Raw genomic sequence first — 69,249 nt, 5'->3', positions numbered from 1 at the left:
ATAAATTTTGGTACACAGGTGTAACATGATAAAATACAGGTCAAGTTTGACTTTGACGCTAGTCGGTTAAAGGTCAAGGTCACAATAACACAAACAGTTAAACGGTTTCCGGATGAAAACTTGAGAACTCTTTGGTCTAGGTTAATGAAAATAATAGGGAGGTTGGTTATGACCAGCAGATGACCCCTACTGATTTTGAGGCCAGTAGGTCACAGGTCAAGGTCACAGTGACCCGGAACATTTAAACGGTTTTCAGACAATAACTTCAGAAGGCTTGGGACTAGGATCACGAAAGTTAATAAGGAGGTTTGTCATTACCAGCAGATGATTTGTATTAATTTTGAGTTCCAAAGGTCAAAGGTCAGAGTGACCTGGAACATTTAAACCTTTTCCAGACAATAACTTGAGAACGCTTGGGCCGAGGATCATGAAACTTCATAGAGAGGCTGATCATGACCAGCAAATTACCTCTATTGATTTTGAGGTCAGTAGGTCAAAGCATGTTCACTGTCGACATTGGCTTAGTTCTTTGACAAGGACATATTGTGGGGATATAACTCGTCACTCCTGTGACAACTCTAGTTTTCATTAAAATTGATCTATAGCATCATTGTAAGGTCATCTCTCAAATTTGTTCAAATGAGGGCACATGATCTGTTTTATGCTTTTATACTGATCACAAATATTATTATTCATGATTCTGTGTGTCATAAATATATTCACAGTCATATGGTGAAGGTCTTGGACCTTCTTAATTCGTCCGTCACATTAGCTGGTGTACTCAATTGCTCTTACAGTTACCATACATGGTATGATTTGGCTTAAGAAGTAGATGATCCCAAATGTTTTGGGGATTAGTAGGTCAAGGTCATACAGATCAGAGGAACAACCCATCATGGGGGTATACACGTTCTTCGAACAGCTCTTACGAATATGTGTATATAAGGTTTCAGAAATCCCATGTCCGGAGCCCGGGGGCTACCAGAAAATTCTGTCGGGCTACTAAATTTTTTCAGAGCGTGCCCACCGGGCTACCTTGAATCTCCGTATTGCGTAGCCCGGAAATCAATAATTTAGTCTTCAAATATAATTTTGATAGTTGTCTATAATCCCCTTGTTTATCGAGAGATACACGCCCGAGGCTTTAATTATCTTACCACCTACTGTCACAATCGGCAAACAATTAACCGTTTAATCGTACCCGCAGGCACATGTTTAAAAAACATACACGAGATATTTTAGACTGATCCAATAACATCAAAGTCGTTGACCGGTATTGTTCAAAACAATATGCAAACCAGTCTTAAAATTACGTCATTTTAGCGCCACCTGCCAAAGTGTACTTTCGGTTTCGCTGACCTCAATATTTATCGAGCGATCAGATAGAACAGATATTTGATTTTGAGGCAGTTTAGTGCTTACATTGATTGTTTATGCTTTTCAATTTAAATACCTGCCTAACATGCAAAAATATCGACCACGATTTAGCAAAATATCAGAAAGTATACAGAATTTCGGACAAACTTAAATTCGGATAAGTGAATACACAGTGCCAGGAAACTGAGAGAACTTATATACGCGGTTCTAGTCCGTTTATTAAACTAGACATTATAAGATGTTTAGAATTAGACAGAATTATTATGTCAACTTTAAATAATTTTGAGATAAATTACAGTTCATACAGCTCTAAAGAATTTGCAAGTTTATAAAAATTGATTTGCATTCCTTTTATATTGCCATGTTGCAATAATTATCATATTTCTCAGTTTAATACATGTAGTTTTATCTTTTTTTAATGAGAAAAAGGTGTAATGATAATTGCTATTTAAGACAACAAAATTTATAACAATGTGCGTATGGCTAAAATGATGAAACCTCTAATAATTTAATCATTCCATCCACTGTAATATAGAAGCACATAGTAAATAAACCGAAATGGCCATTGCCAAATAAACTTAAATGTTCGGGCTACCAGACAAAAATATTGGTAGCCCAATGGGCTACCAATAAATTTGCAGATTTCTGAAACCCTCTTGACTGATTTATTTTTTTTTATTTCTCAGGTATCCATCAAAGATTGGCCATGGTGTTTACAGAACTGAAAGCCAAGCTGTGATTTTTGAAAATTTATTATAAAGTTCTAAATGGAAATACAATTTGAAAAGCACAGACAACTTCTTGTATTTTTAAGCTACCACTTAACCATAATGTTAATTGATTGATTACAGACATAAATGTATGCCGTGAAGTTCAGTTTAAAATGACTAAATATAAACGCTGTAACAGGAGGATTGGTCAATAGCTGAAAGGTCAAGCTCTAAGCCCATTATTCACAAGCCAAATGCTTTTGTGTCTCTGAATCTCGTATAGGGAGAAGATGTCAAAAGTTCATATTTATGCCCAACTTTGAAGAATATGTGGTGAATTGTTTTGCTCATTGTTGGTCTGTCGGCATCATTTTAATAGGAATGGTCTCTGTGCTGACGTTCGTCCGTAACATTTCTATCGCTAAGTATATATCCTAAACCCCTCCAATGATTTTCATGAAACTTGGGTCAAATGATCACCTCATTAAAACAATGTGCAGAACTTATGAGTCAACCGTGTCTGCTCTGTATCTCCTTAACACCTTGAAGGACTTTCATGAAACTTAGGTCAAATGATCATCTCATCAAGACAATATGCAGACCTCGCGAGTCAGCCGTGTTGGCTCAATGTCAAAGGTTTGAGCTCTGTATCTCCCAAACCCCTTGAATTATTTTCATGAAACTTTGGTCAATTGATCACCTCATCAAGACAATTTTAAGAACTTATGAGTCAGCCATGTTGGCTCAAGGTCAAGGTCACAACTCAAGGTCAAAGGTTTGAGCCTTCATTTTGGGTCTGCTCTGTATCTTCTAAACCCCTTGAAGAATTTTCAAATTCATAGATGTTGTCATATAATTAACAACGTCAGTGCTTCCACCCATTACCATCAGCCCTTTTACTATAACAGCGGCGGCGGACAGCTGTCTTTCAGTTTGCCTTGTCTGATCAATAACTAGATAATACTTGTGCCTACAGTAGTCAAACTTCATAGGACTATTACCTGTAGACAGCAGATGACCCTTACTGTTGTTGGGATCAGTGGAATAACTTTCATAGTAATTTTGAGACTGTAAACAGTTTCCGACCAATATTTCAAGAGTGCGTTGGCCTACTGACGCTAAGCTTTATAGAATTGTCTGTGGTAAGTAGACTTCTATTGTCACAAGGACATTGAGACTGAAAACTTTGTCTGCTGTATACTTGAAGAGTGCTGTAGCTGACAGATTTAGAACTACAATATGATTTCCTGTCGTCATCAAATGATCATTATGGGTCAGTTGTTTGAAGGTCATGATGACCTCTAGACTGAAAATGTTCTCCGGCCAATATCTTAAGAACCCTTTAGCCTACAGCCTTTAAACGTCCGAGGGAGATTGAATGTAAATGACCTATACTTTTTACGTGTCAGTATTTCGGGAGGTCAGGGCCACTGATCTTTAGACTGAAAAGTTTCTGCTTAATAAATATAGAACACTTGGTCCTACTCTAACTTCACAGGGGGCCTCCGTGGCCGAGGGGTTAAGGTCGCTGGCTTCAAATCATTTACCCCTAACCGACGTGGGTTCGAGCCTCACTCGGGGTGTTGAATTCTTCATGTAAGGAATCTCTCCAGCTGGCTTACGGAAGGTCGGTGTCTGCTTATGATGAAATAATGCACGGTGGGGCACCTGGGGTCTTCATTCACCATCAAAGCTGGAAAATCGCCATATGATCTATAATTGTCGGTGTGAATTAAACAACAAAAAAAAACCCTAACTTCACAGACTTATTTTCTATTTTCAACATATGACACTTGAGGTTTTTGCTGTTGATGAGTCAAAGTCAAAGTGAAAAAGATGCTCATTCATATGATTTACATACTAAGCCGGGGTTTGAACCTGTATTGAAGTATGGGAAGTTTTTTGTTATCACTAGGTTAGGAAAGAAACAGTCATAAGTGTCATTTCGTCATGATCTGTACGAAACAAGGCCGGAATGTTTATTTTCGTAAAATCGCGACCAAGTCTGAAATTTGGATCAAAAATTAGGTCAAATCGCAAAAGTACACGTTTACAACTAATGTCACATGTTCTACTTTAAGTTTTTGTTTTGATGAATTCAAGTTACAAACTGTTCATCTGCGAGCAAAATATACGTCACTAGTTGAAATCATAGAAACTATCACACTGTTTCTGTACATCTGTCCTGTCAACTTAAAGTATTTCGACAGAGTAAGATAGATATGTCTGTCAGTTAGAAAAAATCTGAATAGTACATGCAATAATTAATCACAGGTGCCCATCCGGGCATTCTTTTAAGAACGAGTGGACACTTTTATAAATACTGACCTCCCGTAAGCCATACTGACAACATCCTCACGTGATGTTTCGAACCCACAGCGAGGCAAGTGACTCGAAGTCAGCGACCTTTACCACTCGGAGACACCATTCATTAATCTTACCAAGCAACTGGTGCAACGCAATGCATGGAAACATGGTACCGTACATTGTCTTGTGTATATTTCTACACATTCATAGTTATTTTAAGCATATATGAGCCGCGCCATGAGAAAACCAACATAGTGGCTTTGCGACCAGCATAGATCCAGACCAGCCTGCGCGTTCGCTAACAGTTTATCTAATTCCAATAGGCTTTGAAAGCAAACAGCATGGATCCTGACTAGACTGCGCATATGCGCAGGCTGGTCTGGATCCATGCTGGTCGCAAAGGCACTATGACGGTTTTCTCATGGCGCGGCTCATATGTATTACCCAGAGGGACTTGAAAATCTTGCAAATTGGGCCGTGATAGATCGGATCTTTTTCAATGGTGTATCCTCTGTAGTTTATAGGGCATTTAACAGGGCCAAAATCATTTCAGGTTATGTAAAAAAAATCGTACTGTTTTTAAGTTTGTACATCAGCTCCATTGCCTGTCCTATGGTTTTCCCAAATGTCCGAAAATTGCCTCAAGTTATGTTCAGGGTATGTTCCTGACCTCCTATACACATCAATAGTTTCTTTATTTCTTACACAATCCTTCAAATTATAACAATTCGTCTGCGTGACACTTATCAATATCCAGAATACTATACTCAGACCGTAACAAGGAACCATACTTTTATGTATACATTCTTTCATGGCACATATATAAATTTATATAAAGTCTTCAATGATACATGCATAGGTCTCAGTTCAGCAGTCAGTTTTAAATGTCTTGTTTTGTATCATTTTCACATAACAGTTCTGTCTGAAATAAACATTATTTCTTGGAAATGAAAGTTAATTTTCACAAAAGGCGCATTTCCGGATTTAGACCGTTGAAAAACTGAGATTTAGTTAGGGGATACACGTATGTAAAGGAAGTATAAGGCGGGTGATGGTAATGATGGCTCCAAGATTTTGAGTGAGAGTAGTGAGTTTTCTAGAAAGATCTGGAGGTATCATTCCCGTGAAAAACATTCCCGTGAAAAATTAAGAAAGAAATTTGGTGATGATTTTAAATTTTCATGATACATGGCCGTTTTCGTCATCCAAATTCACAATACAAACATTAGCATTTTACTGTGGCTCGGAGTAAACCGAACATATCGTAATTGATGTCTTATATCTTTATTTTAACATTTCAAAACGATACCCAGTAAGCTTTAGGGATTTGAGCGTCGCCTGATCCGCTCGCCTATTTTTCCGTTTTCATTGAAACGGGGATCCTCGGTAATGTACGTTATATCACGAATATTAACGGAGGTTCCCGAGGGTTATGTTTGTGTCGTCTGCTATTTTATTGAATCGGGGATCCACGGTAATGTATGTAATATCACGGATATTAACGTAGGTTCCAGAGGCAATTCATCCGTGTGTTTGTCCATGCAGTCTTTGTGCACACTTGTCATGTTTTTTTTTCTTTTTAATATGTCCAATCGTCGTGTCTGAATGAGAAATTGAATGAGAGAAAGAAATACATTGGTCCGTTTTTTTTTAAAAATCCCTTTGCCCTTTTCACCGCCGAATTCCTTCGGCCCTCAGAACAGTCTTTCTACTCCTACGATCTACTTTCCAGGGTTCTAATTTCCAGATTTTATTTCTACTCCTAATTGTAAGATGGTAAATCTTACATATACTATTAAGCCTACTTCAAATTCAGATAATTTTGAACTATTTAATTCACTTCAGTTGTGGTAAAAAATATTTAGATATATTGTTGATATTGTATTTTGTATTTCTTTACACAATGCGTGAGTTATTGTTTGTGCAATTTTGTATTAGGCCTATTTCATCTTATATTAGGCTTTTTATATTACGGAATAAGAAAGAGAGTAACGAACCGACGCCGGGAATTGCTATGACAATAGTAAAATAAAGGCTATGACATTATTATAGTTTGTTTGATAAAAAGATGACTTAATGCCTTGTGGTTACACAATTATATACAAATGGCTGTGATTAAGATGAAAATGTATTTCAGATTATACACCAACGCACAATACAGACTCGCAAAATTCACGATTTTTCGAATTGTTTGTAAATTTCTTCTACGGTAGGATCAATCATTGTAAAATATATCTACTTAAAATATTATCAGAATATGATGTACGCATAAAAATTGCTTTTTTACCAGTCCGAATTCAAACAGACGAAATATGAACACTTGAATATCATCTCAACTAACTAGTTTTCCGGTCCGAATATTTTTGTTTGTGTTTTGGAACACATTTATTTTAAACATTTATCTCTCCGCCGACGAAAACTTTTATAAAATATGCTTATTAAATAAGATTCATAAATTTTATCACATGTTTATGTTTAGATTATGCCGGTTGTTTTGTTACTAAGCAAGTGCCCGTTTTATTTACACGACGTTAAAAAATGTAGACTGCGTCACTGTGTTTAACCAGTTACGAGAAAGTTACGAGGATTGCGATATGCGGACTTACGAGGACGTTGATAAGACGGTTTGCGAGAATCATAAATATTCTCGTAAATCGGAACTTACGAGAAATGGACCTCGCAAGTTTCTCGTAAACTTGCGATATTGATAAGACGGCCCCACGATTTATTTTCGTCGGATTGAAGAGTAATTGAAATTTATCTACCTTCTGTATCTTCATGAATGTTGTTAACTTTAAGATGTAATTTTGACTTTTGACTCATTCTGCCCGCGCGACGCATTAATGCGTCGGCCGATGTTTATCTGTATACCGCGTGCCGCTTCTAGGCGGTGTTGTTATCTACATCTGGAAACCGCACGCCGCATACATGCGTTTTATAGTAATAGCTCTGAATTCCGCGTGACGCTTTCAGTCGTCACATTTCATTGGTCTTAAATAAACTCTTTAAGTTCTTTCTAACAAATTGGACCAATCAAATTTTTTGTTGCATCACATTTTTAATACATAAATAAAAGCGGATGTTGTGAAAACATTAATGCTTTCGCTGAAGAAAGCTGTAAAAGCGAGCGTCGTTCAAGTTATAATTTGTGATTTCTTGAAGCCTGAAAATTACTGATGATTCTTTATATGATCGAAACATAAAAGAATAAGTAAAAAGATGAATAAATAAATAAATAAATACCAACGAAGATTCACTAAGCAATGTCAATTGAAATAATGCAACCCAAAAATATAAACTTTATCGTTCGTCGCTACACGGCAAATAATTCCATCTGCGGGATCTTCAGATCTGTCAAAATTTAGCAGAGATAAAAATAGGAACCCAGTTATGGAGCTAGAAAAGGCGATGAGTATATTCTTTATAAGTACGGATCTAAACATTCGAGTTTGGAAAAAAATGAGTTGTAAATAATTGGGTATTGTTATATATATACACTTCAATAAAGACAGACGTACAAAATTACCGCACAAAAATAATGTGTACGCATCATACCGAAATGCAAAAAAAAAATCTCATAAAATTATTTTACATTTTCATACCGCGTGAACATTGTCACATAGTTTCGTCGTGACGATGCACACAACACATCCTGGACAAAACTGGTAGAATTGTGGATTATATCATAATGAAAAGAACAGAACTAAAATATTTTCTTTAACATGTAAGATTAAGCTATCTTCAACTCATGTACACGAGATCTTTCATCTTTACCTATGCGATATGACAATGCTTATGTGTGTATGAAAAAGTAAAATCATCTTCGTGGGTATCTATTTATTTATTTATTTATTTATTTATTGTAACTGTTAATAATGACTCAAACATTTTGACACTTTAGAAAGTCTACAAAATTGTTCCAAAATTCAAATTTTCATATCGGAAAATTAATCCAAAATAATCCCATTTTCAAACTTATAGTTTCTGTCTACGATAGTTGAAATATTCACTTATTTTCATTTTATTACATCTTCATATTAAATACAAACACTATTTGTATGAGAAATAACTTTATTTTGATGTGTTTTGATTGCCTGTATGCATATAACTGAGTAAAATCAGTGTTAGAAAATGACAATAATATTTATTTAGAATTATTTTTAAGAATTGTTCTTTTTTGTTGTTTAGATCTGTGCATGATAAAATTTAGAATTTTATAAATGTTGTTTAGCCAAAACAAAATCTGATGGGAGATTATGGTTATTTGTTTTGTGTTTTATTTCAACTATCTGTTAAAAATGACTGTACTACACAGCTGCATGAAATTAGCTTTGTTGTGTAGCTACTTCAATTTACTTACAAAGAGTGCAAATTCCATACCAATTAACACATATTTGATGTCATATGTCACTAATTTATAACAGTATCCTAAGCAAAAAAATCCTGCAAAATCAATGTAATCTCTCAAAACATCTCTAGGTATTCAGGGGTAGATTGGCTTATCAACCTCCTAGGTGGCTGAAAGATAAATATCAGCTGAGTGGAAGTAGAGATAACGCTTTAGGGTAGAATGAGTTAAATTGCAACACCTAGTGTTGAATTATTATAATTGCTCTAGAAGGAATCCCCTCCCCATTGTTTACCCCACTGAATTGATTCGTGATTATTATTACAATGTGTTTCTTGTCAAAATATAATGTCGAATTGTTTCTTAAGCAACCATTGAAAAATCAGGGATTGTTTTTTAACGTCCCTCAAACCATTGACATTTATTGATGCAATATGATATGACATATAAACACAGTTAAACTACACGACAATTACACAAAAATAGTATATATTATTCAGCATTTTTCTTCTATTCTGCATAGCATTGTTTTGAAAAATAAATTCATGTATTCGTGTCATTTTAAATGTTTGATTTTTTTTTTGAAAATTAGTAGTTATTACTAAAGTTTTTAAAATAAAATAGCAAATTTGTAAATGAACAATCTCAGAAAAAATAAATAAAACCGCAAGTCATATAACATAATATTGGGGATATGTATAAGATTTTGGCATATTTTGAAGAATCTTCATTTACTTTTTTCGAATATTCATACACATTTCTATTATTAAACTCATAACACGTTACGGGTACATGTACTATAAGCAAATGAAATAAACGGAGTGCTGAATCGATTACAACAATACGTCTTCTACATTTATACAAGAGATCCGGATGGAAAATACGTTTCATATATACATAGATATTTTTCATTTTTGGATCTTTCCTTATTTCTTTTTATACATTGACACACTTTTTGCCATCGATGGCGCTGTAAAATCAGACTCACTTGACCCGTTTCTCATCGGCGTCGCTGTATCAGGGGGGTGGGGGGTGGGGGGGGGGCGGGATAGAATGCTTAAGTAGAGCTGATCAGCCCCTTCCTCGGAAATGTGGATTCCTGGCGGGTCTCCAGCATCATACAAAGAGTTCACTGTTTTTTTCCCTTGAAGAAACATATCATCATTATCCAAATAATGCATATATTTATTTTTCCTACAGTAGTCAAGAATTTGGCGGTAAATGTACTTCGCGTCCATATTTATACGCTTGACGGGAGCGCTATTGCCGATTCTTGGTAAGATGCTGGAGTAGACATTTTGGCCATTTTTGAGAAATAAGGTTAAGCGTCCTTTTAGCACTGGCAACCACCTCGTTTTTCTTTTTTTCGGGATGTCATTTGTGCCCAGGTGAACTACACTCCTCCTATTCTGCTGTCATGGGGAATGATGATAGAATTTACTATATTTTTCAACAGTTTCTAAAGCTAGCCCAGGTACCGATTTATACTGGATATCTTTTCCGGTATATGGAGTCTGTTTGTATTTGAATCTCCGATTATCACAACACTTTCTTTCCGTTGGTACATAAATGATGGTGGATTTTCAAGAAGTGATGGCGAAGGAGGATCATCTTCCTGATTTACGGTTTCAGAAAGATCTTTCGTTCCAGAATGTAATTTAGATACTGAGTCGTCTTCTTCTGACTCGTCATGTCCAGTACTTGCAACGCTCTATGGATTTTCATTGATTCCGAAATCACTGGCATCGATTCTACTGATGCGCTAATGTTCCCATCTTCAAACTGCAATATGTTGGCTGTACGTCTTTCCATAATTTCAGATACATATTCTCCTTAGCGCTCATTTGGGCAGTTGTTTTGAGTGTGTCCTTCAGTTTTACAAAACTTACATATTACATCATGTGGACAGGCATTTTTCAAATGGTCGTCACTATTGCAATTATAACATACTTTTTTTTGGATTCAGGTTCGTAATTGGTGGATTATTTCTTTTTGTTGGACACTTGAAATACTCGTGGCTTGTCAAACCACAATATTTGCGTGCCGTTCTATTATTGTCCACGTACAATCTTACGGTAAACTGACCAATATCTACTATTGCCGGGAGCAATTGTACGCAATTGAGAACTTTCAAATACCTAGATCCGTTTTCTATCTCCGTGCCTTTTATTTTTCCACGTGATATACTTTCTTCAATAACCTCTCCAAATGTAGACAAACATTGTAACAGCATTGAATCGGGCAGTTCATACGGGGCGTCTTTTACTGTTATATTTGTGAACAAATGTTCAACGTCCGTTATATAGATGTACCTATTTTGAATGCGTAAACCGTGAAGAACGACCTTGTTTTTGACTTCTTTATTGTTTACAGTTACTCTGCATTCAGACTTTTTTTATTTGAATTGCCTTTATATCTGACTTATCTACAAATGATGATAATGCTGAGAGTACATGAGTTGACCTTGATATTGACCTGATGACCTACTTCAACATTTCTGTAGCTGCAGTCTTCAAATTTGAACCACATGAATAGGTTTGTTAACTAAATTAAACTTTGACCTTGACATTGACGTAGTGACCTACTTCCACATTCTTGAAAGTTATCAGGCTTCAAATTTGGACCAGTTGCATAGTATTGTGTTCCAAAATGAAATTTGAACTTGATTTTGACTTAGTGACCTGCTTTCACATTTCTCAAGCTACTACCATTACATTTGGACCACATACATAGTTTAGTGTACCGAAATGAACTTTGCCCTTGATCTTGACCTATTGACCTGCTTTCACATTTCTACAGGCTTCAAATTTGTACCACATACATAGTTGAATGTGACCTGGTTTTTCTTTTTACCTAGTACCTATGTTCATATTTCTCAAGCTACAGCCCTCAAATTTGAAGCACATACATAGTGTTGCGTACCGAGATAAACTTGCACCTTGAAATTGATCTAGTGACCTACTTTCTTATTTCTCAAGCTACAGCTTTCAAATTTGGACCACATTTACAGTTATTTGTACCGAACTAATGAACTTTGACATTGATATTGACCTTCAGCTAGTCTTGAAATTTGGAACATTCAAAATTGACACTTTGGCGCCAGGATCACTCTGTAATCTCTTGTCTTTAGAAAACAATATTAGGAACAAAAGAAATGTTGTTGTGTGATATTGATGGAAAGAAAATAGGTCAGTCATAACTCATCCTTTCTTTGGCAGATACTCAAAACTATAAACTAAAAGTGACTAAAGAACAGAGCTGTAAACAAATCAACAAATTGTCATTAAAAAAAAGAACGGAAATGGTATTCATCGGATGATGTCCGATATTTACATCGGTCAGAATCAGGGATGAATATTTTACCCATTGGTTTATTGAGATGTATTTTCTCAACCTGTTTCTGTTTTGTCAACATATTTTGAGAATCAAACTAACATTTCGAGGACACTTCCCTGTTCGAGAATTTATGTACGAGATAAGGTACTCACAAATGCAATTATACAACTTATTTGTATGCACAATTATTTTCAGAAGGATTTAAGATGTGTACATATTCGTCCAGCACATATAATTGTTCATCTTATTGGGCATTAATCTTTCTTTTATTCAATATAAGACACTTTATGTACACAAATTATTAAAGTGAAAAATGGCTTGAATATATGAAATTGCAGCTTGCGAAAGTAACATGGCCATCCGATGAATTTACCAGAAAAAGCTGAAAGGTACAAGTAAAAGGTAAATTTAAATTTTAATTAACGTCGCTTTGTGAAACAATTAACATAAGCTCTGTAGAGCTTTTGAATGACCCTATTTTAGGAACAGTTAAAAACAATTATACCATACCCCCAGCAATTAGCTGGTACCCGTTTACAGCTGGGCCGATTGAGGCAATCATGATAAAGTACCTCGCCCAAGAACACACTGCAACGGGAGTAGCAAGGTTTCGAACCAGGGGCCTTCACCTCGTTAGGGAAGTGTCTTAGCCCTCTCGACCACTGCGTCCACTAAGGATCGGGCTTCTAGTCAAGAGCACTATTGTCGCTATTTCTAGATGGAAGAACTTGTGTTTCTTCGCTATCGAATACACGCATAAAAAAGAATACTGTTATAACTTGGAATTCCAATTTTACGAATAGACTGAAGTTTAAACATATGACTGTGCATACCGACAGAAACACTTTATCAAATTAATGTACCTCTACCTAAAAAACATCTTGAAAAAGGAATCATCGAAAACTTGTTTTCAAATTTCAGTAATGAATTGGCACTTGCGTGTGCACGTGTCACTGTATAGGGCTTGAAGACTTGAATACTTAAACAAGGAAAAATATGTAGGCGACCGGGTAGCTCACTCGGTAGAGCATCGGAACGGTACTCCGAGGCCCCAGGTTTGAGACCCGGTCTGGCTCCATCTTTTCCTCACCCTGTAACATACACACATAATATATTTTAATTAATATGATGCAGGTTAACATTTGACCTCACTATAAAGCAATACTAGTGTATTTGCGTATATCTGCAAGCTGATTTTCGTCTTCTTCTGCCGTACCTATGAGGACAAACTTGAGAACTTCTAAAATTCTATTTTTCTATTCTTCATCCCATTTAAAGACCGCAAGTATTTCAATAGTAGACATATGGATTAATGCTATAAATGAAGGCAAATTTATAGGAACTGTATTCTTAGACCTTTCAAAGGTATTTGATTTAGTGAATCGCTCAGTTCCTCTAGGGAAAATAAAATCATTTAAAATTAGTCAGCATGGATCTGTTTTAGGACCTCTGCTATTCATTTTTATTTAAATGATCTCCCACTGGCATTAAAAGAAATCTTTACTGAAATATTTGCTGATAATACTACTCTAAATGCCATTGAAAATACATATCATGAAGTACAAACAGCACTGCACAAAGCACTTTACAGTGTTAATCCATGGTGTCAAAATAACTTCATGTTATTAAATGCCAAAAACTCAATGGTTATGCCTGATTGTCCGAAAAACGAACACATTTCAAGTGACAGTAACACTCTGCACCGTTACAGTGCACACATTGTTTATCCGTTCTGAAAGACGTTTGGGTGTGCAAGTTAACAGAAATTTAAATTGGAAAAATTATAATGGTAATGTTCTAGAAATGTAATTCAAAATTTTATCTCCTCAAAAGAATAACATACTTCTTATATATTCCTTTTAGAAAACTCTTTTCATTGCATATATTACCTTATTTAGATTATTGCAGTTCTATTTAGGGAAAGTGTACATAACTAAGAGCAGGCTAATTCCATTCTCAAATTTCAGGAGAAGAGGGATAGGATTATTCTTGACACAAAGTTTGATGCACTTTCTGAGAAACTGTTTATTAAACTAAACTGGATGAAATTCCCAGAGCGAGTCAGGTGCAAACAGTCAATTATGGTTTATAAGTCTGTCAACAATATATGCCCCAAATGCCTACAAGATACATTTACTCAAAGCCATACTTAACTTGTATCACCCTAAACCGAACTTTAAAAGTAAATACGTAAGATATATATACATTGAATTTTTTAATGTAATTATTCCAAATTTTCTCTATGATGACTTTATCATGTTGTTGTTTTGTACAGTCATCGAAATTGTGCGGTGTTATGTTTAAATCTATTTCGTTTTTTTTTTCTTTGTTTCTTTATTTTTTTAATATTATGGAGCATCTCTTCATCTATTACAAACTTGTTTTTGGTCTCTCTTTAATAAAATTGTTTGCATGTAAATACCAAGCGATTGTCATTTTCAACCTTTGTTTTGTTTTAATTTTGTACCATCGTTAATATGTGTTTTGTATGAGACTCACGGTGAGGATTGGGCTAGACTAAATGTGTCGCCACTGTAAATAAAGTCTTTATTATTATCATCATTATTCTTATTATTAACAACAAACAAGTATGGCACAAAAGCAGTGTAAATAAAAATGTAGCGCATGAATCACCGGCGGCATTTATAAAATTGCCCGTGTTCATACAATGTAGCCACCAAGCAAAACTGCCACCGTAGGAAATACCATGAGATTAGTCAGACAGTACACGAAAAAAAAAATCACGAAACTATGTAATTTTTAATGTTAAAAACAAAACACAGCGAGTCGAATTTTTAACAAGCATAAAATATATGCGTTTCGTGCATCGTGTTGTTGTGCTATCTCATCGTGCTGTTATATCGTGTTGTACAAGTAAAGTGTACATATGTGTATTTCTGGCACTTTAAGTATTCATTAACTTGTAGTAGAACTTCAGAGGACTTGGCAGTCAAATTTGTTGGCCTAAATTCAGATACGCGGAATAAGTAACCTGTGCATGTTACCCACTAAAGCAAACCTGTGCAATATGCAGTTGCAGCGCTTTGTCTCTCATTCTATTGCATGTTTAATTAGTATTTATCGAAACTATAACATTTTCAATAAAAGGTGCAAAAGTCGTCTGAAGAAAAAAGAACAGTTCATACATGTTCGTTTCGTAATACACTCTAGTCGCAAGTCTTAAAATACGTTCCCAACATGTAAACAAATAATTGAACATCATGATTCTAAACTATCTCGTTTTACTTGTACATGTACTATCACTATTTTCAGTTGCAGATACACTTGTTACTACTTGTGAAATTTGTTATTTTTAAATTGCGGGAGCGCATAGTTTTATATCATAAACGATTCCGTTTTCAATAGTGACAGCATATTATTAAAATAAATTTTCTAGTTAACACCTCTGTAATAAGATTCTAGTTCTAGAGGTTTTATTTCTGTGGAGCTATCTACATATTATACAGTTATCGAAACTCCAAAGGCCCCTATCGATATTTTGGCAATACCTTTTCACAGATAGTATAAACTTATATAACAACAATTTATCAACATTTCAACCAAATCGAGAAATGCTTTGCTTACACTTCGTACGGCATCAACGAAATTTTAAAAGGCGTCTGTTTTGTTTAGAATTTACAAGCGAGTGGATTTTGTTATTAAGCTGGAAAATCAAGATATATTTTAGAAACAAATTTAGATTTGTCACATATCGGTAAAATGTCAATATCTATAATAGATCGTATTCATATTAAATAAAGCAATCGGCCTTCTAGAAAGTTAGAAATTGAAGGTTTCACACTGAAACCGATAACCTAACTAGGCCATTTCAGTTGAAAAGAATGATTTTCTGTTTATTAAATGAAATTCCATGACTTTTCAGTATTAATGGACAGTGATTGTTATGTGTATTAATGCACCTATTCCATGAAACGACAAAACGCTAGAGAGTTGATTGATGTTTTAAAAGTTTTGTCTGCGACATCGTAGATATCAGGTTACAGTTATCTTTAAAAATGCATAGACCTACTGGTATTTAAATTCTTTTTAGATAAGTTATTGATGTCGAGCCTTACTTTTTCGCATCTTAGACTACTTTCAAAATGCAGTTTATATTAAACCGTATTGTGTTTCGACTTGCTGTTGAATACTATTTAAAGCGTTGCTTTGTAGACACTTGTTAGTCCTTACACTGTTTGCTTTATGGAATTGTGTTTAATAGTCCTCGAAAAACAATGCACGAGTTTTAGGACCTCACAATTGTACTATTACATGCATATGTGTTAAATATGCAAATGAACGTCCTCATTCTGTAGTCCTCAAAAACTGTATGATGATAAGAGAAGTCCTCGGAGCGTTTTCCGTCAAATCTGATAAGTGTATAATCATACTTGATACACCAGCATACATACGGAGAAAAGTTATTCATGTCTTGAAAATGCGGATTACAACGTTTAACAGCGTCCCCAAAAACCTGTTAGATTTCATGGTTCTAACCAGGGTACCTATACAAACAAAATATGTGCGTGTGCGTGTGTGTGTCGGTCTTGTGCCCGTCTACATGTTGTGAGTTGCGATTTGTTGTTATAACAATAGACAAAGGACATATATTAGACATATATTTATATATTATCCTGAAATCCCTAAAATAAGCCGCGGATTATTTTAAATTTTCGTAAGGATTTGGTGGCTTCTTATTATCGAGACCGGCTTTTGAGTACATATATTCAGTAATGGTTTAAAAACCGGAGTACCGAAATACTCATTCAAGATATGGATGTCATATATCTTGCTTTTTAGTAAAACATCGACGTAGGTAAATACTTTGACATATTGGTTTTGTTACAATTTATTACAATTTCTTAATGAAAATAGTGCATTGCTAACAGATAACTACCCAGTAAAAGAGTAAAAGTTTTTCTGTTTAACAAACAAATACACCTATGATTTAATCGGCAATCGGGTTTGAATAACTTACACAATAGGTGATAAACACAGGGTATGAATAACTTACACAATAGGTGATAAACACTGCATTATGTTATAAAGATCGGCCATGTTTATTAGTAGAACTGACGTGACAATTTGTCCAGGGTTTTAAATATCAGCAAAACTTGCATTGCTTTAAGTGTTTATATTCCAAGGTATGCTTTATTGCTATTACGTGCGGAAATAAATCTGCTATGTACACGTTGGTAACCTTTTGCTATCTCATAATAATATTATTGTGTCCTAACAAAGTAATTGATACTATTACTGATAAAAAAAGATGGACGGCTTATTTTTGAGTGCGGCTTATTTATTAGCCCTTTTTGCGTGTAGTGAAATGGTGGCTTATTTTCGAGACCGGCTTATTTTCAAAACCATCTTATTTTCGGGGTTTCATATATATATATATATATATATATATATATATATATATATATCTGCGTTATGTTAATGTGTGGTCGCTCCCGATGTCGAAAAAAACAACATAACATAACGCCGACTAATCTAGCTGATAACTCTGACAAAAATTATATAAAAAATTTCAATTTCTGAAAAGACAGATTTCTGAAAATTAAATCAAAGTCTTAAAGAGAATTCCTGTAGTTTTTTTCCTTTCATAGAATTTTTTTTCAAATTCACATATATGGTAGGAAAATTTGTGCTGAAAACAATGAACAAATAAAAACAATGGGTCACCAGGCTTGTTTTTGTGAAAAATTGTTTTGGACACACCCACTGTTGCTGAAACTGCCAGCGATTTTTCAACATTTTCATAATTTTCTGCTTTTTTATAAATACCAACCAAAATATACATCAAGACAGCACAATAAGGTTTATTCTTTTTACAGATTTTAATATATACCTTTTTGATATCATAGTAATATTTGTAATACTATATCCTTACAATAATGGGTACAAATGAAAAAAAAAATTGTTTCATATTCACTTTTGTTAATTTTTTTCAATGAAAAATACCCATAGTGAAGAATATTTTAACTGTTTCATAGAATTTTTTCCTGTTTTCCTTGTGTAAAGATAATTGTATTGTGAGCATGAAAATGGCTAAAAATGTATGGATCACCAGGCTAATTTTTTTGTTAAGACCGCTAGAATACAACAACTGTTCGGACGGAAAATGGCGAGAACCTGGCTAAATTGATTACATGTATGTCTGCTAGAAGTTAAAAAAAGTTAAAAAAATTCTTAATTCTTTCTATAATTGAATACTAAATAATCTGAAAGGTGATATTGTCTTATCAGTACTAAGTCAATTGTCTTACATTATATGAGCAACACTGCCTTTGTACTAAAATGCGATGTGAAAACACAACCTTAAAAATGGCAAGATACCAGTCAGGCATGATACTTGTCAATACAACATAAACCAATATCAACATTTGATTACCGATAAAACTTATCAAAAATGTTATTTCATTCAAGATTCCCCATATTTAAGATTGTCTGTCACATGTTTCAACAAATGTTGACTTCACTTCAGTTTTCCATAGAAACTGTCGGCTGCGCAGGAAGATGCGCATAAAAAACTATAGGAATTCCCTTTAAAGGGTCTCAAATTTACACCATCGCCAGAAACTGAAAATGCCCAAGAGCTAATCACAGATGTTAATGAATTTCATCGAAGATTAAGATTAAAGGAATGTTTTCATAATAAGGACATAATACAAGATGATTCATTAGAAAGAAACAAGTATTTTTGAACCCCCAAAAGGAATAAATCAAATCCTTGAACAATATATCTCTACAACTAATTCTTTAATTTCAAATGACAAAATTAATTACGTACATCATAATATCTCTTTAAAAAACGTAAAGCATTAAAGTCATTAGCAGAGGATAAAACTATAATTACTAAAAAGGCTAATAAAGGCGGTGGCATAATAATTATCAACATAGATTTTTATAAACATAAGATCTTAGAGATGTTGAATGATGATTCATTATATACATTAACGACTTATAAATACATATAGGATACAATGAAAAAGATAAAAAAGCTTATCACTTCAAATAGTAATGTCATGACCAAAGACGAAATAAACTACTTACTGGACTTTGAACATAAATCTAGTTACTTTACAAAAGTAAGCTAGTAAATGACAAATGTAAATAAACGAAAGGTGAATATTTAGAATTACTTAATCCATCAGATTTAAAATTTAGACCTATTGTAGCAGGTCAAGCTTGTGAAACACAGCGGCTAGGTAACTTAGTCGACATTCCGTTAAAACCAATCATTTTTAAAGTAAAATGTTATGTAAGAGATGTCCTAGATTTCTTAAACTATATTCCAAAGAAAGTTAATAAAAGTACACCCAGAATTAATTCACAAACGGTTCACAAAAGAGTTTATCCTTGAAGGAATTAAAACTATACTTGAAAACAATAACTTTATATTTGATGATATTTTTTACAATAAAATTAAGGGTACGGCTATGGGCACAAGTTTGCACCAACATATGCTACTTTAGTTTTAGCATTTTTAGAAGAAAAATTATATATCAAATTAGAACAGACATATGACTTAGAAGTTGCACATTATATACGAGAAAACTGGAAAAGATACCTTGATGATTGCTTCATAATCTGGAATACAACAAAAGAGGAACTTAAACGATTTCATGAAATTTTAAATGATCTTCATGAAGATATTAGTTTTACTATAGATTCAAGTAACCAAACATTACCATTTTGGTCATCAAAACGACACTGACATTAGTACAAATATATTTCAAAGATACTGATACTAAACAATACCTAAACTTTCATTCATGCCACACAAAGCACACTAACAGAAATTGACATTGCAGGTGACAAAATCAAATCAGTACATTCTATAAGGTACCTAGGGGCGTTCTTAGATGAAAATCTTAGTTTTAAGGATCATGTCAAGAGAAAATGTCAGACCGCAATGGTTAATTATCTTAGAATCAAAAATATTAGAAAATACCTTACTAAAGAGGCTACTGAAATTCTGGTATTATCACTGGTCATTTCACATATAGATTATTGCAATGCAATATTGTATGGCATTCCTCACTGTGAAATTCAGAAAATGCAAAGGATACAGAACATGTGTGCCAAACTCGTTTTAAGACTCAGCAAGTACGACAGTTCAAAACAAGCTTTGTTCCGACTACATTGGCTTCCTATTAAATCTAGAATTGAATTTAAGATTTTAACTGTCATGTTTAATTGTTCAATCGGCCAAGCTCCATCTTAATTGACTGAATTATTATCGGAACAAGCACCAACACGTAGTTTAAGATCTTCAGACTCTGTTAAAGGTTGTTACAAGGTACCATTTAACAAACGTAAAACATTTGGCGACAGAAGTTTTCGTACTGTAGGGCCGAAACTATGGAACCAACTACCAGTAGACGTGAGAAATTCTGATTCGGTAGACACTTTTAAAAAAAAGCTCAAAACACTGTTTTTTAAAAGGTTTGAATCATGGTTCTGATCATTTCTCTGTTGGTGGACTGAATATGGTAGAGACGCTGAGTATACTCTACTATGTAGTGTGATCGTGTATGCTTTATACGCAATGTTGTAATTCTGTTGTACAGAAATTTTGTCAAATATGTCGTGTTTCATTGTTTGATACCATTTTGTATATAATTTATCATGATTTTTTTTTATTTAATGTACAACGCCAGTGAATATACTATGTGTAAAATTAGGCGTTTAATCAAATAAAGCAGTTTCAGTTTCAGTTTCAGTTTCAAAGCACACAAAAAAGAAGCATCCCTTATAACTTGGCAAGACGCATTTGTTCCATCGTATCAGATTCCAAACTTAAGGCTCAAAGACTTAAAGAACTATATGTTTCATTTATGAAACGAAATTACCCGAGGAGAACAATAAAAAAGGAATCGAATTAGCTAACAGCTGACCAAGAGAAACTCTCCTCAGACCAGTTGAAAAAGATCCAAACGAAATCATACCCTATGTATCTACTTTTAACCCAAATAATAATATAAAGAGATGTTTAACGTTCTGAAAAACAACATATCAATTTTAGAGACTGATTCAACTATGAACGAATTATTAAGAGCCAATACTATCATTAGGAGCAAAAGACAGCCGCCAAAATTGAAGAAACTATTAACTAGAGCAAAATTTTCTGAATTCAATATACAAAGAAACAACAGAGTGTATAAGTGCAATAGACCTAACTGTAACCTATGTAAACAAATAGAAGGATCTAATTCATTTAACTTTAATGGAAAACTATTTTACGTGAATGAAAACATGTCATGGGATGTGAAAAAAAAAATGTAATTTATGTTATGACATGTAATGGCTGCCATGACTATTAAATAGGTCAAACCGGAGACAAATTAAGAACTAGAAGAACAATTTATTCTCAACAAATTAGAGACCCATCGGTAAGACAATTACCTGTAAGTAACCATATAGACTTTTGCTGTACAACAGAGCCAAAATTTACTATATTCCCATTTTATAAAATGAAAACTAACAGTTTATAAGCTAGATTAACAAAAGAAAAATACTTTATTGACTGTTTTAAACCGAAATTAAACATGCGGAACATTTCACATGATACGGATTGATAAATAACATTAGCTCATTAACTCCCCTGTTTGACGTCGAAATAACGTCTCTTGTTTCCTTGACGTCAACGTCAAATCTATTGAATTAATTCCACTTTTCTTATTGTTATATATTTAGACACACTGATGAGCCATTCACGACGAAACTAGTGTGTGACTTTTATATCTAAAAAAAATAAGAAAATCTAAGCGAGCGTGTGAAGTCAAATTATAATTTTACGATATTTTGTTCCCGTTCCGGGTTCTTTTTTGTTCGTAAGTTTGAACAGTCTAGAGAGTTCCCCAGTGATATTTTACGTGATGTAGATATAATTTCAGAGAAAAGTGATCCCGCTTCACGTAAAAATTTTAACACTGAAGATAAAAAGTCATTCATGAAACAATTCTGAACAAGTAATTAAAACATCGAACATGCAGCTTAAAGATGAGTTTTGAAAACTATTTAATCTCTTTTTACAATAAAGTAGAACCGTTTCCTTTTTTTGAGCAAATGCAGCATTGGACTAACACAAGACTTTGCACTACTCCTTTTCTGTGGCATCCGTATTACCGGTAGAAAAAAACAAACAACCTATATAATATACAATAAATATATATAAAAATGGCATTTCAAAGATGAAAAGATGTTGACCGAATCGTAAGACGCAAGAACGGTGATAAAGATAAGTGGTGAGGGTAGATTTCTCGGAAGCATAGAGCACCAAAACAAAGCCACATAGCCACGTGCATAGTAGGCCCACAACAAAAAGAAGCTATGATGGAAAAATATTTCAGACGGGTTGCTTCAAACATCCAACAAGTACATATTAATTTATGCTAAATATAGATGGAGGAAAAGAAAATGGTAAGGGGCAAAATTGGGCCGCGAGGGGAGGCGGGTTGAGTCCGAAATGGAAAGTTGAACAAGGACGAATATACAAAGGGAATGCCACGTTCCTTCATAACAGTCACACTACAACGTACACCACGATAGTGCAGACACTCGTTTACCAAAGATAGACATACAACCACGACTAACTGAATAACATAGAAAAACGAACAAGCAGTTGAAACCAGAATGAAATTTATTTTTATGTTTGATTTTATACAAACTATCTACGTAACTATTTTGCTTTTCGCATATCAGTCTGCAGAAGCCTTTGAGATGCTAGTGATTGCGACCGAATCCCTTGAACCTCTGCAGAGGATCACAAACAATACGTGTTTTTTATAAATAAAAGAATGATTTATGGATTTGTCAAAACAAAATCTAACAAAAAATAATTACCCTGCCTTTGCATGACAAAATGATATGCCACTTGGACATTTACATATTATACACAATTGTCATTAAAATGTAAATGATGTATTGAAATATTTCTGTTACATTGTTCACAGTAGTGACCATTTATTTCGCCATCGACATTTGATGGCTTTCCTATAATATCATGTAGTGATGATATATGTGCAAAACGTTGGAATACATATGTTTTTATCAATAGATTTTCAACCTCACTAATGCTGTACATTTCGCAGGCTGGGTATGTTGAACTATGTGGATCGTGATGCATTCTATACTTTTTCCTCGGCGATAAACGGTTTCGCCAATCCGCTGACATCTGTTTGCCACAGCATAATCGAAGTATATCCCAGTAGCGCAAGTATTCAAGTGCTTTCATAATCTGCTCATTCGAAACTCCGAATATTGACTGGTACTCATAAACAATGAAATGGCCACGTTTTGAAACAGTTTCAATATCTGCTGTGTATGGACATTTAAGTTTCAACTCTTTTATTTTACGTTGATTTAAATCGAATTGCTGTTGCTTTTCAGAAGTAAACGAATTACTTGATGTCGTGAAAATCCAGGAATCTGAAGGTAACGATCGCAGCGCATTGTCGTTCATATTATGAGTTTTTATCACAGTATATTTGTAAAATGGTTTCGAACCATAAAAGCAGCCAACAGAGTTGCTTTCAGATTCATGAAGAATTGCCATTAGTACACATAAAATTTGAAATTGTAAAGTTGTTGCTGTTCCGCCGATACCATATTGCATGATAATGTTTGGCACATTAGCATATGAACTGGAGTTAGACTGAAAAAGACATAAAACATTTTGCATACTGCCAGTAAAACAGCTACATTTGTAGACAAAACTAAGCATTGGTCAGTAAAATATAGAAGGTTCCCAAGCAAGGCATATTTCTCATTTATTTTACCAAACTTTTATCTAGCAATGCATTTGACTAATTGTACAGCTTATCATATCAACGCTTAGATTGTAATTTACTATCCTTACAATACACTTTTCCTTTTAATCGTTAATCTACCGTTTTTGATAAATGCGATAGATTAGGAGCGATTAGAAGATCTCGATGAAATACATTTGCTGACGAATACATTTAAATGCAAAGCTGATATTTTTATTACATACATATCTCATATATTAATATCATAATAAATATTAAGATTTTGTTCCTGAATAAAATTGCTTAAATAGAAATTTAACATAGCCAGTCATTAAAGTCACATCATACACCTTGTATGAAATTCCGACGTCAATATGAAAAAAATGTTGACATTTCTGATGTAGCTTGATTTTCACAAGGTTGACCAGACCCACCGTGGGTGACCAGTGTGCGAATATCACGTGACTTTGACGTCACTGTTGGGTAACTGACAACAACTGCGTCGATTCTAAATTTTGAAGCAATTTGAGTTCTTCACTTTTAATGAAATTTGGCCAGATATAGCGCAGACAAAGACAAAAAAGTGAATACTACGCGTACAAGTAACTGGTTTTATAAAAAGATGAACAGTTTTAGTCTGAAAACAGGAAAACTGATTTCTTAACAAGTATTTAGCATGCTAAGACGGCAAAAAAGTGTCCCTTTTGCAGAAAAAGAAATAACTTTGGGTATAAACGGTGTCGTTGGTATAACCGATTCACAGGGATTCAATGCCTGCACTTTTGAAGGTCTGTGCCAGAAATAATGAGGCAGGATTATAAGAAAACTGTAGGAAATACAAAATATACTAAGACGGCAAACCAGCTAATACGGCAAGCCTTTCTAAAAAAGACTGTTATGTCGCACTTCTCAGCAAATAGTCATATCGGATGTTCATCAAGAAAACATTCTCTACTTCTAACCACATCAATTCTCAAACATACATTGTATTTATAATGAAGCATATCGAGAGAATAATTTGATAAATACTGTCCAGCTTTAGTTGTTATTTAATAGAGAAAAACATTTTGTATATGAAACTCGTCAAGAGACTTGCTTAACAAAATATTCAAAACTCATTTCATATTTTTATACTAACTTACAACTTACGTCAGATCCTCTAGACCTATACAACAGCAACAATAATAATGATAAAGATAATACATCTAAGTAGAAATACATTTTTTAAATTTGCATCGACTGGTAAACAAGTTCCATGAACTTAATGAAGCCCTACAGCTACTTTTTTAAGTTTTTACCAGTACTAGCGAAAAAGAGAGGCAGTGGTAGGAAGTTCGCCTCTGGGGGTTTCAAACTCACAAACTATGCATCCATATTACGGGGATTTAAGCCTGGACCATGTCAGCTCTCAATAATACATATATTAGTTATATAAACGTCACGATACAATAATCTATAATCATTTCATTCAAATATTGCAGTGTGGTACTTGAAAAACACAAAACTTTATCTAAGACTAAAGTCAAAATCTTGATTTATCTGGCAGGGACAGTAGCGGAAAATGCACCACCGCAGTTTAGCACCATATGTATATGATATGTATATGTTTTCTATCACACAACTTTATGAAAAAAAAAATGAAATCTGAGTGAACTTCCTTACAGCAAAAACGACACTGAATAATCTGCGGATAACGCCTCTTGCATAGGAGGATATGCATTTTTTAAGATTTATGATGAAAATAGCACCCTTCAAACGCTAAAAAGTGTATTGTTTTGCATTCACATGTATGGATATTGTCAGAGATATATACTACAATTTGTGTGCAGTACCCACATGCATTTAATTATCCATGTGATAAATGCTGTCTTTGCGGATGAAATAGTCCAATGATAATAAATAGAGGCTATGTTATGCATTGAGGTAAATATATATGGCGAGGCTATGCCGATGTGTGTGTGTATGTGTGTACGTGCGTCCATGTGTGCGTGCATGCGTACCTGCGTGTGTGTGTGTGTGTGTTTGCGTGCGTGCGTGTGTGTGTGTTTCTTTTCTTTTTCGAAGACGAGCTTTACAGATCTACATGTGGTCGTCATGCAACGGCAAATGCTTTTCAATTGCTGAATTTGTTTTAAGGTATCATGATCTTGGCGACCCAAGGCGTCGATCTGTGAAGGAAAAGATCAAAGAGCCCAATATGGAATCTGACAGAAACGCCATAGAATGTGATATGTTGAAGTTGAGGTTGGTAAACGGCGGGAGAAACAAAAGCAACATGTTGCGACACACATGGTTGAAAGTGACATAATGGAACTGGTGATCCTTTCAAATTGGCAATGCAGAAACAACTTTTGATCACTTTTGTTCACAGACTCTGTCAAAATAACATTTCTACATGTGTTTCATGCTACCCTTTACTTATACCATAATGCTTCTTGGCATTTGTCAGACACATATTGCTGGACTTTTATACTAACTTTGTACAAACTTTGTAATTATGCGAATACTTGAAATTTAACATAGATCAGAAAACTAATGGCTACAAAAGTCAAAACTTTATTTCAGTTTAAAAACTTACAAAATATAACATCAAGTTGAAAACAGTAAATAACAATTTTTATCATTTTATATAAAGCAGCACGAAACAGTTCTGAAAATAATATCGGATAGGCCGTTGAAACGTCTTACGAACTATGATATGATAATTATTTCAAATTGCCCTTTTGGCCTAATAAAAGTTTTATTAGCCAAAATCTTCAAGTTTTAATATTTAACGTATTCGTTTTATAAAGAGAAGACATTTTAGAAAGATCACTATAAGTTTATGGTTCTCGGGAAATAGGATACCTTTATCCTTCGTATTTGCATCAAAACACCATAACTGTTCTTTTTATTCTTTTTATTATTATCATTATTATTATTATTATTATAAATATCGAGTACAAATAAAACTGATAAAGACATGTGCCTTAATAATTTGTGCCAAATGATCCAACACGCATACAAATCATTTATTGATTTGTGTTTTAAAACGTCAAGGCAGGAAGATTAGCTGGAAAGTTGATATGGTAAATTTATATAAATACAATGCTTAATATGAAAATATGGACCATTCCAGAATTATCCCGCACATTTTTAGAATCCAGATAATAGTTGGCAAGTTAGAGATCTTAAAATTCACAGACCATTTCTATAATAGCTCTATTACATTATTATGTGGTTATGTGATGGTTTCAATGTTATACTTTTTGTATTCTTCAGTCTGTTAATCTGTTCTGTATCCACGATATTCGTAATCTTTTTAGGTAAATTTTAAACATTTTGAAACTGAATAATTTGATTAGACGCCTATTTTATACAATGATATATTCAATGGCGTTGTACATGATAATGATTATAATTATTATGACAATATTAATAACGACAATAATAATAATAATAATAACAGCCTTATTGTAACAAACAGTCATGACCATATCCCTCCTTTGAGGTCATTTTAATCTGCTGAGAATAACAGTGCTTAAAGCATCACATGGTACGACCAGGCGAGTTGCATACAGAGGTTCAACCCCAAGGTAAATGGTGCCATCATATACTATTTACTTAAGAAATACTGCACCCTACCGTTCTCATAGAGCCTTACCAACAAGTGCGTTTAATTAAACAAACATTGGAAATATAAATGTTGAAATGTAAAACTTTTTACAAAAATTTAAGAACTATTACCTGCTGTTTTCGCATAGTAAACAGCCATCAAATTTTTAAAACAATGCCGCGAAATCTCTGAAATACAGTGTCTTTGAATGTGTCAAGTGATTTACTTTTGCGTAGTTCTAATGGAATTTCATTCCAACGTTTTGGACAAATAGTACAGAAACTTCTATTATTGAATATTTTGCACTTATTATATGAAACAACATAACCACGTTCAAAATTTTCAGACGATCTCAAACCTTGTCTACTATGTGTTTACTACGTAAGCAATGTAGTTAAATACAGAGGTTCTCTGTCAGTGTGACAGCTTTACATGAAAGAAAGTATTTTGAACTCAATTCTTGCTTTCACCGGCAGCCAATGTAAGTGATACAATGCTTGTTTAGAACTGTCAAATTTCATCCTGTTAAGGACAAGTTTTGCGTACATGTTTTGAATACGTTGCATCTTACGCAACTTACAGTTAGCTACACCATACATAGGCATAGTACCTAATTTAAAGAACATTTAAAAAATGGAATAAAAATGTATATATTGTTATATATGATACAACAACTTTTGTTTTCAATGTTCTGTCATCAATGATGGAATAATGTTCAAAAGATGATCAACAACAAATAGTCCTACTTGTGTAAGGGGAAGGTAACTGTGTAACTTAATATTGGTACTTAAGACAGTACTAGTTATCTCCCTTATCAATTTGCATATAAAGTGTCAGAATTGACCCTAACTTGACCTATGGTCTATTTCATCTAGCAATCCGAAAACACTGATGTTCTTAAATATTTATTTAATTCTGTTCATATGAAATATAATGATTTATATAATGTTTAATGAATATAGTACAAGTATGTTAATGAAAGTGATAAATATGTGGTATTGCACTTTGTTGACAGTAAAAATTATAAATTTTGTAAAAATGGACATTTTCATGAGATAAAGATCATAACTACAATTCATAAAAAACGTAAGTTCACCAAAAATAAGCCAACCAGTTTCTAGGAAAGGGCAATTTCATACTTACAGATAAAATCAAAAAGTACTGGGCAAGAGGTCAAATATTGCCTTATAATACTATTTCTTAATGTTTGAATAATGCCAATTCAAATCCAAATACAAAATTTTTGGAAATATGAAAGCTTTATGAAGGCTGATGAAGTAGCCTGTAATGTGATAAAAATCTGAAATACGAAACGTTTGACTAGTACATGTCACAAACTGACATACGGGCCACATTGTATCTGTAGTGTAAATGCAGGTATTGCATCATCTTTTTGTAAATTTTTGAGTTATTGAGGTAAATGTCTGATTTTTTCAGATAAAATACCTCTCATGTTTTTCTGTATTTCATAACTTAAATTTCCATGTACATTTTATTAAATTCGGTTCAGTAACAAGAAAGATGGTATTTTATAAACTTCAGTAATTCATGTTTTTATCCCCAAAACCACTATAACGGGCCTTAAATTGCCAAAATAGTTAGATTTCCCGGCTATATCGTGATTCCCGTGGAAATACAAATAGTCGGAGTACACGCATAAGCCGTGAGTCCCATGAAATTTAGTATTTGGCGGGACATTGCCCTACATATAGACTGGGCTAGATATGCCTAGCGCACACCACTATCGACATTAGATGAATCTACGTCAAATTTATTTTTCTTGAGAGAAATTTATGCTCGATCGAGGTAAGAAGTTTATTTGTTAGATTTTTATATAATTTTGGAATTACGATTTTTATTTAGTAATTTTTTGGTCATTCTGCAGAATTCTGTAACATTTACTTTTCGGCATGTGATTTTGGCTAGTTTCGGTATGTCAGGATAATTTATTCAATTTTTCAGACTTTTGTAAATTATTTCGAAAGAGGAGTCTAAAATGTTTTGTTTCTATAAGCTGTAAGATTTGTACTGAAATTTGTGTAACATGATAATGGTAAAGTACTCTTTTTCCAAAAAATATGTCAAACATTTCGTTGTTATGGAACGCCGATACTGCATTGCACTGTAATGTTAAATCTATGTGGCAAGTCTAGTATCATGTATGTAATATGTTATTGTAATTTGAAATTATTGTGTGCTAGTCTATATACATACAATGTCCGTTTTGTTGTATGGCATTTGATGCTATATCGATACCAGCTATTGTATAACGTTTGACTTGCATTGAATTTTGTTAATTTGTAGTTGTAAATAACAGCTGCAGTTTATCATTTCCTTATCTATAATTTTTCATCATAAACTTTTCATATATTTTCCATACTTTAACTTTAGACTTGTAAATAATTTTAGAAATAATGGAAGTAATAACTGACGTATTTTAATCACGTGACATATGAACTTAGTAGCACATATATTTTGTATAAGTAGCACGTATTATTTATGGGAGCCTACGGAGGTATGGTGTACCCAAAGGAGCAGTTTTATGCCCTGACTTATTTGTTTTTCTATGGTGCTTACTATATGTTATATATTTTAGCTTCTTCCGCCAGACGACTTTTACCTGGTGATGATGTCACGACCCGGAAGTATAATACCCGAGGTTCAATATCTTTACTCGCCTGGATGTGATTTTCCAAGCGCAGAGCTTTCGTCCCACGGTTGTGCCGTAAACCGCAAAGACGACGACTTTTGTGATCCACTGAAGTCAGCTCAGGGATCCAATCACCTACCATCATATGGAGCCAAAACGGAGTCAACGTATTCACGGTTTAAAGGGACTTTACTTGAAGATATGTTGCATTTTTGTGCTACTTAAAGTTCGAAATTAACGGAAACAACTGTGCCACGTCACGTTAAAACGGAACTGTCAGTGTTAGAACTTCATATCTAGAGATACTGAGCTCAGATTTTCTTTCTTTCTTTCTTATAATCAGATATTTTGTTTTCATTTATCATTTATTCATTGTAAATAATCATTTTCTGTAAATAAATTTGTAAATATTGTAATGGGTGTTGATTTGTTCTGATGGTTATTGTCCCCGGTACGTCCATCCTGTCACAGTACAATGGTTACATCACTGTAGTGTTTCTAAAGTAACCATGCCACTATCAAAGTTGACAGGGAACTTATGAAAATTGACCTGCAAAGTTTCGTGAAGACTAATCAATAATATATTGTCCAGACAAACAAATCAGGACGGGCACATGCACGCCATTTGGACAACTAAGTCTTCACTTCTGCAAACTGGCACAACAAAAAGTAATGACAATGTTAAATACTGAAACCATACACATGACAAGTACAAAAGGGCCAACATTTCTGAGTCATAGAACCTTCTGCTCTTATGATGCTAAATGAGGTAACACAAAATATTTCTATGGTAAAAAAAGGGCAATAATTTTGTAGAAATGCCAAATGCAGTTATGGAACCAGTGCATTTAATGTCAAATTATTACAGTTTTCAAGTGTAAGAAGTTTGATACATTTTATTTTTCATTAGCAAACTGGAAGGTACTTTAGGTGTTTTTATGACAAAACATGTCTCCAATCTATGTATACCTTTAGCTAGGGCGGCTATTTTGTGCACCAAAATGAAAGTGTCAGCGATATGCACAAATATGCTTGGTACTGATCACTCCTTTGAAGTTTCATCAAAATCTGTTAAGTAGTTTGACCTGTGAAAGCCGACAAGATTTTTCTATTTTTAGCTCTGGCTGCAATTTAGTGCAGCGAAACGGAACATGCAAGCGATATGCACAACTCTATGCTTTGTACTGATCAGTCCTGTGTAGTTTCATCGAAATCTGGCCAGCAGCTTGTCCTGTAAAAGCTGGACAGGCTTAATGCGGAAAGACGAGAATTCCGAGATAAAAGCTTACTAAAATGATATTGCAATTATAATGACCAATCACTTTTTAGATTTATGAAGGAGAAAAACAATTTATGATAACCTTAAACTTACACCTTCAAAAGCAAAAAATATCACGTTTTACAGTGGTATTGCATGAAATTAAATTTTGTCACCATACAAATAATTAGTGATTTCAATAATACTGATCACTATGATCTTAAGTTTGATTTGTGAACATACTGTGCTATAAACTGAGACAAAACAGTATTGATACACTGCAATAGAAAAAAGTGGAAACTTCACAGGTCGCCCAACAAGACACAGTATTTTGAAAATTATAACAGTATAATGTTTACATATTCTCAGAGTTTCTGAATCACATTTACATGCACGGCTGTACAGGACTTGCTGCTCTCTACATGTGTGTCCTTCAATAACAGTAAATATGTAACAAAATTTATCCAGCAGGCTCCTCTATACTAAACTGTGCAAGTTGCAGACACTGATCTTGAACAATAGCTGAATGGTGACACTGAAGATTTCACAGGCATATCTGAAGTAACAAATGCATAATGTAGTAACTCTGTATTCGAGATGTCTGCAGCTCTTTAACATTCAAAATATGTATATTTCTGAATATAAGGTTGAATAAAAGTCAAACTGTTACTGGATTAATACAACTTCGATATATCTTATGCATAAGACCCATTTTAGTAGAATATATCAAGAGGCCAATAGTGACCCTAAGTCACTCACTTGATCTTTACTATTTGACCTAAAATATACGTATGGCACACTGAAAGATGAATAGTAACATTAGTGTTTGATATAAAAAAAAATGCAACAGTTAAAGTGCCCCCATTTTAACTGATTTGAATAAAGACCTTTGGGCCAAGTTTAATAAAGATCCGCCAAGCAATTAAAGAGGAATAGTCATATAAATATATTTCTAATTATAGGTCTACATGAAAGCAATACTGCAACATTTAAATCCTTTTTTATAGAAAGAAGAAGGTTATGCTTGCCCTAGATTTTCACAAGGGAATACATCTAACTAAATGTTTACCGATGAAAAAAACTGCAGAGATAACCCGTGGGATATTTTTCAGGCCAATATTCAGACTTATCAAACGATAATATAATTTTCTAATTTCTTTCTCAAATGGCTTTCCTATATTTGTTTCTCTTGTTACCAGTTCCCTTTGAACTAGTGACATGCAGTGTACACTCTGCATGTTAACAACTGGTGTTAATTTTATGAAAATCCTTTAGAAATTTAGAAGATATGAAGTGGACAGATAGACATGTGTGACTCCAATATAGCCTGCATATATTTTGTATTTTGAAATATTATGATGGCAGGCTATATTTTATACTATATCTTAAACTCCTTTGAAAATCACACACCTTATACTTGACATTTCATATTTTATATCTTACATTCACCTTTTTAAGCTTACAGCCATAGAATTGTGTTTACCTTATGAATTAATTTCAGGAGAAAATTGTAAGATATTTGGAAAGTTACATTCATAAGTCTGTAATTATTTGGTACTGTGTCATTTCTTCTTGCAAGTGTAAAGTTTATATCATACTTGACCATTGGCCTCATGTGAAACAATCTTTATACAAGCCTCTTGAAGTGATATTTACCAAATCAATAACTGAATTACATTGTAACTATTTGAATATTGTAAACAATTACCTGAAGGTATCAATATCTGTGTAAAGTAAATCATACAGATCAACACTGGCATTGTCATCATATGAATCCACAGAACATTTTACACTGAAATAAAGAAACAACTTCCTACAAATTTTGTACTTCCATTACTGAAAAATACAGACTTTATATTAAATTAGGACTTAATCCATTGAAAACATCAAGTGACAGATATCAAGAAAACATTGCATTAACAAGATATTTTAACAAAATGGTTATTGCTATATTGTGTTTATAAACTTTGAAACATGGATAGTGGCTGGCAATAGTAGATCTTTTATCCCTGTATCATTTGAAGGGCTAAGATTTAAGAAGTCTGAATAGATGTCTTTACTTAAGTCAAAAGTTCTTAATTCAAAATGGTTGGCTGTACCATCCTTCATAAAATCATTTTAAATACATTTACACTGTGTATCTGTTAAATTCTTAGGGGAATGTAATTTAATAACTGGCATTACATTACCTTCTACATGTTAAACTTATTAAAGAGTATTATCCGTACTTCATTGTACCACTAGACCACTTCTGTCAACCTGATTAGACATGTAGGACATCCTGATATATATAAATAATAAAATTTGTGAAAAGACTCATCATGCAAAAACCATAACACCATCTTTATAAAAATCACCTTAACGCCTTGATCTTAAAAAATATTATTATTTCAAATTATTATTGTCCATAAAAGTATAATGTATCCCATCCATAAGTATTACATGACTCCTTATATAATTTACCAGTTCATAGTTTGGAATGGCTTCCAGCCTAAATTCAAAAGTTGAAGAAAAACAAATTATGAAAGTGTATTTATGGTGTCATTTAAAAGAATGGCCTGCCTGTTTATTGTCAGCTGTTTGCTCTTTTGAATACTAACAGGCAAGCCATTCAATGATTGCATTTTATCAAATGCTGCCTTATATAGATCAATGGTCAATAGTTTGTGTTATTATAAATTAGATGTCACTGACTTGTGTATTCTCAACATCATAAAGAGAGATAAAACTACATGTAAATTGTAAAACATTGTATGTGATACCCTTCCATCCTGTATAAATTGCCTTTAAAAAAATAACATAGAAGCATTATCCCATTGTTCTGACTGCCTCTGCTCTATGTAACTTTTTCAAGCTTCTGCAGCCACTGTAATGTGTCATTTGTTGGCTTGTACTTCTGTCTGAAATGGGTTAATTATAAAATTTTAATAACTAATATTAAATATATAATGTTATTCTATTCCTACAATTTGCAACAGTTTATTTTGAAAATTCATTTGAACTCAATTACATTCTGTCCTGACTACAGCTAAAATACATAGAACAGACTATAAGCTATTATAAGGTCAAAGGTCATTCTAAATGGAAAAATCGGTAAACTAAATAAGCTGTCATTTCACACTCTAATTTGCTATAGGATTATGTATCTACAAACAAAAAAAATACAAGAAAAAACAAATTAACAGAAAGAACATATTTGGGCAATTTAAAAAGCGACAATGAAAGTGAAAGTAGAAAGTCAATACTTTCTTATCGACTTTTCTTTCATAATTTCCATTTAAAGTGTAACAGTTTACTTTCATACTGTATTGAATAATCCATAAACATTAATCATACCGCTTAAATGCATGAAAAATCCTCATGGTACCCGTAACTTTATAATTTGTTGATAACCCCTCAGTTTTCAGCTGTTTTCACGTGAAATACGAAACTGGTGTTGACATAAATGTTCTACTTCCGGCGGTATTCGATTGCGTAAATGGCTCTACTACTATGTCTACCATACAGTATGACATTGCAGTAATCCAGATTTGAAATAACTAGAGACAAAATTAAAATTTCAGTGGCTGCTTTTGTTAAGAATTTTCACATGTTCTTAATTCGTAGGTAATTCAACATGGTTGTACGACATTTGCGATTTACACGATCTTTAAAGTTCAAGGTTTCGTCAAGAAATACACCGGGATATCTATTTTTTCTTTCACGTTTGACATCACAACCAGTAATGTTAATGGAATTTGCGAAACATTTGTTCAATTGAGATTTGCTACCAAACATAAACAAATCCGTTTATAAAGTGTTCATTTTCAAATGGTTTCTATCTCTTTCGAGATTCGAGATTTGTTTAATACAATTACAGAACTACAAGGCATAACTGGAATTCTAAACTTGTACAGAACAGAACAATTCTAGAACGCTCCGTATTTTTATTCTGTATAGACTATACATATATATTAAATATAGAATGCTCTGGTTACGGAATATAAATATTATGACCATGCCAATTATACTGTATGCAAAACTGACATACAATAAAGTTTATATCCACAAGCTTTTTCATATATCAAAGTCCCTTTTCGATTGAACTACCTATTTTCGCATAATATCGTTCCTCAGAATGTGTCACTCAATCAATCATCCTTTAGTCTGTACCACAAAATATAATGACTTGCAGTTGCTTTCCACGTTTTCTCTCCTCGTGCTTCATATCTCTTGTACTGAACTCCTTTTCCAAAAGTTAAGCAGACTTGGTATCTAGCGTCTCATGAATAAAGTACATCAACATTAAGATATGAGAGACGGTATTGCGAGCGTGCTTGTGTGCAAAATAATCATATTACAGTTTCATGTCAACCCAAATTACAACAGCACATTTTCCTTAGTAACATGTATCTCGATATTGACGTGCTAAGAATATAGAGTCGCTTTCTATTTATCTTTTGAAACCCGATAATAACTTTTTAGAGCCTAGAAACATCAAATGTGCAAATAGATGGCAAAATTGTTGTTGGGAAAAGAATTTTAAGAAATCAAAAATTATATCGGGTATATATTCTCACGACTCAAACTACGTAGGAGCTGCTTAGTTGAAAAGCATTTGCAACAACACGTGAACAGTAGTGCATCGCTGTGTGTTATTTCATGTGTGTTCATGCAACCCCATATGATGATATATGCGCTCTTACATTCAGAACATATATGCACTGTTTCTTCCTCTACTCAAGCCATCGTACTGAAATATATTAAACATACATACTATAGTTTACTTCTTCAGTAAGTGATTATACATTTTTGGATGTGTGTTTGGAAAGGTGCACATATTTAAGTTTTTAACTTGCATGCTGTTGAAGAAGGTGCTATAGGGCGTGAGCAGTGTTGCATTTTTCATAATTGCTCATCAACAAACACGGTCAAACCGAGTCTGCATTTTCATAAATGCTCTATGTGAATACTTTCGAATTATCCCATTATTTTAGAAATTGATACATTTTGACAGTGTCAATGATGTGCTCGTCTGTGAATTCAATTTATATATTTTGCGATGTGCAGTGTCAGAATGTAACTCGCACGTAAACTGTTGGACATGAACTTCTAAAAGTATAATACGATATATAGTCTTTGAAACTTGATATGGTTATGGTAAGAAGTTGAGTCATCGGCTTTTGGTTTGCATCGGTTGACTCTTTGCTGAGAAGTGCGACTCAACGAATGATAAAGTAAACAATACTACTGTAAGTTAACAATGCTGTTCAAAGATTTGAATGCTCTATTTCTCGCTTGCAATTTTGATAAAGCATTTTTACTAGCAGTATTATTAAACATCAGACAATTCGGACCTGGGTGAAGTTTGTAAAACCCTTTCCTTTTTATTGAACAATATTTACATCAGGTTTGGGAATGCAGTTTTTAGGCAAGTAATTGGTATTTCCATGGGAACAAATTATGCACCCCTTGTCGCAGGTTTACTTTTATTTCGATATGAAAGAGACTTTATGATGAGCCTTCCTCCAGATACGCAGGCAGACATTATATCTGCATTTTATAATAAGTCACGTTAACTTGATGATATGGATAATCCGTTTTTATTGGTCAATTGGTGGATAATATTCTAGGCAGCTTCAGTTAATTAAAACTAACAATTTGTAAAATGATGTTTTATTTTTAGATTTACATCTCTCTATCTATGACAATATTATAAATACCAAAATTTATGACAAGAGGAATGATTTTAAGTTTAGTATTTTAAATTTTCTCCAATTGGATGGAGATATACCTCATGATACATATAATGTGGTATGTTTATCAGTTAATTCGGTTTGCCAGAGCGTGTCATTAAAGGTGCTCCGTCTTCTGCAAAAGCATTTAGAACATACGTTTTTGGAATCTTAAACCGGTTTAATCTCCCTAGTGGTGTTTTTGCATCTGACTGTTCCAAGGTGGTGTCCAAGTTTGTTCCTTTATTTTTTCGTTTTGTCCTCGTGTGTTTGCTTTGTATGCGAGTGTGTGCGTGCATGCGTGCAGGAGTGTGGTGTTCATGTCTGCGTGTTGCGAGTTTTGTTTTTGGGAGGCTGCGCTTTTGGAACATGGCATTCCCTGTTTGATATTTGTCCTTGGTTCTTTTTTCTTCTTCTTTTTTTCTGCATAATTAACGGACTTTTCGTCTTAGCATATTCAGCATTTTCCATAGTTTTTAATTAATTCAGAGACACATTTTTCCAACAGAAATTCAAATAAGTACCTGTGGATCGGTAAGACGCAGAATGCCCATATTGTCCACAATTGTCAGTCTTTCTGTCAAAGGGATACTTGCCGTCATAGCATGCTATTATTTTCAAAAGAAAACCGCTTCCCACTTTCAGGCCAAAACTGCTCGTCTGTTCATAAAACCTTTTACCTATGTGTGTAGCTTTCGCTTGTGCCATATGTTAGTATGAGATCAAGAAATAAAGAACTTACATTACTTCGAAGCTCTGAATCGACATAGTTGCTGTTAATTTAGCTTGCCGTGTTACTCCAAAAATGATGTAAAAGTCACGTGGTATGTGCACACTGATATATACTGTTTTAAAATTAGCATATTTGTACATTGTGACTTTTTTATATGCCCATCTCTGAAAGAGCGGGGCTTATTATATGAACATCCATGTAGGCGGGGTGGCGGGCGGTGTCTAAAACATATCCCGTCTTTAATTCGAACATCTTTCATTAGATCATTACCACATATGCTGACAATATTTGTGGGCATAATACCTCGGCCAAGTTTGATAACTAGCCAAAACCTCTCAGGCACTCCTTGATTATGGCCCTTGATATACTCAAAATCAGAGAATCTAGTCTTGTCTGCTCTCTAAGTCAAACAGTTTTCATCCGATCTTCACCAAACGTGCAGACAACTAGTTAAATCTCACAAGGCACTCTTGTATTATGGCTTCTGAATTACTGGAAAAACTGCAAATATAGCCTTGTCCGCTCTCTAAGTTCAACATTTTTCATTCGATCTTTATTAAACTTGCTGATAATGTGAATGGGTATAATATCCCGGCTAAGTTCAATAACAAGCCAAATTGCCCCAGTCACCCATGGACTATGGTCCTGGATTTACTAAAAACACTGCGACATTAGCCTTAAATGCCACCTCTAGTGTTTAGATCAAAGCCAGACATTTAGCAGAATTCAAATGGATAAAATATTTAGTCACCGTTTCCGTTGGGCTTAAATGATAACATTTATCAAGAAGGTAATATCTCTAAAATCCCTGATATTGACATCTTTTCGATTCTAAACATTAGAAAACGTAAATCTAGATCTCATGGAATAAGACGCAATGGTAATGTTAAGCGTAAATCTAAAGTCAATATGTCTGTTGCCGACCTTGATTTAATTCATTCTAACTCTGGTAGACACTCGATGCTTTCTCGTCTCACATCTTTATCTGTTCAGTACCTTAAAAATGTCGACGAAGAAGCGGATCAGTATGTTATTCAAACAGATCCTTTTACACTGTATCATATCTTATTCAAAGTTATACGCAACATATTCTCCGTCCACATATCGACACTCAATCTGACCATGACAGACATTTCCTTAAAATATGTTTTATAAATAAAGATATTGACTTCATCGATGTACCTAGTATATTTCGGGATAAACGTGTCATCGATTCTGTGCCTAAATATTTCAGAAACTCTGAAGTTCCGATGATCTGTTATAAATATAAAACACCTGTAAGAAATATTATATTCAATTACAATAAAATCGTATTAGACCTAGATGTATATACTAATACTCCAACTTCCTGTGATTGTAAACACTCAAAATTTTGCTACTCAGATGCAGGCCATGTCATCACTGGTAATTTTGATATTATCAAAGACAAATGTATTCGTATTTTTTTAAAGGGCCTAAATACAGAATTCCTTCAAATATCGACTTTGATGCATGTCGTGGTCAGATTGCAGAATCCATCGAAACATTTTGTGTAAAATGGTGCCGACGTGAAAATGCTGATCCAAATGCATTATCGTCTTGGAAACGTAGTATCTTTAAAATTGTCGAGTCCCGTATTAAATTTTATAAAACAAATGAGCACCTACTTCAACCTAAGCCCAAGTTCACTTCATCTGAAAAAAGAAATCCAAGAATTTCATTCTAAATATGTTTTAGTTCCAGCAGACAAGGCGGCTAACAATATTATCATCATATGACGCTTACATTATATAAATGTTTTACGAAACGAACTAGATAGTACACAATCTTATGTACCGAGTAATTCTGATGAACAACGATTGATCAATGTTCACATCACTGAAGTTTCTAATTTGAAAGTTCGTATATTAAATTAAATTAAACTTCCTACTATGTACTGGATTCCAAAATTACATAAATAGCCATATAAAGCTCGTTTTATCGCTAATTCAAGCTCCTGTACCACCACAAATATTTCCAAGTTATTAACATCATGCCTTACTGCTGTTAAAGCCCACGTGAAAAGATATTGTGACAAAGTATATGAAAACACTGGTAAAAACTTATTTTGGTCGGTAAAAACTTCTGGCGAAATCCTGGATAAATTTAGAATTAAAAATTACAGGGTCTCTTCAGTAAGTACTTACGATTTTTCCATTCTTTATACGACTTTACCTCATAACTTAATAAAGGAAAAACTTACTGCCTTTATTCAAAAGACATTTGCCAGGGAAAATGCTACTTTCCTCGCTTGCAATTTCGATAAAGCATCTTTTACTAGTTGCATTGTAAAGAATTTTACTATGTGGACCTGTGACGAAGTTTGTAATGCCCTTTCATTTTCATTGAACAATATTTACGTTAGATTTGGGAATGTAGTTTTCAGACAAGTAATTGGTATTCCCATGGGAACAAATTGTGCACCCCTTGTTGCAGATTTGTTTTTATATTGTTTTATCACATTTTTGACGTCGCGGGAGTGTAATAAAGCCATTAAATAAAAATGATAATACACTAGTGTAATAAAGCTTTGACGTCGACGTCATTTATAGTTTAGGCGACGTCGGTCAAATTGTCTTGTTTATATGGTAAAATAAAGTCGATTTTTTAATGTTTTGACAAGAAAGGCTAACATGTGATAAAAAGAATATTATATTTGTGACTTTCCACATTGAATTTATTAAACTCGTTGAATAAAATTGATAAAATGCTCGGCAGAGCCTCGCATTTTATTATTTTATTCAACTCGTTTAATAAATTCAATATGAAAAGACACTCATGTAATATCCTCTATATGAAAGAGATTTTATGTTGAGCCTTTCTCAAGATACACAGGCAGACATAATAACTGCATTTGATAATACATCACGCTATCAGGATGATATACTTAATATGGATAATCCGTTTTTTTGATCAGTTAGTGGTAAATATATATCCCAAGGCGCTGCAGTAAATTAAAACTTACAACTCGGATAATACTACTTCATTTCTAGATTTACATCTCTCTATTTACGACAATTTCATACATACCAAAATTTATGACAAGAGGAATGACTATAATTTCAGTATTGTAAATTTCCACCATTTTGGATGGAGATGTACCCCAGGCTACATCTTATGGGGTATATATTTCTCAGTTAATTCGGTTTGCAAGAGCGTGTAGTCGTGTTGAATATTTCAATGAACGTAACTTATTTATTACAAATAAGCTTCTTCAGCAGGGCTGCCGTTATTATTAATTACGTAAATACTTTTCTAAATTTTACTATCGTAATTCAAATTTGGTTTTAAAATACAATAGCAATTTAAAATCACTTCTGCGGGAAGGTATATCAAAACCCACTTTTTATGGGGATGTGGTTTACAAACTTCGTAAGATTTTGGGTCATGGCAATTTTCCAATTGTATTTAGTAAAGTAATTAAACGTTTTATGAAAAGAGGTTATGACCCAACTGTTTTGAGACACACCGCATGTTTGGTGTTCAACCCTTTTACAGTTGGACGCTACGCTTTCCTCTTTGATTGTGTCTGACGGATCAGGTGGAGGACTCTATGATTAGTAGTTCTTAAATCCCACTAGTTCTTAAATCCCACCAGGACTGAGCTATTTTGATTTCCGTCTTCTGGCCTGTTTCGTCGGGCCCTTAAGGGTGTTTTCCTTGTTGCTCTGTCTTCTGCAAAGGCATTGAGTACATGCGTTTTAGGTTCTTAAGGATTGCATTTTTATATTATATCTACAAGGGCATCTTTGTGTTTTACATTACATACCTTCTGTTGCCTTTACGTATGTTAGGGTTTCACCTGGCGGGGATTACTTTTATTTACACTGTCTTGTGACTTTGGAACATGGTGGGGTAAGAGTGAGGTTAGGTGCACCATAAACCGGTTTAAACTCCCCAGTGGTGGTTTTGCCACTGACCGTTCCAAGGCGGTGCCCCACTGTGTTCCTGTATTTGTTTGTTTTGTCCTCTTGTGTTTTATGTTTGTGTGTTGTGTGCGAGAGTTGTTCGTGTGTGTTTTTGGGGAGGCTGCGTTTGTTGAACGTGGCTTTCCCTGTTGGATATTCTTTCTTGCTTTTTTTTGTCCGCACTCTAAGTCCGATTATCCGATTTTCACCAAACTTGCTGACAATGTTTGTGGGCATAATATCTCGACGAAGTACGTTAACCACCCAAATAATATGTTGATATGAAGGTTTAAACCCATAATAATCTAGCAGGTATCTTTAAAGGCAAAGAAAATCTCCTATATAAGTGACCCCCACCCCCCTAAAAGCCAGACACCAATAAACAGGATCCTGTCTGGTCCAGTTTGATAAGGGTCCATAAAACCCCTGTAGACTTGACATGTAGTCCATGTCACATGATCATAAATCTTATTGATATGTAAATTGGTTATTTCTAGTGCTATACATTTCACTGATTGAAATGCCTCTTTTTTCAGATTATACACAAAATTATTTTAGTTGATAATATACTAACTGTAATTGCTCATTCTTGACCAATTAAATGATCATTCTTACATCAAGACAATTCTCACCATTTACGAAAACTGTCACCTTTATTTAATGAAAAATGAAATAATTATTTAAAACGCTATAAGAGAAATGATAAGCATTTTTTCTATTATTAATTAATTATGATCTTTTTATCTAAGTAACAAAATAAATACAGAAAAATTGAATATTGCTGGCTTTTATTAGAAATTAAAGAAGCACTGAATTGCATTTTCAATAAATGAAAAAAAAATGGACCTTCATGATAAAATCAAGCAATAAACAGATATCATTGTTCAAATACACATGATTTATTTATACATAATTATTCATTATTTTTAAAAAGGTGCCTGAATGCATTTTCTTTATTTATTTATTCTTTCTATAAAAATCAGGCAATAATGAGATACAATTGTTTATAAAGCTTGATTAATTGTAAAATAAATATGTTGTTGTACTTTATCACTTTTAATCAGGCATAAACTCGTTATAAAAGTGAGAACTGGTTTGCTATAAAGGTGAAAAATATCTCATGCAATCTATGTACTGCACCGTAGCTATACAGTAGCTTAATATGATAAACAGAAGCAAGTTTATCAATCGTCCAGTCGGCTCTTACTGCCAATATGCAGACCATAGGCCACATACCTTGCATACCAGAATCAGTGTCTTTAAGCGACTATAACATTCTAGAACTTAATTAAAAATAAAACAAGACGAAGTAAAAACAATTGTCGGCTGCTTTAGCTCAACATTGATGAATAATTTATCAACATGTTGTAAACGCACTGTGATTTATTTTTAGACCAGTATAAGTTGCCAACTTATTTGTTTGCATCTATGCTTAAGCAGTTACACCGCCTCCCTAAATGTGGGAGATCCATAGTAGGCAGAACCATGAATACCCATTTTTTGTACCACTTCATGATTAAGCTTACTTTTTTTCAGTTATGAAATAACTTGAAAATAAGTTGGTTACCTTACCGTGTTTATGTATTCATTTAAAGACATATCAGACAGTTTTGTACATGTATATAGGCAAATAATTTCCTACGGACCCAATTTCTTTCAACTTTTTGTACTGACTGAGAGTCAAAATTGAAATGGAAATATGTATTAAAATTCATAGGTACTTGGGCTTGATCTTGAATGCCTTTAAACTGGGGATGGGAACAAATACTGAAATCTATATTCGAATATTCGGTTTTCCATATTCGGCTTGTCTTAATGAATCTTTAAATTCTTATTTTAAAAGTGATTGGCATATGTTGTTCAAAACGTGAATCATCGTACGTTGTAAGGCCTAAAAAATGTTTGTTTAGGGTAACCTGACCCTACCTAGCTAAACCCGTCGACCCTAGCATTTCATTTCACGATTCTGTCACTGCATAATCATTAACATATTTAACAAATTTAGTGTTTAAGCTTCAAATGAAGCAAAAAGCATTCAGATCGATTAAGATTTAAACCGTCGCAACTTTATCTAAAGATAGCAGTCACGTGTCGCGCTGTTATTTTACCGCCGCCATTTTGAAAATTTTCAATCGTTGTGTAAAAAGCCGATAAACTTAACGACTGCAGACTTAAATCTCCTTCAACATGATCTGATGCATCAATCATATGTTATTTCTAAATTTTATTATAAACTACTTCAAAATGTATTTCAAATATGGCCGATTTCAATAAATGAATTGCCCGGGCGCTGTGGATGAAACCGATTCTGCGGATGGTCTAAAATTTCGTACAAAATATTGTAAAAATGTAGCCAATATCTACAAGTTTGGTATTGATTTTGAAAAAAAAAATCTAAAATTTGTTACATAAAACAGGCGCCAATGAAAATGAAAAAAAAAAGATAAAAAGGCATCACACTTACGCCTGTTGCAAACTGTTAATCAGTAACGATGACCCCTTCTAATTATGCATTGCAATTTTCTTTTGTTAACTAAACAGTTTTTGACATGCATTACATTTATGCCTTTTGCAAACTGTTAATCCGTTACAGTTGCCCCTGTCAATTATGTATTGCAATTTTCTTTTTAATTGGACATCTTTGGATACGCGATAAACAAACACGACAAAACAAACGGTTTTATTATGCAGAATTAGCATGCATATATTTTCCAAAATCAACAACACTTATTTTGAAATAAAAATCTATTCACTAATTTACGAATATTCGCATTTGATTTTCATATTCGAATATTTGACCGATTTTCGAATATTCGAATATTCGAACATTCGTTCCCATCACTACTTTAAACATATATCAAACAGTCGGATATATCTTTAAGTTCCGTTTACATGCATCTGTTTGCTATCCGCCAGGCGCTTGAAAAGTATAATCGTCGGGAAATGGTTAACGTCAAATTAAGACAATTATTCGTTTTAAAGGTGTTTCTGCACGTTTGATAAACCGGAAGTGATGGCGTAACGTAATTTATCCGGAAAACGTAGAATAAAGCCTGGATTCGGCGTACGGAAGTGAAAATCATTTTATGAATTAATTGCAACCTGTAAGTACTTTTTTACAATGGCACTAATACCAACTTTCTAAAGTTAAACTGTGGTATTAAAACATCTTACACGTTAAGTAAGTCAAAATAATGTCTTAGAATTAGTTTGAAACGTGCGGTTCACTTTAATCAGGGTTAAATATGTCAAAAACAAGCACACGGGCCTATACATTTTATTATAGAACATATGTTTATTTATAACTGTGAGAAGTTTCATAAAAATCTATATTGTAGAAAAATTTCTATTCCCGATAATGATATGAAAGTTGTGACTTTCCCATAGACTCCTATTATGAAAAATGGCGTTAGGTCTAAAATTTTCAAATCAGTCTCGCAAAAAATCAAGCACACGACCCTATCTTTTTTATTTGCTTAGTTTTCCAAATATAATATGAAGTGTTGAAAAATCAGGGTTTAATCAAATTTTACATTGTAGAAAAAAATTCGACCCAAACGTGCAGAACTACCTTAAGTAAACAATGCGCGAATGACATTTGAATAAAAATCCCTTTTATGTATTGGTATAGATATACTCATGTAAATAATTTCATAGAGGCTGTGTTTCATATACTATTATACTACGTAAAACGTTTATTACAATACAAGAAGTAAACACATCCTGCTACATGTTGTCACCTAAAATTCAATGGAAAATGCTCCGGTCCCTACGAGCCCTATGTTTCTAACCGACAAAATCCCATTCCTCATCAAGGACCGCCTTTTATTTTCTTTGTCAGAAAATGCATGTATTTCGAATAATTTAAAATTCACTCTGTTTAACGATCATCTTAAAAATTATTCTTTTATAACTGTGACCAGGATGGACGTACCGGCGACAATAACTATCAGAACAAATCAACACCCTTTACAATATTTACAAATTTATTTACATAAAATGATTATTCACAATGAATAAATGATAAGTAGAAAAAAAAACTGATTATAAGAAAGAAAATAAAATAGAGTTCAGTATCTCTAGATACAAAGTTCTATCACTGACAGTTTCGTGGTAACGTGACGTGGCACAGATGTTTCAGATAATTTCGAACTTTAAGTAGCACAAAAAAAAACGTAACATATCTTCAGATAAAGTCCCTTTAAACCGTGAATACGTTGTTTCCGTTTTGGCTCCCTATGGTGGTAGGTGATTGCATCCCTGAGCTGACTTCAGAGGATAACAAAAATCAGCGTCTTTGCGGTTTACGGCACAACCATGGGACGAAAGCTCTGCGCTGGGAAAATCACATCCATGCGAGTGAAGACAAGTGAACCTCGGGCATTGTACTTCCGGGTTATGACATCACCAGGTAAAATCGTCTGGCGGAAGAAGCTAAAATATATAACATATGGTAAGCACCATAGCAAAACAAATAAGTCAGGGCATAAAACTGCTCCTTTGGGTACACCATACCTCCGTAGGCTCCCATAAATAATACGTGCTACTTATACAAAATATATGTGCTACTAAGTTCAGACGTCACGTGATTAAAATACGTCACTTATTACTTCCATTATTACAAAAATTAATTACTTAAAAGTCTAACACTGAAGTATGAAAAAGATATGAAAAGTTTATGATGAAAAAATATAGTAATGGAAATGATAACTGCAGCTATTATTTACAACTACAAATTAACATAATTCAATGTAAATCAAACGTTATATCATAGTTGGCATCCATATAATATCTAATGCCATACAACAAAACGGACGCTGTTTAGATGTGCTATAGACTGGCACACAATTTCAAATTACAATAATATATTACATACACAGTACTAGACTTGCCATATAGATTTATACATTACAGTGCAATACAATATCGGCGTTCCATAACAACGAAATGTTTGACATAAGTTTTTGAAACAGAGTACTTTACAATTATCATATTACAAATTTCAGTACAAATATATAAACGAAACATTTTAGACTCCTCTTTCGAAATAATTTACAAAGTTTGAAAAATTTAATAAATTATCCTGACATACCGAAACTAGCCAAAATCACATGCCGAAAAGTAAATGTTACAGAATTATGCAGAATGAACAAAAATTTACCAAATAAAAATCGTAATGCAAAAATCATACAAAAATCTAACAAATAAATTTCTTACCTCGATCGAGCATAAATTTCTAGCAAGAAAAATTAGTCTGACATAGATTCGTCTAATGTCGGAATGTGGTGTGCGCTAGGCATATCTAGTCCAGTCTATTTGTAGGGTAATGTCCCGCCAAATACTAAATACTAAATTTCATGGGACTCACGGCTAAGCCGTGGACTCCGACTATTTGTATTTCCATAGCCGGGAAATCTAACTACTTTGGCGCGGATTGAAATTGACAATTTGAGGCCCGTTATAGTGGTTTGGGGGATAAAAACATGAATTACTGAAGTTTATAAAATATCAACTTTCTTAATACTGAACCGAATTTAATAAAATTTACATGGAAATTTAAGTTATGAAATACCGAAAAACATGAGAGGTATTTTATGCGTGAAATCTGACATTTACCTCAATAACTCAAAAATTTACAAAAAGATGATGCAATACCTGCATTTACACTACAAATGAAATAAGGCCCATATGTCAATTTGTGGCAATTACGTTGTTCTTATTTTCTAAATCTGATTCTTTCTTACAAATGAACGTAGACCGGGGAAGGCTTTGGCCCGCTTAAGTCGCAACAACTGTTCATAGGTTAAGAAGGGGCTGCCTTCAGTTGTAAATACGTCTATCTGCTTCGAAGAAACAACATTGCATACAGTTTTAAATAAACGGGACAGAGAGACAGAAAAACATAAATGTTAAGAAATAACGAATAAAATGTATGTGTAGCACACTAAAGAAGATACTCAAGAAGAAAGACATGAAGACCAGAAAAAAGGGAATATTCATAGGAAAAAATCATTCCTTCATAATTATGCCTGATCGTTTAGTTTGAACATGCACCTAAGCAAGTAATTACACTGGTTGAGACGTGACCAATATCCGGTTTAACAGAACTTCAAAGTGCAATTATACCACCTTTGTGGTGCGTTATGCGATGTTTGTGATCTGTATAATTGGAATCGAAGGTCCCCTAATTAGCATCAAATGCTTGATTTTTTTCCCTTCATCCAAATTATGTACCTCTTATTTCTTCAAATGAATTCCAGTATATAATAACGTATTTTTCTTTAATATATCATCGTTTGACTTCAAAATGTGGATATCTACAGTGTGTTCTCATTTTTGTTGTATGTGTTTGGTCCATAACTCTGCCTTTCTTGAAGTGCTTTTGACATTACTTGGCACAAATTTTCCCAATAATGAATCGACATGTCATGCGCAAGACCAAGAACAATATATCTAAGATCAATGCCACACTTAGAGGGCATAATGAAATGTCTTTTTCGACAGTTATTAGTTGCTTTAAGAAATTCAAATATGGGTTAGTTTAAACAGAAGATGCATCACATTGCCGTCGGCCGAAAACAGCAACGTCTGCCAAGATGGTTGCTAGGGTGAAAGAAGTAGTTACTACTGATGCAAGATACACCGCTTTGTAAATAGCTAGTATGGTTGGCATCTCATTAGGAGCAGCTCATACAATTCTGAAGCGTTATTTGAAAATGAGAAAGATCCGTGCTAGATGGATTCCCCATCTGTTGACAGATGAGCAGAAAAAGGCACGCGTGCAATGCGCAAAATTGTTGCTAAAACAGTTTTCAAATTACAATGCACGGTCTTTCGCAAATGTCGTCACTGGTGACGAGACATGGGTTCACTTTTTTGAGCCCAAATGAAAGATTCAGAACCAAATATGGGCAACAAAGTCTTGCAAAAGACCATGCATTGCAAAGCGGACCATGTATGCCATATTCTTCACAACTCAGGGTCCTGCCATTCAGGTTGCTGTACCTAAAGGCAAATCCGTAAATGCGAAGTTTTACAAGACTAAAATTCTTTGAAAACTGAAGAAATATTTCAAAAATCGAAGACCCGCAACTGGTTTGGCCAATGTCAGATTGCTACATGACAATGCGTTATTGCACAAGGCGTCTATTGTACAAGACTTTCTGAAGCAGGAAACGGTTGTTGTGCTCCCTTACCGTCCTTATTCGTCTGACCTTGCCCCGTGTGACTTCTTTTTGTTCCCAAGGCTCAAAAATACCTTTCTGGTCGAAAATTTGTGCAACGCAAACACCTCGGTTCTGCAATATTCCAGTGTCTTCATATTATACCTAGAAAAGACTATTAAAATGCCTTCAAGGACTGGATTAGAAGACTGAAACTTTGCATATCTGTTGGAGGTGAATACTTCGAGGGAACCAAATAAATTGTTCATTGAAATCTATCAAGGATACATTTTTATGTGCTTAAATGCATTCATATTTTAACAATCCTCGTAGATGTCATGCATATCAATTCTTTATTAACTCCCTGTCGCCGATATCGTAACATACCTGCTGTGGCGAGATAAAAATTACCACCTGACGTCGAACAACATCATCTGATCTTATCACACTCACATGTAGTCAATTGATAATTTACAGAGAAACATTATTAACTTTGGTGTAAATTTAAATAAACGAACAAAATCTTTGAAGTTTGAACAAATATTTTCATATCCAGTTTCGTCCGTAACTTATATCCAAATATAATTATATTTTCACTTCGAAATATTCACAATTTTAACACACCTATTGCGTTAAACAAATATTTGAACATTTCTGATTTTCTTACTTTTTTCACATATAAGCACAATAAACTGTAGTAAACAGATATACATAATTAACACAGAATATTTACATAAGCATTACTTGAAATTTACACCTGTTTATGTGTAAATATCGATGGTGTATTTTGATGTATAATCTATTTCTAAACACGTACACAGACGTTGTGTGACACGCGCTTAGACTGCTACATATAATATTTACACCCATCTCTGAAGAATTATTAGATTTACAAACATGCGCTTATTTACACACATTTTTTTAATTTTGTTGTTGTATTGCAAAACATGTTTAGTCCTGTTATATTTTTCTGTTTAGATCGTAATCGTTGTATGTGTAGGAATCATTCACTCTTCTAAAACTTAAAATTTTCCGATCATTCATTTCTCTGATAATGGCAATTCATCATCGGAATCATCATCCGACGGAACTGATATGTCAGAATCAGCATGATAATGAATATTTTCTTCATTTTAAGAATGATCTCTGGCAGGCGACATTATTTTACTCTTTTGAAATACAGTATGAACGAACACGTACAGCGGATTCTTTTTTTAAATCCCTTTACAAGACCGCATAATTACAAACATTTATTTTATCAAGGTACCTAATTATAAGCACGTTTAGTAATTATAACATCTATGAAATAATAGCCAGTATGCAAAATAATTTTGCTTTTGTTAGGATTATCAAAATTTAACAAGTACGTGTCACAGTCAGCATGATCTCGGTACCGCGACTATGCTAGTCAATCGCCGTCTTGGGGAGTCCTTATAACACTAGTATAGTCGGACATCAAAACTACAGAGGTAGAAAATATAACGCCTATAGTCGCATTTCGGCCCTGGAGTGTTAATAATTTCCCCTTTATATAAAGAAATATTTCATTGTATAATCATTTCTTTCTTTGCTAATTTAAAAATAAAATCACATTAAATCTTTAAAATACTATTACTCTGAAGATAATGCAATGGTATGCAACAGTTCAGTGTAAGCGACATTTTGAAAGGAAGTATATATAGGCATGTAACTGGATATAAGCTTTATTTTGTTTTAAGTTTGAAGATGATTTCGCTGTTTCTTTAGTCCGTTTCTTGTGGAAAACCAGTAACATTACATTTAAAAGGCCGTACGGTTGTGATAAAAGTGATTTTGAGGCAACAATGAAACACTTCAATGCAGCTATTCTCAAATTATAAAAGCAGATAACCGCACAAGTAAGACTTTTCAAATGGTAGAGAAACAGGAAAACACTTTTACGGGCATGACTAGGAAAGCAAAATCACAGTCTGCTTTAACATTTAATTCAAGCGCGTCCTCCAACTGTCCCGTCAAATATATTGAAAGAGTAGAGCCTACCGTCCAACAGTTAAATGACTGAACACAGTGTGTTTGTAAAATTAGCTGATTCTTCATCTTTTTCTATTAAACATCTTTTTCATTACAGTAGGAAAATAGAAGAACTGTCATGATCCAGTTAGAAAATATCCATACCATAAACACAGGTAGTGTCCTACATTGTTGAAGAAATGTATTTGTATTTAACTTTGAAACTAAATTTGAATGTATTTGAATATTTACAAAGCTTACGTCAACAATCTTCCTTCTTAATTAGTCATTTTTTATATGATAATTATTGTTTTTTATAATCTTCATCATGGTCATCATCATATAGAAGGGACACATTTGAAAAGATGGCGGAATTGAAATTCTCTCTTTCTACCAAGAAAAAGCTGAAAACTTTCTTATTGTGTTCGGCAAAAATGGAAATACCAAACGTAATCTAAACGTAAAATTCGCAAAAGAATTACTGTCGCTAATTGCAATATGATACTAATTGTATATTATCATGTTTAAATATGTTTATTACCTGTTTCTTCGTAGAAGAAAATTGAGCAAGAAGCTGGCGATACTGTTATATGTTCACATCAAATTCTTGAAGCTGCATCTCGGATTTAAAATTATAAGCAACAATTTCTCAGGCCTTTTATTAGTTCCAAATGATCATAAATGCAACGTTCTTAAATAATCCTTCATAAATAAAGGAATCGAGTTTTCTTATTAACCTAGTATTTTTAGAGATAAATCCGTGGTTAGCTTATCCTAAATATTTTAAGAATATGGAAAGACCTATTTTATGCTACAAATATAATAACTTCCTCGCTTGGCGCTCAGCATTAAGAGGATAATACTAGGACTGGTCAGCCCGGTGTCAGTATAATGTGACTGGGTGGGGTATCATGCCACGTGTCTACGGCGTGATATTCCAGTGAGGCAGCACTATAAAGTTGGGCATTATGCTCACTGCTACAAGTAGACACCGTCGTTTATATGACTGAAAAATTGGTGAAAAAGACGTTAAACCCGAACACACACACACACACACACAAATATAATAAGCCAGTTAGAAACGTTTTATTTAATTCCAATAAAATTGTTTCGGATCTATACACGCCTGAAAACACTGGTTCCCTCTGTTTGAGGTGTGTTGAGAACAGAAGCAATGCCACTTCCGAGGCGGCGTTAAAGACTGAAACTATACTAGAAATATAAACAAAGAAGAGGGTGAGTTGGTTATTTACTCCAAAGAGAAGATACCTTCAACGAGCTTCTCTTAGAGGGGAGGGTGAATTTTGGTCGAGTGAGTTGGGTTTTACGGCGAATCGACACAAAATGGTCATATATCGCCGAGAAGAAGTCATATTGCAAACGCCATCTGTAAAGCATAAACATTGATGTAAAAATGTAAAGCATACCTAAAAACAACCAAGTAAGCATGTAAAGAACACTATGAATAATGTAAAACATATCTAACAGCATCCATGTAAAAATGTAAAGCATATCTAAAATCAGTTATGTAAAAATGTATATACGTGTGTGTTAAAATATCAGCTGCAAACATAATAATATTGCAAGATGTTAAAAAAAATATAAAATGTTAGATTTTTTTTATATTTCAAGGATTAAACGTCATAATATGTACTGCGTTGTGTAGCAAAGTCCACACAGCCGATTAGAATATGTTTAATAGTTAACGGACGAAACAGCATAGTTCGACGACAATGGCGAAGGTGTTTCGACGTCAACGACAGGTGTGGCATCAATGGTGCAATTCCAGTTCCTGCTTGACATGGCTCCGCTGGGGACTCCAGAAGCCCGATCGGCAGAGTAGCCTACCTTCTACTTCTCCTGCTATATTGTCTACGCTAGGAACGCGTGTCCGGTCAGATCCGATTGCTTGCCCTTTTACCCACACGCTTTCTCATGGACTTAAGTACGTTTAGATCTCATTGGCCGTTGTACTTACAGTCCCAATTTGGCACCAAATCCATTTCCTTTGGACAACACTCTATGGAAATTACAGAGAGGTAACCAATACCCTTACATTCGAAACAAAAATCAAACTTTTAGGGCATGATAAAGCCCATGCCCGAGGTCCATACTCTATGTGACATTTATATGCCTCATTGTGTCCGCAAGGGAGGATGGGCCGTTATTAAACTTAAACACAGACAGACAGAGTTGATTATTTACTTTCTGAAACAATGTTAAGACCTTCTTTCGGACTATGTAGTCTCTCTCAGAAACGAGTATACATGCTATGTATGTAGATCGATTTGCTGTGCGAAGGCATTTCTTGATCTAAGGACTTTGAAAACTGGGGAATAGGACCGGTGTAGCATGATAATTACACAGTCTTGACTGGTCTACGTTTCATACATGTTTTTCAAACTTACCCATATACTTATTATTTGTCCAATATTTAAAAACAATAATCATTAAATATCTCCAAAGATAGATTTTAAAACTTGTATGAATTGAATTTATTTTCATGCTTTAGGAATCACTGGTATTTATTTGAATAAGCACAACTTGCCATATTTCATAGTCTTTTATGGTGCTTCTGAAAATAAAATGCAGGATACAGTGTCATATCTTTTCTTCGAATTCCATTATTTTAAAACTTGCTTATGGTGTTGAATATTGCTTTTGGAACTGTTGTTAGTCAAAAGCTACTTAAAATTATAAGATTTACACGCTCTGAATATTGTCTTTTCGGCTAGAAATTTGCGGATAAAACATGGCCGCGATGTGTGAATAACAAGTTGCCTATTTGAAAATGTCTTGTTATTTTCCAGTAAAACTTCTTGTCGACTTAAGAACCTGCTAACTTGCTTGACGTACTCATGAGCAAATTGTTAGTTATTGGTTGAAAATTGAGAAAAAAGACCGATTATTGGTTTAATTGGATTTTTGGAAGAGAGGATGACTCGCATGTTGTAAAGTCATCAATCGCCGCCAAATAGACAAGATGGCGGAGATCAAAAATTTCCATTTTTTCTCAACACAAGGTAAACAGACGTATCAGTTTAATACACTTAATGATATTTGTCTCTCTCCAAAATACCGTATTTAACGTAAGCCTGTCACAAATTGACATACGGGCCTTATTTTATATGTATTGTAAATGCAGGTATTGCATCATCTTTTTGTAAATTTTTGAGTTATTGAGGTAAATGTCAGATTTCACGCATGAAATACCTCTCATGTTTTTCTGTATTTCATAACTTAAATTTCCATGTAAATTTCATTAAATTCTGTTCAGTAATAAGAAAGTTGATATTTTATAAACTTCAGTAATTTATGTTTTTATCCCAAAAACCACTATAATGGGCCTCAAATTGTCAATTTAAATTCGCGCCAAAGTAGTTAGATTCCCCGGCTATATCGTGAATCCCGTGAAAATAGAAATAGTAAGAGTCCACGGCTTAGCCGTGAATCCCATAAAATTTAGTATTTGGCGGGACATTACCCTTTAAATAGACTGGACTAGATATGCCTTGCGCACACCACCTTACGACTTTATAGACGAATCTATGTCTGAATTATTTTCTTGCTAGAAATTTATGCTCGATCGAGGTAAGAAATTTATTTGTTAGATTTTTGTATGATTTTTGCATTACGATTTTTATTTGGTAAATTTTTGTTCATTCTACAGAATTCTGTAACATTTACTTTTCGGCATATGATTTTAGCTAGTTTCGGTATGTCAGGATGATTTATTAAATTTTTCAGACTTTTGTAAATTATTTCGAAAGAGGAATCTAAAATGTTTCGTTTATATAAGATGTAAAATTTGTACTGAAATTTGTAACATGATATTTATAAAGTACTTTGTTTCAAAAACTTATGTCAAACATTTTGTTAATTATGGAACGCCATTACTGCATTGTATTGTTATGTATACATCTATATGGCAAGTCTAGTACTGTGTATGTAATATATTATTGTAATTTGTAATTGTGTGCCAGTCTATAGCACATCTAATTAATGTCCGTTGAAGTGTATGGCATTTGATATTATATGGATGCCAACTATGATATAACGTTTGATTTATATTGAATTTTGTTAATTTGTAGTTGTAAATAATAGCTGCAGTTTATCATGTCCGTATCTATAATGTGTCATCATATGCTTTTCATATCTTTTTCATACTTTAACTTTAGTCTTTTAAGTAAGTAATCTTTGTAATAATGGAAGTAATAAGTGACGTATTTTAATCATGTGACGTTTGAACTTAGTAGCACATATGTTTTGTATAAGTAGCACGTATTATTTATGGGAGCCTACGGAGGTATGGTGTACCCAAAGGAGCAGTTTTATGCCCTGACTTATTTGTTTTGCTATGGTGCTTACCATATGTTATATATTTTAGCTTCTTCCGCCAGACGATTTTACCTGGTGATGTCATAACCCGGAAGTACAATGCCCGAGGTTCACTTGTCTTCACTCGCCTGGATGTGATATTCCCAGCGCAGAGCTTTCGTCCCATGGTTGTGCCGTAAAACGCAAAGACGATGATTTTTGTTATCCTCTGAAGTCAGCTCAGGGATGCAATCACCTACCACCATAGGGAGCCAACACGGAATCAACGTATTCACGGTTTAAAGGGACTGTATTTTGAATTTAGAAGCTACGTTTTGTTTGTGCTACTTAAAGTTCACAATTACATTAAAGACCTGTGTCACGTCAGATTAGAATGGACTATAAGAACTTTTGTATCTAGAGATACTGAACTTTCTTTTTTTTTCTTTCTAATAATCAGTTTTTTTTTCTTTTCATATCTATTCATTGTTAATAATCATCTTATGTAAATAAATTTGTAAATATTGTAAAGGGTGTTGATTTGTTTTGATGGTTACTGTCGCCGGTACGGCCATTCCTGTCACAAAGCCCCTGTGTTGCTTCGCTTTCGAATTTGCAATATAATGTCTTGAAAAGTGACATTTAAAGGTGTTACTCTGTTTGCTACGCACATGAATAACTAAATACTTTATATCAGTAGATGCAAAATGCATTAAAGAATATTTATGAATGTCATACCGGTAAATATATCTAAATTCCATACTGCCCGTGTGATTAAAACAGATAAAGCCTAACTATTAAAATGTATGTATACAAGTATATATGTCAAAAACTGACATTGGCCTTTTGTGTATAACAGTAATACATGTACCAGTAGGTTTTTTATTAGAAATGGAATTTAATTAAATTGTGTTTCCACCATTTATTTTGAGCTACAACCTGGGGTTGCTGCATGCCAGATTATAAAAGTAGATGCAGATATATATATATCTTTTATGCAGAATAAAATATATATGTTTAAAATCCACATTGCAAATGTGTTTATAATGGTCATATAATAATGATTTTTTTATATAATTTGATTTCCTGTGAATATGCAACTGTGTTTGCAACTCGCCTAAATAGAACAAATGTTTTAAACTAAACTGTATAAAAATTATTATATTTTAATGTGCATTCCTTAAATAATACGAACCTAACGGCATACATGAATTTATTATACAAGATTTGTAGGTACAAACGTCTTTCTGAATCATAAGGTACATTATATGTGTAGACATTTGTAGTCCTCCTTGTTACTATATAATCTATACCCTATACGATATGATCTATTACCAACCGCTCCTTAATTTTAAAAGTTAATAACAGTCCAACATTTAAATATGATGTACAGAAACATTTATAAAGTATTAGGATAGGGAAAACATTCTACTTTTTCAATTAAAATGCTCATTTCTTTTGTTTTAAATGAGATACTTAATGCGCATCTCTGAGTTGCTACGCATATGACTATTCAAATATTATGACAGAGATGCAGGATATGTTCCTGAATAATTTCAAACGACGATATGAATCTTAAATTAATAACGCCCATGTGATTGTAACGGCCCCATCCCTAACCGAATTTACTTAAAACAAAAAGACGACAATTATTACCCGCTCCTGCTTTAAAAAACAAACAAAAAAAAAAAAAACAACGAAAAAGAACACACACAAAAACAGAAAAGAAAATAGAAGAAAATCTTAGCTCATTATGTTTTATTTTATTCTAAAGCACTACCAAAGAAAAAAACATTATTTAGTGATTGCTTTCAAAGGTTGTTGTGTTGCCACGCATATCAGTACTCAAACAGTTTATACAGAATGATTGTTTTCTTTAAGAAAATATGTTTTCAGCAAAATGTTATCAAAGTTTAGGGCCCATCCCTGGGAGAGCATTAAATCATGTGATACATTATAAAGGCATATTATACATACCCCAAATTATGCCGTCCTCGAAGTAATAATATAATCATAACCATAAATCGTGAGTTTTTAAGATGTATTTACCCATCACTATTCACCACTGGATTCTTAAAGTCCATTACTGTCCATCAAAATGCTACGTGTATTCTATCAAAAGAAAACATACAGAAACTTTTTAAAATTATCTTTAAAAAGATGTCTGAATTATTTTATGAAAACAAAATCCCGTTTTATACAAAATATGTTGTTTTGATGCACACCTCAAGTTGCTACGCACCTGAATAGCCATATATTTTATGTCAGGAGATGTAGAAGTAATTGCTGAACATTTTTATCATAAGATATATATGTTTAAAATTAACGGCCATACCTTAAACCACGCGATTCTCACGCCGCCGCGTAATTATCACCCATGTGATAACCATGCTAAACAGGTTCATCGGAAAATGGACATGTATATTTATTTAGCCTAATTCACATATACAATATAATAATATTATCATAGTCATCGTGAAAGGCGGGAGAGGTGGCGTTTAGAACCTGAGTTGGAGCAAGCGCACATGTGATTTAAGGGTTAGAATGTAAGGAAATTTGCCAATTCGACAAGAATTTTCACGATCGAATAATTTTTTAATTAAACCGAGTAGGGTTGCCTTCGTGTCAGTCAATACTCTTTCATTTCAGTATTTATTTTGTTGTGTGCTTAGGTAAATGAAAACATGTAAATAGTTTAGTTTTACATGGAATTACTTAAACTATGGTTAAACGTTATAATCCACAAGTTTTAAAGATATCAATCTTTAATTTGTGCACAATAGGACCAAGCATATAGAAATATATCCACTCTCGGTTTGAACCGGTGTCGCGTGAATATCACATGCGTGGTAATAATACCACGCGTGTGATAATTATGCGACGGCGTGAGAATCGCACGGTTCCGGGTATAGCCGTGATAATCGCACGGGCGGTTTTAACTTTAGAAATATATACCACTATGGTACATACAATTATTCAGGAATGATTTCTGCATCAACGGGTATAAAATAATTGGGTATTCAGGCGTGTATCAATTCGGGGCGGTGCATAAAAGCCACATACTTTGAAAAGAAATGTGATTTTTTTCCATAGATATAATTCAGTCTTTCATTTTGAAATAGTTTCATTTTTTTCTATATATTTTATTGAAATGTGACTGATATGAATGTTAAGAATCCAGGGGGCGACAAAGATGAGAAAAACACGTGCGTGACTCCTAAAATATAATAATATTTGGACTAAAATTATATTTAAGGGAAACAAGTATTCTGTATAAGCTGACTATTTTCTGACAAATAAAATAAATCTATCTATCTTCGAAATCAGTTATAAATATGTTTGTGTACTGCATTAAAACGAAATGTTTTATGATGAGCTGATACGTCTTTCTAGGAACCAGGGCGGATAATAATTGACGCCTTTTTGATTGAGAAATATGAAGTTTAGCGTATGTTATAATCATACGGGTGTTGTAAGTTTGAGACATATATACGGAAAACACGGATAAGCATATCAGGAGTGATACCCGTCTTAATTGGCTTAAAATATTTAGTTATTCAGGTGCGTAGCAACACGGTGTGTGCATCAAAGCAACACAGTTTGAAGAAGAAAAATAGCAAACTTGCCTATATTCTTACAAAGTATCATTATTTCTGAAAACAATTAAATTTTACGCCATAAGAAATAAGGTCTCACAAAGCAAATAATAAACTCGCATTTTTACATATTTTATAGTTCCGGTCGCCGCCTCGGAAGTATCATCCGCCCTTTTTTTCAACTCATCTCCAGAAAGGGAGGAAGCCAGTGTTTACAGGCCGTATTACTGTTCCAAACAAGTGTTAAGAATCGAAGTACTGTTAACAACCGGTCGGCCATATTATTACGGGTAGTTTTGAAATTATCAATGAATCAAATCAGAAATTTTATCTCTAAACGGCCAAAATATAGAATTATTTAGTGTATAAACTGTAAAACACGTCGTTTTGAATTAACTCAGTCTGTTGATGACTATGAATAAAAGGGTGTTGGAAAGAAAATGCAGAACCAAGAACTTTTACTGAATGGAAAAAAGAATATTTTTAAAATCATAAATACTCGCGTATAATTCTACAAATCAAACCCTTCAATATTACCTCCTAAACAAAACTTCAAATAATGCTATTATTATATGACGCATCTACTACTCAGAAATACAATAAAATGAACTTAAATATACTTATCAGTTATCGCCACAAAATGAGAAAAAGATATTATAAAAACTCTTGTAGATAAATCGTCGCTTGATTCTTGTAGTGAGCTCTGTCTTTTTTATTTCCTTTTCAAGAAAATTGGCTTCCATACCCAGAAATCTAAGTCAATTTGCTGGCTTATTAACGAAATTGTCTCCCTTGAAAACAGCTTATCGAGTGTATCGATTAGCCAGTATCGGTCAATTTACGCCTATTGAAATATAGAAGGGGAAAATCTTTAACACATCAAATGACATCAAAAGCATAATCTGACAATATTTATTAAGTTATTGAAGTAATCTGCAATATTTTCACTTTCTTTCAATATAATTTTTAATAGAATAAAATATGATCTTCTTGCTTCCCTGAGCGTTTGAAATAAGTAACTATTTTTGATCCCGAGTTCCATTGATTTCTGTAGGAAATGACAGATTTTAAGCTTTCCATGGTCTTTTTAAATGATATATTCTCATATTTATACTCATCTCACAACATTTATTAAGTTATTGAAGTAAACTGGAAAAGTTACTTTTTCTTTCAATGAGTTTATTTTTAAGTTATTTTTATGTCTACTTGCTTCCCTAAACGTTTGAATATCAATGATTTTACTAATTTGGAAAATTTTGCCCGTCATAGTATACGTGTACTGATGACACAGGATAAACAGGTACAAGTCCCTGAATTAGATTCTAATTCCGTGTTTAATGTCATTACTTTGTGAGATTAAATAATATAAAAAAAATGTTATTTTGAACTACATGTTTAAATATAAAATATTTTATTTTTAATCAATTTAAATACTAGTTTTCACTAACTCTACTAGCTTTATTCATTGCATTAAAATAACATTCATAGCATGAAGTTGATTAACATATAGAACAACATGTTCATAGTTAAACTTGAATACTGTACGTGTAAAAAGAACACATGGACATTAAAGTAATATTAAGTTTATAACATACATTTGCAGTTAACTTTTTTTTTTCGAGTTCCCTCTTTTTCACATACTTCATTTAAAAGTAATGGGAAAATATGAAAACATATTTTATTCGGCTGCAGTTATTGTAATTATTGCATATCTGTACATGATAAAATCCAATCAAGCATCACTTTCGCATTGTCATATAAAATGCTGACATCTCGTATTTCTGTATATTATGGTAATTATAATTGGATTAGTGTCTGATTGTCTGACATGCCCCGCGGCTAGGGACAATTATCATGGCTCTTGTCTAAACGCTTAAAAATCTAAATCATGGATATGAAGTTATAACTTTTGATAAATCATATTACCGTTCAAAATCGAAATTTACATCATTGTAAAGTAAAATGCATTTGTGGGCCACGGATCCATAATATTAAAAAACTTTTTAAATTGAAAAGACACTTTTTTCAAGGAGATTCGAAATACACATATATTTTGCCCTATATGAAAAGTACATATTTAGAAAATACGCTGAGTAATGGGAATAACATGCTTCCCGACAATTTTTAAACAAAGAGCTAAAAAATTGTATTTTATACTTTTTGGTTTTAAACAAATACCACATTATCACTCAAAATCACCATTTTGAAGAAATGTCAAATATTCTGCATATCAGATATATACATGTGCGTCGATCTAATTCCGTGTTTGTAGAATTAAATAAAAAGAAATATTTTAAATTACATGGTTGAATAAAAATCATTGAATTTAAAGAAAAAAAAAATTTTTTTTAATTCATTAACTTTAAATTTGTGATTCACATATATTTTTGCCCTAAAAAATATAATCAAAAGATTAAATACGTATCTAAAAGTTACGCTGAGTCATGGGAATAACCTTTCCGACTCTCAATTTTGAAACAAATACCCGATTATCGTTCAAAATCACCAATTTGAAGACATTACAATGTTGTGTATTCTGCAAATAGCCTCAGGCTATTTACTCCGCTTGTGTAAAAAGCTTCATTCCGTGTCGTTACAATACCACTAATTAACAAAACCAGTGTAGTGTGTCAAGGGTATGAAGATAGTTAAAATGGTATAAAGGGAAACAATCAAATTTAAACAATTTGGCTTAATAATCAAGGGACAATACTCTTCAAAACACGGTCTCATTTCTGGACATGAAAGTTTCAACTTCCCTGATTTTCATTATAATTGATCATTTTGAAAAATTAAAAAATGCAGGAAGAAGGTGTTTATTATTCTGTCTTGATACATCAAATATAACAAAATTATTTCAAAAGATAAAATGGCATTTTTAATTTTTAATTTGGAGATAGCACAAATATGAAAAAAGTCTATCGTTATTTCTGCCTTGTTATTACTGAATTATACTAAACAAATAAATACTAAATAATAAACTCTTGAATGTACATTTGAATTATTTCAAATGCTGATTAAGAATGTTGTTATTGTTGTTGATGTGTACATTTTAAATGTTTTAGCTTAAATTTATTTATTTACGTCGATCATGAAACAAAGTTTATATTAATCACGCTCGACGCTGCTTCCTGGGATTCAAGTACTCGCGCCTATTTAGGGCTACGAGAGACAGTGGAAGAAACTTGTTCCTGGTGCTATTCGAACAAACAACCATTGGAGACAAAGTCCGCCGCTCTACCCCTAGCCCATGACGCTTCACTCATTTAACCACCTCACAAGATTCCATTGCAGACTAAACCGATCTACACCGTTAACCAGACCTAGGTATTTCCAGATGTTCATATTCGGATATACTTTGTGCTTCCGGAAGACCATACTACCAGTATGTTTTTATTTGTTTTTGGACCCTGTTTCAGCAAGCTTTCAGTCATATCAAGGTGGTTAGTTCAGCACATACCATTTTGGACAGGTCACACAGTTTACCATTACTTGGTACACAATTTCCCTAGCAAACTTGGGGCTAAGGGTAATGTCAATGTTGCTCTCACCATAACTGTCAATGAGCAGTCTAAGTTTAACTGAAACTGATATAATCTTTGGAATTATGTTGTGCTTGCAGAAAGTCATCTTGCCAGAAAGTAATTAATTTCTGCAATCATGAGATTGTTTAATGGTCTTTAAAAAGATGATGAAATATGCAGGTTTGAAAGTTAACTTTATCAAAACACTCAACGCAAAACACCGTGACACCCATACCGATATTTAGTCGTCAAATAATACAGAACTTTTGATTTACATGCTGCTTAAAATATTCATAATCGATTATTAAAATGCTAAAAGGCTTGGCACTCGCCATTTATCAACAAATTGAAGTTGATTGATCTCGGCTCCGTAGTCTAAACGCCCAAGCGCGCCGGTAGCTCTTTTTTCCACATGGTAGTAACAAGGACAGGGAGTGGTGTTTAGCCAACCAACACCTACCTATCCCCTTCCTTAAAACAGATATACTAGCCCCATACCTTGATTTCATTTAGCACTTGTCAATCTACGATAAAATACCAATTTTTATGTGAAGCTTTAAGGCTATATAATAAACAGTTCTCATGGTAATATATATAAAAGGTATACAGGCATACCATGGTTAATGCCGAAAGACTGTAAATGCGGAGTTTCTTAAGTAATTCAGCTGAAACTCAAGAGTTATAAACAATTTGATATTTCTGTACTGTCACCCGAAATGGTAAATTAAACAAATCAGACATAACAATGAGGCAGGAATCTTGAGCCAAACCTTTATTCTGTATTATATCTTTTTTGAAAAGAGAGCAGAACAAAGTATTTATAGAATACACACCAACCGCGAACCGATTAATTTAATCTTCCAACCTACATTTCGCACAATTTTATGTAACATTTGTATATTGTAGCACTTTTTATAAATTATTTCATTGGGCAAGACTCTTACGCTTGTAATGTATCATAACGAGGATGGACAGAATCAGGATCTACACTTTAGATTATAGTAATATGTCAGATAAAGAACTAAACGAGGAGCGGTGGACAAGTGGAAAAGGTGTCGGCTGCTCAAGCCAAGGGTCGTGGGTTCGAGCCCAAGTGCGGTCATTACCAAAACTTCTCGTATGACACCAGTACTGGCTGTTCTAAACTCTTTAATGGTTCAAATAAAGTTGAAACTTTCGTCACAATCGAGTAAAACAAATTAGTAGTAACGAAAGAATCAAACTTATATACCGATTGGACGATTTGAGCCAAATTTCCATCTACGATTATCATCCACTACCAGTGAGAAAAGCCCGCACGCTTAGCTCAGCATGGAGAGTGCAGATCTACGGATCAGGTGGGGGCGCGAGTTTGATCCCCGGGCGGGGCGTATGTGACAATTTGATAAAAGACATTGTGTCTGAAATCATTAATCCTCCACCTCGGATTCATGTAGGGAAGATGGCAGTAACTTGCGGAGAACAAGATTGTATTGGCACAGAATTCAAGAACACTGGTTAGTTTAACTGACCGCCGTTACATAACTATAGTACTGTTGAAAAGTGGTGTTAAACCCAAAACAAACAAACAAGACCAACGGGAAAAATCGTTTTAATGCAAAATTTAACTCTTATATGTAATGCATTCTTCAAAATTATAAATAATACGTATGCTTTCTCAAACAAATAATTACTAAATAAAACAATTTATAAACTGTTTTTCTTTGTCATGCTATCACCACTCTGAAAATAATAGTGTAAACATTGATAAAATGGAACATTTGCCCCACTAAGACAAACGAATGACAATACTTTATGTATTTCTGTTGTCCAATGTAATACTTACCTTGCGTAAAATGTTTCCAATAGCATCATCATTTGGGCGTGACAAACTGGAAATATTGCTCCCTGCTGACAATTTATCCTGTTTGCGCACTAATGAGTTTTGATAACAGATGCATCTATTATTTATAGCGTCTATGTATGCAAAATAAACATTAATAGCTATAACGAAACAAGACGTCGACAATGCGTATTTTACAAATACCTTCATAATCCAGATTTCCACCAAAAAGCCCTAACTAAGTATTTGTAAATTAATTATTGAACACACTCGTAAAGACAGTACATCAACACTGTTTTGTTGTCTTCATACTTGACCCAAACATTGCTGCCATTATTGAAAATTGATATTTTGTCATCACAGTAACAAGCATGCTTTCTTATATATGTAAATATACAATTATTTCAAAACAGACAGTCAAAACTGCTGACGATATTATAACGATGTTTAACAATCTGGAGTCAAGCGTGTGATTATAGAAAATCGACCTAAAATATTACGACAAATATTGTATGCAAATTTGCATTCTTAGAGGGGCAATTTAAGAAATTGATAGGGTATTATGAAACTTCGCAGTGTGAATACCATATAGTTCGATTGACAATGGCTGCGAACAAAATCACTAAAATTCAATGTATAGTGAAATTCTGGAATATTTGAGATAATCAGCTTTCAAATCTCTACGAAGTCTATAAAGAAGGTTAAATTAAAAAACTTATAAATTTCCAGACTCAGAATTTAAAAAAATGATCAGACACGTCTTTTTGTGAAAGAGAAAATAATAAAGGTTTGTATTTTGTGGTGAAAGGTTTAAAGAATACCATTACACAAACTAGTTTGTACTGCGTGCGATTTTGTGTGTTGGCGACTTCATGGCGAAATGGTTTTAATGCAGAATGTATTTCACACGCCAATACGACAACTTTGCTTAAAATACAGACCATATTATTTTTGAAAGTCGCTTTACATACATTTTCTATATGATAAAGCTTATTTTTTTTTACATATTTTCCTTATTCAAGGTACAAATAAACGTGTTTTCCGTTGTAAAACACTGCTAACATGAAGGATATTATTTGTATATGCAATTGTGTATAGGTTGTATATTGAAGACCTTTGTGTCAACATTTACGTGCCACTATCTACCTCAGTCTTGCGGGTAAATCTCTATAAAAGTTTACTTCAATATCTATGACACAAAGAAAAGCCCTCCTTGCACGATGGCAGTATTTCAGTTAATTTGAATTGAATCTTAACTTGCTGTACTTACGGATTATCTGCAGAAGCATTCAACTCTCCATTCAAAGCTTCTGGTAAATCAACAGACCTAAGAAAACATGGACCGAAAAACCAAGAATAATTATTTGTAAGATCCCCAGCATCTTATCCCTGCGAGGCGATGTCAGCTTGTAGTGTGTCTGACTCTACATATCACTACTGAGACAACACTGAATGGTCTGTTCTCTGTTTCTTAAATACGTATGCCAGAATTCGGGGCGTTTTTTTCCCTGTAATTGAATTGTAATTTGAAGAACAACCATACAAGAAACAAAAATATGCAACAAAAATCATAGGTCACCGGTACTGAAAAAAGTTACCTGCCTTGATTCATATTGCATTTTTTTTTTTTTTTTTTTCGTTTTGTTTTTAGATGATTGTCCTTCAATATGCAAAGTTTGAAGAAATTCTGTTAATTGGATATATTTTGCCCATCACATATATATGGAATTCTAGCGTACGCCTTTAATCCTTTTGAAAAAAAATATGTGGAATCTCTTCGACTTGTTTCCTTTGTATCCTTATACAACCTTACTTTCATCAAATTGAAATGGTTGTAAATTTCGTAATCAAGCTCTTGCAACAACATCAATTCAATTTTAACTGACAATTTCAACAATACAATCTTTAGGATTCAACAACCTCATAATAATCAATGACTAAACACTGGAAAGACTTCTGCACCAGCGTTCCCATTTCATCTAAATTTAAAAGGATCTTACTATTAACCAGCAAAAGGGAGAGTTCCTCCTCTTTTTGGAGGAAGGGCGATTCTTTGGGGTTTTAGTAACAGGAAGCTACTGACTGTTTGCATCAGTAAATCCTTGACGCCTTTTCAACTGGTAATTTTTCAATCATTGTCTATGTTCTGAATATCCTCTGCCCTTTCCGAACGGTCAAGAAATCCTAACATCTTTCTCATTGGAAATATAGATTTACCTTAATTTTTATGTTTTACTTTATTAAACTGTTATTTTTGCGCTAATGTTAGAACCTTTCTCAGCGAGAATTTTGTTTAAATTCTCTTAACAAACTGTTGAAAATAGGGTAAGTGCGAGGTTGGCAAGCCCTAAACGCGTTTAAATATTTATATAGGTTACTGAGGGTTCCAAGGCGGTGCCCCTATTTTCAACTAGTTTTCTGTCTGTCCTGTATTATATGTTTTCTTGTTTGTTGTAAGCGTTTCTATCCTCCTCCTTACTCCCCCTGTTGCCCCCACCCCCACCCCCGCCCTCCTTTCCCCTTGCATTTGCGCTACTTTTTGCATCCCCTCCCCCTTTTACTTTGAGCATTATTTCGTGGCTCCCTATTATTGGTACCGGAGTCCTAGGGCGGCACACAATTGTTTTTTCCTGTTTATATGGATGTGTTTGAGTGATTGTGCCCTGTTTTTTCCTGTGTCTTGTTATTTTCTCTGGTATTCTGTTTGGTTTGGTTGTTTGTTTGACTTTGGTGTATGACTGTCTGCGGTTTTGTGGTTTACGTTGTATTGTGACTATTGTTACGGTACGTAGCAATCCCTTTGTATATTCATTCTTTTCCATCTTTCCCCTTCAAATTTTCCGCCCCGTCCCCTTCTCCACTCTTTCCCCCTTTTTTTATATTTGACATAAATTAATGTGTACTTGTTACATGTTTGAAGCAACCCGTCTGTAATATTTTTCCATTATAGCTTCTTTTTGTTGTGAGCCTACTTTGCTCTGTACTTCCTAGAAATCTACCCTTACCTATTATCTTTTATTCAGATCCTGGATGTATCACTGTGTGCTCATTAATTCAATGCAACAGCCTCTGTAGTGCAAGAAATAAAAATGGCAAATTGTGCACCTTCTGTGAAAAGCATGACACTTGGCACCATACTAGATAAATATATAGAGGATATTTGTTTGTTTTAGTGTAAGATCGAAATATATTTCACCAATAAACACTATAATGCAATATTTTCACGAGTGGCGCAGCCACGAGTGAAAATGTAAATTATGGTGTTCACGAGTGAAATATATTTCGATCTTACACTGAAACAAACAAATGTTCTATTTATTTTATGCATTTTAAATGGTTTTAACCAAAATATTTCCAATTACGTCACGTGCATCTCATCATAACATGATAATGTCGTGACGTCAGGATGTCTTTGTAGAAAAACAAACTATAAATAGTTCTATTACGTTTTCTGATTTCTTTGGCATTTTATTATGATAAAATGTAAATATTTATGATCCTTTAATTATTTATATACATCTCTACCTTTTCTGCAGAATATTTTGCAAGGAATTTCCTATCATTTATAATTCATATCATTTCGCATTCAATTGTAGTTTCGCACCAGTGAAAAATAAAAATGATATTTTCACTGTTTGAAACAGTGAAAATATCAATTTTATTTCACTGATAAATTTCAGTATTTCACAGAAGAGTATAAAATAAAATACGCTTCATTTATCAGTATATATTTTATTTACAGCATAAAACAATGATTATATTAGAGCTAGCTTTCGGTGGTGCTTTACTACGGTATATATGCTTGCAATATGTCTATGATGGGAAAAACAACGTCCATATAATAACAAATAAGCATCAGGTGAGGGTATTAAAGTTCAGCTCTGTCAGAAACTACCATACATCCATAACAATGCCCAGAAAACCTGAATCATGAGAAAAATGCACCCTTTATATTGACTAGACTTGTGACTAGCCTCTATATGCACTGTCAAATAGATGATACGATTTAATGAGCCACCTAAATACAGCGTGAATAAAGTTTTGATCACATTGCGTGGATTCCATATTAAATGACTCCATGGAAGCCTACTGATGACCTGCTAGACAACATCTGAGGGAAAAAAAATTGTTTACCCATTCAAACTTTGCTACGATAAGAAACGCAGTTTTCTAAGGAAGTCAGCTAGTTGTTTGTCCTTGAAAACTTGAAATCTGCAACTGTTTTATTTGATTAAACGCATATTTTTACGTAAGACATATTCAATGGCGTTTTACAAACACAAAAATATGTATGTCTAAAAAAGACATTATAAAAATTAATGAAATAAATGAGCATAAATATCATTGTTGATAAACTATTTAGTAAGGCTTTAACAAAAGATAAGGCATCAAATAAGATTAATAAAATATTAGAATATTAAGATACATTAAGATAGCTGCTTTGCAAGTAAGTAAGTAAAAATTATAAACAACCGTATTTTTGTATTAGTGATAAAATTGTTCAAATTTGTATGTATTTTCACAGTAAATATCATCCAGTTCATGCTACCACAATATCTTCGAAATCACAGTCACAGGCTCTGACACGTGACAGGTTTACCAGCAGGTTGTGTTTTTTTTACGCTGGAGATATTTTGGATATTTTATAAGTTCTTACAAGTTATATCTGATTGGAAATTAACACTTAAATGATATAGAAAATCAGTGAATCTCAGTGTTTATGACTATGGTTCTATGGGTTTCAAAAAGAAGAACAAACGTGATAAAAAACGAAAACATAGCAGTGACAATAGCGTTAGCGGTCATTCAAAAAACCCGCGTAATGGCGGATCACCGGCGGATATAAACAGTGGTAGTGCAAATGTAAGTGTAAGTGATACTATTCGTAAAGCAAACTTAGTTTTATTTGACGAATCTGCCTCTGAGTTGGACAATTCTGTTTTCGAAATCAGTGCTCAAGGGAACTGTGATAATTATACGATGGTGGACGCAAATGTATCAGGTGTAAACATTCAAGTCGAATCAGGAACTATGCAATCTACTAGCTCCACCAGTGATATAATGATCTTCTTGAAGCGTATTGATGATAAACTCACACATGTTGACAAACGTCTTAATACGCTGGACT

General features: G+C 33.6%; 1 protein-coding gene and 1 long non-coding RNA gene across 2 annotated transcripts; one reads left to right on the top strand and one right to left on the bottom strand.

Moving 5' to 3' along the window:
• Nucleotides 1–22,564: 22,564 nt before the first annotated feature.
• LOC128554240 (uncharacterized) lies at nucleotides 22,565–64,388 on the bottom strand. The gene is made up of 2 exons (XM_053535489.1): nucleotides 64,125–64,388; nucleotides 22,565–23,740 (listed from the first exon to the last, which is right to left on the bottom strand). The coding sequence occupies exons 1-2, from the start codon at nucleotides 64,329–64,331 to the stop codon at nucleotides 22,976–22,978; spliced, it is 972 nt and encodes a 323-aa protein (XP_053391464.1). The 5' UTR covers nucleotides 64,332–64,388; the 3' UTR covers nucleotides 22,565–22,975.
• Nucleotides 54,126–55,587, top strand: LOC128554241 (uncharacterized). Its single transcript, XR_008369560.1, has 2 exons — nucleotides 54,126–54,453; nucleotides 55,250–55,587. It is a non-coding gene; the product is annotated as an uncharacterized LOC128554241 (long non-coding RNA).
• Nucleotides 64,389–69,249: the final 4,861 nt, after the last annotated feature.

Source organism: Mercenaria mercenaria, unplaced genomic scaffold, assembly GCF_021730395.1.
Source record: "Mercenaria mercenaria strain notata unplaced genomic scaffold, MADL_Memer_1 contig_4864, whole genome shotgun sequence".
In the NCBI taxonomy this organism is placed as follows: Eukaryota; Metazoa; Mollusca; class Bivalvia; order Venerida; family Veneridae; genus Mercenaria; species Mercenaria mercenaria.
Note: the sequence above shows the minus strand (reverse complement) of the source record. Positions and strands in the feature narration are given on the sequence as shown.

Excerpts from the sequence above, each read along its gene's own strand:
- LOC128554240 (XM_053535489.1), bottom strand. The coding sequence starts at position 64,331 with ATGAAGGTATTTGTAAAATACGCATTGTCGACGTCTTGTTTCGTTATA. Across the intron at positions 23,741-64,124 it reads TTGGAAACATTTTACGCAAG|TCTAACTCCAGTTCATATGC; the intron begins GTAAGTATTACA and ends TGTCTTTTTCAG.